Source organism: Lontra canadensis, unplaced genomic scaffold (genome assembly GCF_010015895.1).
Source record: "Lontra canadensis isolate GAN:19392208 unplaced genomic scaffold, GSC_riverotter_1.0 scaffold88, whole genome shotgun sequence".
Taxonomy (NCBI): Eukaryota; Metazoa; Chordata; class Mammalia; order Carnivora; family Mustelidae; genus Lontra; species Lontra canadensis.
In genome coordinates, this window is record NW_022631082.1 from 5,708,170 (window position 1) to 5,775,965 (window position 67,796).

Here is a 67,796-nt window from a genome sequence, read left to right on the forward strand (position 1 = left end):
CCCTCCCTCCCGGTGCCCTAGGCGGCCAGCAGGGGGCGCTGCGCCACGGGGCCGGACCTCGGCGGCAGTGGCGGCGAGGCGGAGCGTGGCCGGCAGGCGGCGCTGCCTGACTCGGCCTTGGCCTCGGCCTGCGCGTCGGCAGCGGCGGCGGCGGCAGCGGCGGCGGCCTGGGCCCGGGCGCGGCGGCGGCGGCGGCGGCGGTGGCGGCGGCGGCGGTGGGGCCTGGAGCCGGATCTAAGATGGCAGCGGCGGCGGCTGCGGCGGGGCCGGGCGCGGGCGGCGCAGGGGCGGCGGTCCCGGGCGGCGCGGGGCCCTGCGCGGCGGTGTCCGTGTTCCCCGGCGCCCGCCTCCTCACCATCGGCGACGCGAACGGCGAGATCCAGCGGCACGCGGAGCAGCAGGCGCTGCGCCTCGAGGTGCGCGCCGGCCCGGACGCGGCGGGCATCGCCCTCTACAGCCGTGAGTGCGGGGCCCCGGGGCCGGGCCGAGCGCGGGGGCTGCCCACGAGGCGAGTCAGGCGGGGGACCAGAGGCGGGAGGGACGCGGCCGCAGCTAGGGGCCCGGGGCCCCGAGGGCGAGGGGCCCTGAGCGGTGGGGGCCTGGTATGGGGTCCGTGGCGCCGGGCCGAGGTAGCTGGGAGTGGGGGGCCCCCGAGTGAGGGCAGTGGAGGAACGATGTCAAGGGGCAGAGAGAAAAGAGGGCGTGCGTGGTGGCCAGAGGTGAGGTGCCCGGAGTACGGTGGGAAGCGGGAAATGGGGGAGTGAGGGCCCTGAGATTGGGAGGGGGCAGGCAGGAAGTGGGGGGCCGAGCGGGGAAGGTGAATTCGTAGCCGGCCGGGGGTGTGGGGGCTGGGTGGGAGGAAAGGGGGCCTGGGGTATGGGAGAGGTGGGGGTCCCCGGGGGCGGGTGTGGCTGCCCTAGGAGAGGGATGGAGGGGGTGGGGGTAGCCTTTGGCCATCTCTCGGGACTCCCACGACTGCTGAGGACAGTTGGAAAGTGGTGCCCGGCCTGGGGCGGCCTGGAGGACCTGGTTCCACCCATCGGGAGCGTTTTTGGCGTTCTGGACCTCCGTGTGGGAAACTTCTAGACCCGGAGAGAGGGCCCATGCCAGGGTGGTGCGAGCCGCTAGATGTGCTCCTGGTGGAAACGTGGAAGGGTAGGGCTCCTTCTTGATGTCCGGCTCTGAAGTAAGAGGTAACACAGCCTCCGCCCTCGCCACGGTCCTCCGATCTTTCTTTTTGGGGATGTGAGAAGCTGGTTACATTTTCAGAAGCTAGTTTCAAAACTGACATTTCAGTGGGAAAAAAAAAAAAAAAAATCACAAATGTGTTTGCCAAGGCCCCCGAGTCTTTGTAGTTGATCCTTTTTCTTTCTCTGTTACTCTTTATTTATCTGTTCTGATTCCTGATTGCTTGGTCACATTTTGCTATTCTGTTTCATTCAGCTTTGTCTCAGGGCTTCTTGCACTGATGCTCTGGGAGCCACCGTGGAGGCCCTTTCCTGCCTTTGGCCTGTGTGAATTTTTTTTGCCCCTTTGGGAAGTGGGAGGGTGGGCCAAAGGAAAATATCTAGAACAGCCGGTTCACACTGGGTTCTTCCTGCACTTCTGCTTGGAAGACCCAGACTTGTGGAGTTGTGCCTACCTCCCAGGTATCTCAGCTCTTTTTGCTGGGGCAGAGCCGGGTTTTCTGGGACCAAATGAGGAGAGGGGAGAAGGGTATCCCAGGTGGGGGTCAGAGCTCAGGACAGGCACTTAAGCTCTATTTTATGCTCAGCAGGCTCTCCCAGGTGCTAAGCGTGGCCATTCATTTGGCAAGCATTAATAAAGAATAAAGATGGGCAGCGTTTCTCCAACTAGGATCCAGAGGCTAATCCTCAAAGCAGTTCCAAGATAGTTTTTCTTTTGTAAATAACTTCTTTTGATTTTTGGACAGTTTTTGATTTATAGAATTATTGGGGACATAGTACAGAGAGTGCTCATAATACACCACACCTGGTGTCTCCTTTTTTTTTTTTTTTTTAAGATTTGAGAGAGAGAGAGATCACTCGCGGGGGATGGGGGGTGGGGGGCTGCAGTCAGAGGGAGAAGGGAGCCTGATGCTGGACTCCAGCCAGGACTCTGGGATCATGACCTGAGCCTAAGGCAGACACTTAACTGACTGAGCAACCCAGGCGCCCCCACACTTAGTATCTCCTGTGTTTAACACCTTTCTCCAGGAGAGTTTTTACATTTTGTGTTCCTGTGTTGTGGGTAATCTCGATGTTGTTACTAGTTATAAAGATAACATTGTCTTTTAGAGGTAATTCATAACTGAGGCATTTGTGAAAGGGGGAAAGTCCTCCTTTCTCAGATTGAGATCCTGAGTCAGGGATGATATCCTCTCCGGTCTGAAAGAATGTTTCTCACCCTCGATGCTCAAGGAGCACTGACGTGGGGCCGAGAACATGGGTTCTGGCTTCAGCTGACCCTGGTTTTGTTCGTTCCCCAAGGCTGCCATGCCACATGTGATGGCTTACAACAAAAGGAATGTGTTTTCTTACAGTTTGAGGCCAGAAGTCTGAAATCAAGGTGTTGCAAGGGTCCCTACTCCTTCTAGAGGCCCTGGAGGAGAATGTCTTCTCACCTCTAACAGCTTCCTCTGGATCTTGGGCCTCGATTGGCTTTTGTTAACAGAACTCCAGTCTCTGCCTCTGTCTTCACACAGCCTCCCCACTGTGTCTCTGTGTCTTTTCTATAAGGACACCTGTGATTGGATTTAGGGCTTGCTCTAAATCCAGGAAGATTTTATCTTTGAGAGCCTTGAATACATCTGCAAAGAATACATCTTTGCAGATGTATTCTTTTTTCCAGATAAGCCACTTTCACAGGCTCAGGCTTGGGGGGTTGGGGGTTGGGGCTTGGACACACTTTCTTAGGGTCTACTACGAGGACTAGATCGGTGCCCTACTAGTATCTGTGAGTCTTTGTGCCTCAGTTTGTTTATCGGTAGAATGGGGGAAATGGCGGGACATTGTGGCATAGCGTGTGTTTGCTCAATAAGCTAATACTCTTTTGGTGGTAGCACCTGCTGCCTAAAAGGCTGGGGCTGGCGATGACCTCAGACTTGGCTGGGTCACTGCACAGGGTGAGGCAGCACCCGTCCCTGAGCAGGAGGCATGAAGAGCGGGGCGCACGGGGCGGGATCGCTGTGAAGTGTGCTGGGGGAGTGTGGAGTACCAGGGCTGAGGTGTGGGGGTGCACCATGCTCCTGGATCTGCGAGCAGGCCCAGCCCGCCGGGTGGAGAGTGCGAGCCTGCAGTCCCTTGGAGAAAGTCAGAGATGGACCAGCCACGATGGGCATGTGCGGGGATTGTGGAGGCTGGGTGGCTCAGAGGCACTTGGGGCCTGCTCGGAGCTTTGGGCCTTGTCCTGGGATGACCTTCCTTCCCTGGCCTCCACATTTTCCAGTCTGCACCCTTCTGGGTCCTGCGTACTTTGGCCCGATGAGAAGGTGGCCTGACCCCTGTTCTGCCCACCAGTGCCTGGTGGCACTATGTGTGATCTCAGATCCCTGGGACTCCAGTCTGGGTGTGGGCAGGGACAGGGAGGTCGGCCAAGACACGCATCTCCCCGTACTTTACGCGGGAGGTGGGCCGGAGGCGTGCTTGGGTGCTGGCGAGGGTTTCTGAGCGCGAAGCCTGACTGGCATGGGTCACCGGCTGGCGTGGGTCACCGGCTGTGCGGCCTTGAATGGGCCTCTCCACCTCCCTGAGCCTGTTCCTCACCTCCCCCTGCACCCCTCTGCGCGCTGCCTCGCTTTCCTTCTCGGTAACTGGAATGATACCACTCGGGGCCCAGAAATGTGGGTGAAGTGGACCATGGGAGCATGGAGCCGGGTGCCTGCTGGCCAGCTGTGCATATTTCTATAGACGTTGCCGACGACGGTGTGGGTATTGGTTCCGAGTGACCAAGAGCCTTCTCCGGGAGGGAGCCCCTTGGCTGCAGGGCCGTCCATCCAGCTGCTGCCTCGCACCCCCAGCAGATGGAAGAGGGACCCCGGGGCTGTGACTTCCAGCTCAGGCAGGGGTGCGGGGGCGGGTGTGCTGGGGAGATCGGGGAGATGGTGTGGGTAGCAGACATACAACCCTGTTCCTTGACATCTATACCCTTCCATGTGAGAAAGATGACAGCTGCAGAAGGCCCTGTCCCGGTCACCCCGCAGGAAACGATAACCCTCCCCGCCCCTGCTCGCAGTTTGAAGTCACCCTGGCCCGTGTCCATGGCAGTGGCTAAACGGCAGCTACCAAAACCGGGCCGCTTTCCCTGGGCAGAGGTGCGGGCATCCCGGGCCTTGAGGAAGCTTTGGCACGGCCGCTGGAGTTCTTGGACGCAGGGAGCCCTCCCTTGGAGAGGAGGCAGCTTCTCGGGAAGCCCATTGTGGGGCGGCCACGGCGGAGAGCAGAACGCTCTCGGTTCCTCAGGCCCACGGTGTCCTTTCTGGAGATGACTGTGTCACTTTTCTTTCTTGGTCAGTGCGAGTCGGTTTGCCTGGTCCTGATAGGGGCTGCGTTTCGGTTTGTGGGGGGGCGTGCCAGGGTGTGGAAACCCCACCGGAAAAAACCCTTTGTGAAAACAAGGTTGAGGAACGGCCTGCTGCCGTAGACCCAGGAGCTCTTGGGACTTTCTCCAGTCACTGTCGTGTGGTACCCCCCTGGCAGCAGGGGGAGGGGGAGCCGAAGAGTTTGTCCACCCTAAGATCTTCAGTGTCCAGCTGGGGTGGCACCGCATTCCCACTCCAGGGGTGCCTGTAAGGTGCTCCTGCCTGCTGTCATTTTCCTGAGCATTTACTGGGTACCAGGCTCTGTGCGACTCGGTGTGGACAGACTCAAATGTTGGACCTTAGGGACAGCTGGGGAGAGGATAAGAACATAAATTAGGGCCTATGGGCAGACGATGATCTGTGAGCCAGAGCAGGCCGGTGGCCTGTTTAAACCACTAAAGGGAGCTTTGTATGTTTCTGAAGGGTCTATTAAAAAACCCCTGAGAACTGAAGTAAGAATATTTAACTGACACTCTTGTGTCTTGAAAAACCAAAAATGACTTGCTGGCCCTTGACGGAAAAAGCTTGTGGACCCCTGGGATAAATGAACGAAGCAGGCAGGAGGAGAGGGGGATATGGTGGGAACGTGGCCCCAGCCGGCTTGCCAGAACTGCCACAGCTTTTTTTAAAATTAAGATTATTTATTTATTTGACAGAGCGATCACAAGCAGGCAGAGAGGGAGAAGCAGGCTCCCTGCTGAGCAGAGAGCCCGATGCAGGGCTCGATCCCAGGACTCCAAGACCATGACTGGAGCCCAAGGCAGAGGCCCAACCCACTGAGCCACCCAGGCGCCCCATGCCACAGCTTTTAAGAGAAGCTGAAAAGCCTTTCTTTGTGTCCGTCTGTTTGTTTTGATTGTGAAGTGTCCTGATCACTCAGGCCAGATAGACTATACTTTCCGGACTCTCTGGGCCAGTTAGCCTGACGGTGTGGCTGTGGCTGTGTGTTAGTGCTTAGACTAGTACCAGGAGGTCTGGGACACCGCTCCCATTTTATTGGTGGAAAAACAGGTGAGAGGGCTTGACCAGGTGACATGGCTGGTCCTGCAGGGGAGCTGGCTCTCAAGGTCACAGCTGTGGGACCTGCTCTTTGTTAAAATGCAGGGTGCTTTGGTGGAAAGTGGTCAGGATTCCATTTATTCATGCATAACGGAGATCCAGAGGCAGTGGCTCTAGCAACAGTTTATTGTGCTCTCACGGTGGAGAGGTGGCAGATCAGGGCTGGTGTGGACACTTTGCTTTAGGAATTCCTTGGGTGCAGGTCCTTCCAGCTAACCCCCGCGCCCTGCCACCGTTTCTAGGGTGAGGTCCTGTCCTTGTGGAGCAACATGGCAGGTGGAGTCCAGCTATTACTCTGGTGTCCAGACAGCAGGACAGAGGAAGGGACACAGGTGCCAAACACGTGGGCCAGGTGTCTGTTAAGGAAAGTGTCCAGAGGCTGGCTCTGGGTGCTTCTGCTTTCATCCCATTGGCTAGAATGCAGTCGCGGAGGCGCCCCTAGCTGCAAGAGAGGCTGGGAAATGTAGTCTGTCGTCTGCACGGTCCGCCGGCTCAGCGCAGCTAATTTCGGGGCTTCTCTTTCTGGAGGAGAGAGGACAGACGCTGGGAGACAATTAGTCACCTTGGTCACAGTAGGTAGGATGTGGACATAGCCAGGGTTGGGAAAGGTGTTTCTGGTTTATGGAGGGCTCAAGTGGGGATGGGGGACAGCAGCCTGGTGTGGGGCCAGGGTGTCTCTTCTGAAGAATGGAGGAGCCAAAGGTGGGGTAGCGAGGTGAGGTCCAAGTGACGTTTTACAAACGACAGGGCCTTTTCTTGTGTGTGATCAGGAGCTGCCCGCCATTTTCCCTGGAGGGGCCTAAGTGATAAAATGTCATTTCCGAAGACTACTGTGGCAGCAGGTTACGGTGCACCGGAGCAGGGCGAGAGTGGCCCGTGGAAGCTTCCATACTAGGGAATGCTATAGGAATGTAACCGAATAGTCTCACTTTAGCCTGCCCCAGAAGTGTGTCAGAGGCCTGGAAGTTGTATTATGGAACAGAAGATGAGTTCCACCCAGGGCGAAGGCCATGACCTGTGGCCAGGGTTGTGAATGATCTGCCCTCGGGTTTGCTTCCCTCTATGTGGTTAAACCAGAAGTAGACGCCCGCTATTTTTTAAATTGTATGATTTTCCATCAAAATCTGACTTCGTACTTGTAAAAACTCAGAAGGGCTGGTGATCCCGGGCCTCTGTGCCCCGAGGCAGAGCTGAATAGTGCTGCCGCCACCTTTGGAAGGGGCCTGCTGCCCCAATTTGCCCGAAGTCCCCTTCCTGCTTGTCACTGCCCCAGCACGGAGGCTCTGTGCCAGTAGCCATTTGTCCTTCCACTTGCAGTGGTTTGTTTCTTAAAATAGAGAGGCATTTCTGTGAACCCAGGCTGCCCTCGGGTGTGGGAAAATGTTCCTTACCCGGCACCCTCCTTCGGCCCCTGGCCCCTTCCTCGGGGCATCTGACTTGGAGCCCTATGGAGGTGGGGGGCTGTTGCCTCGGGTCTTAAGCTGGTCTGCTCTTCCAGTCCCGGGTCCTGCCCGCTGCCCACCTCCCAGCCCCCCTTCCTCCTCTCTACCTGACCAAAGCCCCTCAGTGGCCATTTGGAAACCCAGAAGTTCTGAAAAACTGGCTTGCTGCTCCTTTGACAGCAAAACCTAACCTGACCCAAACTCTTCGGTTGGTGGAATCCCGCCTGAGCTGCCACGTGGGGCCCTTTACAATCCCTGCGCACCCGGTTTAGTCTGACCAACATCGTTTGGGCCTGCGTCTGAGATCACAGGTGCAAAGTGGCCAGAGCCACGAGCCGCACCTGGAATGAGCGCGCCACTTCGCTGGTGGGGGTCTGGGCGCGGTGGGTGTGAAGGGCCTTTGGGCAGAAGGAGAATGGCGGGAACTCAGGGCTGATGTGAGGTACAAGACATCTGAGCGGGTCAGATGTAGCAGAGTGGGAGAGGCTGGGGAACCTCCCAGCAGGTGCCATTCCTTTCCTGGGGAGCCAGACCTGGGACAGACTTGCTGCTCCCTGTGGAGAGTGGAGGCTGGGAAGGGCTTCGGGCAGCTCTGAGACAGGTCTCTCTCTCTCTCTCTCTTTTTAAAAAGATTTATTTATTGGGGCGCCTGGGTGGCTCCGTCATTAAGCATCTGCCTTCACCTCAGGTCATGATCCCCAGGTCCTGGGATTGAGCCCTGCGTCTGGCTCCCTGCTCAGCGCGAAACCTGCTTCTCTCTCTGCTACTCCCCCTGCTTGTGTTCTCTCTCTTGCTCTCTCTCTCTCTCTCTCTCAAATAAATAAAATCTTAAAAAAAAAAAGATTTATTTATTTATTTGACAGAGAGAGAGAGAGAGAGCACAAGCAGGGGGAGTGGCAGACAGAGGGAGAGGGAGAAGCAGGCTTCCTCCCAAACAGGAAGCCCAGTGAGGGGCTTGATCCCAGGACCCTGTGATCATGACTTGAGTTGAGGGCAGACGCTTAACCAACTAAGCCACCGAGCTGTCCCTAGACACGTCTGTTAATCTGAAGTCCTCGAGGGTCCCTGGGGGTCCCATGATGCCCTAAAATTGCATGCAGTTTTGCAGAAGTCTAGAGGGACAAGAGTCAGTGGCTGTGACCTTGAACCAGCCTCCTTGACACAAAGGAGAAAGGGGGTGACAATGGCAGCTCTCTGGCGGGAACACACGTCAGCTTCTTCGTGGTGTGTCTACCTGATGGACATGACCGTAGTGTTGCTGTTGGTTCTCTGTGTGTGTTTCTGGGGAAAGGCTTCCCATTTGGATCCTCCCCCTGACAGATCTCTGACACCAGAAAGGCTGAGAGTCGTTGGAGGTTAGTCCTGGATCGGGAGTGAAGTGGATGGCTCTGGCTTCTGAGGAATGGGGTGGTTGGTGGGAGAGGCGGGGGTCCTGGGTCTATTGGGCTGGGGTGTGGCTCTGATTGGCCAGGACCAAGAGGTCCACAGTCTGTCAGAGTGAGCCAGAGAAAAGGGGAGGTTACTGGGTTTCTGGTCAGGAGGGGCAGCCCCCTTGGAGGGCTGGAGGAGGGGACCCAGCCAGATGGCAGTGGGAGGGGGTGGGGGGGTGGAGTCTCCAGGAGAGGGGAGGAGGGGAGGGCCCACCTCGCCCAGGCCCCCAGGGCCTAGCCACAGTTCTTTGAAGATGGAGAGACCTGACCTTCCCTCCATCCAACCACAAGCACGAACTGGGCGGAGGACTTGCCGTCTTTTTATGGTGGTAGGTCACCTCGCGTCTACCTTTAGACTGCTGGCAAGAACGCACTGAGCGTCTGCTGTGTGTCAGTTCCTGTTTTAGGAGCTGCGGGTATGGTGGCGCCCCAAGCCAAGCTTATGCTCCCGCAGTTGCCGGCCTGGGGGCGGCTGTGTGACAGGAGCTAAGTCCGCAGTCACCTAAACACGTTGTGCTTAGTGATCTGTGTCCTCCAGAAGACAGTGAAGGCGGCAGAGGCTTGAAAATGCTGGGGAAGACGAGGGGGCGATGGGGCTCGGCAGGGTGGTTCCCCGGCTCAGGTGGGGCTGCAGAGCCTGTGGGAGAAGAGCAGGTGAGGCTGGAGGAGGACCTAAGGGGGCCTAGGCCTGGCTTCACGCCTCGGCGTGACGTCTCTGTGCCTGTTTCCTCGACTATAAAGTGGGCTTCTTGATGGCACCTACCTCGGAGGGCTGGTGTGACTTAGTAGGAAGGTTTAAGATCGAGGCTGCCACCAGGCAAGCCCAGATGTTACTGGAGCAGGATGCTGGGGGTGAGTGTGGGGGGCCCCACAAGGGGTTCCACGGTGTTCTCCCAAGAGTGGTGGGTAGGGAGGTGACACCTGTGGCTGTGTCTGCGCTCCAGCCCAGCTCCAAACCCCTGTCCTTTCCTCACAGGGTGATCCCTGGCTAATGACTCCCGGCTCCCAGATCTCTGCTTCCTTGTGGGTGGGGAGGCTTCGCTGAGGGGCTTAGCTGGTGGCAGGTGGCCCAGGTGCTGGGGGACATCCGTGGCTGGGCTGGAGGCATAGCTCTGCACAAGCCAGGCACCATTCTCCACCCTGCTGCGGGGGGACGTGGCCCAGGAGTCAGTCTGCGGAGCATGGCAGCTGAGGGGCTCAGTGTGGGGGCGGGAGGCCTCTGGCCAGAGAGGGTTGAGATAGAAAGGAGGGAGCTCCTGGGGACCAGGGGTGGTGGCTCTGGGGGTGCCTGGGGTCTGCAGCATCTCTGGGTCATTGGTCCTGCTCTCTCAGCGTTTCCCAGCTGGAATGAATGTTCTCCCTTCCCTCTCGGGACTGCAGCAGCTCTGTCTGGGTCAGAAGCTGCTGGAGGTCATGAGGAGTAAAGGCGGTGGAGTCTTACCTTGATGTGACCTTGTGACTCTGGCCAGGCAAGGGCAGTTCAGCTTCCGGTTCCTCTGGGATGATGGAGGGCGGCTTGGAGGTTGGTGTGAGCCCAGCCGCTGTAGAGGAATAACACACAGAGTCTAAACCTGCCTCGTTGTCCAGAAGGGAAGATGTGTCCCAGGTGTGGGTGGCCAGGTGCCTGGTGATCAGAAAACCCTGAGACCTCGAGGGCTGGGAGGGGCCCACAGTGGCCTTGACATCCTGCCTGGCCGTGCCTGGTCCCCCGTGACTCAGAAGGGCACCTCTGCCCCCATGTGCGTCCACCTAACCGCTCTCTCACTTCAGGGACTTGCTTGGGAGGCTTCAGGATTCAGGGTCGCAGGTGCGGTGTTGGCTGGGGCTGCTGGCACCTTCCCATCCGCCCCGAGAGACCCTGTCACTTGCTCTGGCATTTGGTTGAAGAATCTGGAGTTCTGGGCTTTCCCTGCCCCCCTTCCCTTTGTTTCCCGAAAACCAGTTCAATGAAGGAAATTGAGACCAGGCTTCCCCCAGGCCCGAGGGAGCTGGATCTGGAACTCTGTGGTCTCGTGACACTCTCGATGACTTGTTTTAATTGTTGTTTCATCAACCCCCACAGAGGCCCAAACGTTGGGTGGTTCTGTTGCGGCCCATGAAACCGCCGCTCTAGGCCCGACCCAGAACGTGTCCCCCGGCCTCTGGGTGCTTTTTGTTCTGCCAGGCAGGGCCTTCTCGGAAACAGGTCCAGACTGGTTTGCAGGAGGGGGCTCTGCCTCCTCCCCGCCCCCACTCCTTGCACGGAGAGAGGGAACCCCCTTTTATTCCCTCTTTTTGTGTGTCTCCGTCAAGCAATTCATCACCCACAGCTTTGGCAAGAGCGGGTCTGGGCTGTTTTTCTTTAAGATTGTTGGCGGGTTTGCTTCCCTGCTAATTGTGTTCGTGTGGCGGGGGTTCGTCTGCGCTGGCTGTGTTACACACGGCAGAGTGGACTGGTTTCGCGTCCGGAAACCTGCCTGACGCTGCGGGTGTGGGTGACACTCCAGGTGAGGACAGTTGGGGGCGGGGCTGGCAGGTCAGTGCTCTAATGAGAAAGGGGCGCTCGTGATCCCCTCCAGGGGGCATGTGAATAAGGAATCCCAGGCAGACTGGGGGGCCTCTTGCAGACCTGAGAGGAACATTCCAGAAAATTGGCCATGTTCTTCCTCGAGCTGGAGGGGAAGGCGAAGGCTGGCTGGAGTTTCCAGACCGGCTGTGCGCCCGGGAGGGGCCCCATACAGAACCCGGCTCTGCTGCGAGCCCTCTGTGACCAGAGGGTGGAGTCCCGAGTGTCGGATGGGCCCCCCCTGGATCGGGGGGACACCGGCAGGATGCCTGGCTCTGATACCCCTTACCCCCTGCCCGCATCCCCCGGTTATCCGCGAGGCCTGCTATAGCAGATGTTTGTTGAGCTCGAGCACGACCATGTGCCGGGCAGGCGGGCTCCGTGCCAGGCCCTCTGCGTTCATTGATCCGGCCTCCCCGTGAGAGCAGCCCCGACGGGCCGGCTGGCTGCCGCGTGCACTTGGCACAGGGGTGCTGGGCAGAGCAGTGAGCGCGGGGCGGGGGTGGGGGGGGAACCAGCCTATTCTCTGTTCCCCCAGCCATGCACACCCTGTGGGGAGCTGAGTAGCCACAGCCCCTCCCCCGGTTTATAATCGAGGAACCAGAGGCATGCGGGGGCAGGGAGCCGCTGGGATGCCGGCCCCGTTTGGCTCCAGCACCACCACCTAGCCGTGCTGCCTTTCACGTGCATCCGTGCCCTAAAGGAGACTGCACAGTGCGTGGGGGAGGTGCCCACCTGCCCCTTCTGGTCCTTGTGCTGTGTCGGAGAAGTGGCCCCCGGGGATTCCTCTGGGGCCCAGAGCCAGTCTTTCCTCATTCCTGCCTCATTGCTGATTCTGTCCTGGGGTGAGGCAGCCTCTGTCCCCTCTCGCCTGTGTCTCATCTGGAGTCCCATTCAGTGAGGCAGCCTGAGGGCAGGGGCGGGCCCCTGGCGGCCTCAGAGTCCGCTCAGCCCCTGTGCTTCGGTATCCTCCGACGTCCTTCTCTGCTGAGGCTGCCCCTGCCCCGTGGTCCTGCCTGTCCTGTGGTCCTGCCTGTCCCTGTTCAGCCTTTCTGGAGCCACTCCGGTCTGCATGTCAAGGGCCCTGCACCAGCCCTAGGGCAGAACCCCCAGGAACCACATTCCCACCCTTCAGCCGGGGCTGGCTCCGCTCCCTGGGTTGAGCACGCTGGCCCCGACCTTGACGGGGGCCAAAAGGTGCGGTGTACTCCCCACTTTGAAGGGCGGGCCCCCCCCACAGCCCGGGGTCCTCTTGTTGCCCATTGACATGCCTTGTTCCAGCCTGCCTCCCAGGCCTCCCCGCGTGTCCCCTCTGCCAAAGGCCTCCCCTGCCGACCTTGGTCCTCCGAGAGCACTGCACACCCAGCTTCTGCTGTCGCAGGGGGTGCAGACCCTTAGTGACCCCTCAGTCCTAGGAGGCGAGTTCCATCTCCTTCCCTGTGGTGGTGGCTCGGGGATGGCCCCTGTCGTCAACCAGCCAGGGCCTAGAGCCCGTGTCCTTCTGGGTGGATGCTGGGATGGGGCTTGGCTCTTTCACAAGATAGGGGTCCCTGGGCTAAGCTCCCCTGAGCACGTCCTGTCTGTGCCTCAGTTTCCTCTCTTGAAAGGACTGTGGTCTGGAGCTGTAAGCAAGGCCCCCAGCAGCCTTGGGTGTTTACCCAGTAGTGAGTGCGTCCCAGCTTCCGGGTCCCAGATGGAGAAGCCCAGGGCTGGGGCTGATGGTTCTGTTGCCTAACCCCCCCCCCCCACGCCAAGTAATTACCGGCTAAGCCCAAACTTTCAGGGGCCAGGGAACCCTGGCGCACATCTGTTGTCCCTTTTGTGGCTCACAAAGCCCCGGGGCAGCGCAGCTGATTAGCATGGATGGGGGAGACATTTGCATGTAATAGCTCCCGCCTGGTCCCCTTAGGACTCTTTTCAGAAAAGCCAAGCTCTTTCTTTGTCTGCTCCTTCTTCTCTTGGGGTTGCCCTTCCGCACACCCCACAATTCAACTCCTCTTTGGGCTCCCGTCCTGCGGGGCCTGGAGGTGGGGCTGGCCTCCCCTGCCCTACCCACCCCCCGCCCGCCCCGCCACCAGCCCAGCCACGGGCAAGCCCTTTGCGGGGAGCGCCCTTGCAGGGCTCTGACCTCGCGGAGCTGCCGCTGGTCCGTGGGGTCTTGGGCTGCTAGAGCGGGGGCCCTTCTGCAGCCTGGGTCAGCCCGCGCAGTGGGATGGGGGGTTTGTGGGGGGTGGCTGGCGGCTCACGTTTCCCGGGGTGCTGCCGTGACTGTGACCGGCAGCTCTCTGTCAGACCCAGTAGGAGCCCGGGAGGCCTGTGGCCCTGGTGGTGCTGGGGCCACGGGGGACCTTGCTTCCCCTTGTGCCAGCAGGAAACCCCCTGGATGGTTGCCTCTCGGGTCAGGGGCCTTTTCCATCCTCTACCCCCACCCCCAACCCCATCCATCTCTGTCCCCAGTGTCCTGTCACCTGTTGCTGGGTAGTTCGGGAAGTGTCCTCCTCAGAGTCTTGTGTTCTCAGGGCCCCTCCTGAAGGAGACCTGCCGTTGGCGGTTTTCAGGCTGCCCTGCACACTGCCCACCCCGCCACCTGGTACGAGCCTCATTGTGTCCCTGGAGGGGGCTCGCTGTTGAGTTCTTGTGACTCTTCTCAAAGATATGAACACACTGTGCGATCCCGTCCCTGCTTTAGAAAATAATCCGTCGCTGATAGAAATAAGGGCCCCTATCTGGTCTCCTCCCAGGGAGGTAATGGGGAAGGAGGTGCTTTCCATTCACTTGGGGCCCCTTTAGAAGGGGCCTAAATTTAGACCCGTCTGGGAGCTTGCGAGGCCAAGACCTTCCCAAGCACCGGGTGAAACTGGCCCCCGCTCTGCCTTGGCCAGATGGCTGCTCCCGTGTCCCGGAGGAGCGCTTAGTCGAGCTGGTCCAGTGGCCGGATGGGGACTTGGGGGGATAAGGCCAGAATTCTGTCTGGGGCTCCACTCTCTGCCTTGGGTCAGAAAGCCTTGGGGACATGGCAGCCACGGTGGGTGTTTTGGGCCAGTAACATCTACTGTGTACCCACGGGTATGGCTGGATACGAAGTGGGTATAAGTCCCCGGGACAGTAGGGAGCCGTGGGAACTCGCCTCTCGCCTGGGGCTGGTGGGGAGGAGGAGGCTCTGGGTAGCAGAGCCCAGATTCTGACCTGGTTCTGATGCGAGCTGGAGTTCTGGGAAATGTGCCTCACTGTGTGGCCTTCCTGATGTGTGGAGAAGGGCTTCCCTGTGTGACAGCTGCTTGGAATGCAGGCCCTGCTGTGGGGTCACTGCCCCTCCTCCCGTCACACTGGGAGGGGTGTGGGTGCTACTCTGCTCCAGCCGAGAGCCATCTCTGAGAAGTCCATGCTGTCCCGCCGCCTACCTTAGAGGGACCCTCCAGTCACAGGCCCTTCCCCCCCACCCCTGGCCCTCTAGCAGGTTGAGGGAGGTACGTGGTCACACTTGCTCACTTCGGGACACCCCGGACGCCTTGAGTGGGTGCCAGACCTCACCTGCCGTCACGGTTGCCGTTTGTCTGGTTATCTCTTGTGCACAGGGTAGAACTCAAACCGCTCAGGAGGGTAGAACCTGGAAAGTCCTCTTCCTCCCTCCTGGCCTGGGCCGTGCCCCACATCACCTGTTGTTTTCCAGTGTGACCGTCCTGCCTGGATTTTCCCGCAGCAGTCTCTCCCTGGGAACCCACTGTGCCCGAAGTTCTGTGTGGTTAAGCCACGGGAGAGGAAAGGGGCATGGTGCCAAGGCCGTCGGCCTTCCAGAGGCAGCCACAAAGCCATTCTGTCGGTGTTTCTTTCCAGAAAAGCCCCCAGACCTGCAGTGTGTGTGCTTGTCCGACCCACCCCCCGTCTTCTACCCGTGGCACCTGGATGTTTGCCAGCCCTCACGCCCCGCCCCGCCCCGGCTTGCTACTGGCTGCACCTTCCTTCCCCCGTTCAGTGCAGTTTGGTTTTCAGCTGCTTTGGACAGTCCCCGGGTCTGGGTTTATCTTCGCAGACACTGGCAAGTGGAATTCCAGGATAAGGCCCCCAAAGGGCTGGCGGGGGGGTTCTGGGTGGGGAGGCCCTGACAGATGCCCTGGGAGGAGATGTGGGAGGCAGTCCGTTCCCCCGCTCCACCCCCGCGGCCGGGCCAGGCCAGAGGCGCCCAGGGTGACCTCCTGGTCCTCAGACACCCCGGGGCCGTCAGCTGTGTGGAGCGTCTCCTGGGACAGCACCGGGGAGGATGGGGCTTAGGTTACTTGGCCGAGAGGGAGGCCAGGCCGGCTTAGGCTTCCCGGGGTCGGGTTCTCTTCTGAGACTGGCGCGGGTCTGCTGAAGCGTGGAGTGGCCGCTCCGGCTGCTATGTACTTGGTGCCGTGCTGTCCCCCACATCTTCTCATGGAAGCGGGGCAGCAGGGAGGGCGCCTTATCCACTTGTGAGCCCCCCTTCCCGGATGAGGCCCCTGAGGTCGAGAGTGAAGGCAGTCAGGGTTCTGCACCGGTCATGTCCTGTCCCCCCGGGGACTGCGTCACTATCACCATTTGAAGATGAGGAACGAAGGGCCACAGTCACACAGCCGGAGAGTAGCAGGTTTGGCCCCGAACCCTGGTCTTCCTTGATCCCCATCATTTCTTTTCATTTTGATCCATTGCAATTTACTTATTTATTTACTTACTTACTTATTCTGTTCAATTAGCCAGCAAAGAGTACATCATTAGTTTTTTTGTGTCGTGTTCAATGAGTCATTCGTTGAGCCGAGAGTGACCTCCTTCCTCGCCTGGCCACGTGGATGCCACACCACACAGGGACGGGGCGGGGGGAAGCTTCTGGTGCCCACAGTTTGGAAACTCGGTTCCTGCCGCCAGGCACGGGGCGCCTCTGGGAGATGGGGGCCCTTCCAGGAAGGTGAGCCCTGCATCACCCAGCGCCTGCCTCAGCGGGGGTGTCGCCTACTCCCCAAGGCAGGCTGTGATCTGCCTGTATCCCACGTGCACGTGTATCAGAGCCCCCCTCCCTGAGTTCCTCCTGGTCCCTCTTACCCTCTCTTCTCCATGCTGGGCCATTGGCCTTCCGCTGGCACCCGGGGGTGCTTGAAGGCTGGGGGTCCCGGGCCCCACGGGAGCTGATGGCCCCAAGCAGGGTAGGCTGAGGAAAGCACCTTGACTTTTCTGCACCTCGCCCTCCTTTTCACCTACCCCTCTTTACGGTGGGATGGTTTCCCCTGCAAGGTGCATGGCCTGTCTTGTGTGTGGTGGCAGGAGGTGATCTAGCGAGAGGCCTCACGTTTGGACAAGCAGTTCTCCCCCCTCCCACCCCCCGTGCCCCAAGTCTGCCAAGATAAATAGCTTTAATTAGTCCTCGTTTGATGGCTGTGATAGTTTCCCCGCTAGAGAGGCAGGGACTTGGAATGTGGCCCGTTTCCCCCTGAGCTGGTGACGGCTTGCCCGTCTTGTCCTCTGCCTCTGTTCTCCATGCCACAGCCTCCCTCGTCTTGCGTGAAGATGGAAGGTTCCACGGGGGGAGAGTATAACTCCAGACCTTTGTCCTTGTTCCACTGGGTCCCTCTGACCCAGGTCTGACCAGCCTGAAGGACCCAGTGACCCTCTGTGTGTCCCATCACTGCTTGTTCCAGAGGCAGGGGGAAGCAGAGGAGGGCAGTGTGGGCAGGAAGTTTACTGTGTGGGTGCCCAGTGCCCAGCGTCTTCCAGTGCTTAAGTGACCTTCCTGAGGCCACGCGTGCCACCAGGGCCTGGGCACTGGGATCTCCACGCCGTCTGCCCCCTGCACTTAGGGAAGGGGCCTGGCCTCCCAGACTCCATGCCCCAGGGCCACCAGGTAGGTCAGCACCCCCCAAGTGCCCCTGGGTCTGGGCGCCATGGCAGCCACGTGCGGACCTCTGGGCCTGTGCTTCTCTGGGTTATCAGTTGGGCAGCGGGGGGTGGGGGGAGGGCGTTAAATAAAGATTTGATGTGTGACCGGCCGCTTGTCTGAGAGGTGCTGGAGGACCTCAAGGAGGAGGTAACAGCAACATGGGGGAAGAGAGCAAGGGTGTTCTGGATCTTGGGAGCCGTGGAGGCCAGAAAGAAGTCCTGCCCATGGTCTGGGGGTGGGGAAGGCCAGTGTGGCTCGATGGGGGACGTGGAGGAGGGGCTCGTGAGCTCCGTGAGGAGTTTGTGCTTGTTCCAGAAGGCTCTGGGAAACCATGGAGAGGTCTAAGCAGGAGAACAGCCGCAGCAGATTGGCCACGTTAGATGTGACCAGGAGGTGATGGAGGCCCGGCATGTGTTTTCTGGGACCATCTGGTCAGTGCCCCTGAGACAGGCGCCCGTGTGTCTGCTGCTCCCTGAATCAGCCAGCTTGTTCGAGGCCCTCCTGGGGGCCAGGCCTTGGGGTTGGCCCAGGGCTGAGGTGCTGAGCAAGGCATTTCCCTTAAGCCTAGGGCCGGGGAGGCCCCTGTGCGGCATGGTCCCCCAGCTTCTGCTGCCCAGGGAGCCATCGAGAAGGGGGTGTCCAGGTTGGTTCTGTGATGGTTAGGGAGCAGGCAGCTCGTCCCCCTGCCCCAAGAGCTGCTCGCTTCCCAGCTTCCCTCATCTCTTGCCTGGCCCGCAGCTCCTCCAGCCCTTGTCCCCAAGGCCGGCTCAGCACTCAGTCACTCCAGGTGCCCCCCACGGCTGTGGGAGCGGCTGGACTCCCCAGCCTCTTGAGACCCAGATCTGCCCATCCAGCCTGGGAGTCTAGCCCAGCAGGCTCCCTGGCCACAGCCAGGCTGTCTTGGGCCCCTCCTTCTGCCAACTGGGGTCCTCTGAGGAGAAGCGGCCTCCTGGGTGTCTCCCCTACTCTGAGTACTGACACTGCCCGCTTCTGATCGCTGTGTGGGTGGGGGCCTCCCCACACCAGCTGCGTGGCCCACAGTCTGCTCCATTCTGACACCGCCCGCCTGTCCGGAGATGGTGTCAGACCCCCCAGGGTAAGAGCTCGGGCCCACCAGACTGTCGCCCTCCGCCCCCACCCTTGTCCAGGATGGCCCCTGAGCTCCTCCCCACCCGGCTGCCGATCTGAGGTTCCCAGGCCCGTCCTCAGGCTCAGTGCATTTGCTGGAACGGCTCACAGAGCACAGAAACTGTCCCTTCCTAGATCGGTGGTTAACGTTAAAAGGATAGAACTCGGGAGCAGCCAGAGGGAAGAGGGGCATAGGGCAGGGTGTGGGGAAGGGGCGCCCCTCTCCCAGCGCCAATTCGTGCTCACCAGCCGGGAAACTCTCTGAGCCCTGTCCTTTGGGTTTTATCTTGATGGAGACTTTATACGCAGGAATGATTGATAAGTCCTTAGCCATTGGACGCCTAGGAGGGGGACTGAAAGTTCCAGCCCTCTAATTACTCAGTTGGTCCCCCTGGCAACCAGCCTCCATCCTTAGGGGCTTTTAGAGAGTCGCCTCATTAACATAGACTCAAGTGGTCCAGGGGGGGCTTTGACAGACTCACAGGAGACCCCTTTATTGTTCTTATCAGCTCAGGCACTCCCAGAGTCCTGGGAGCTCTGTGCCAGGTGTCTGTTCAGTATAAATCACAACATGCCAGCCTCCTTTTCTCCCTGCCTTCCCATGTGCCTTTTTTCCTCTTGCTGGAGAATTCGTTCCCACACCTCATCCCAGCCTCGGTCAGGTGTCGTCTCTAGGCTCCCTCGGGGCCCCTGTGCCCCGACAGCAGTGCCTGTTACTTGCAGGTTCTCGTCACCACCCCCCCGGCTGTCCTCACCTCTTCTGGGATGGGGAGGGTAACTCCACTTCTCGATGGCCATTGAGCCAGCAAGGAAGTGGGCAGAAAGGGCTCAGCGCCCAGCCTCTCCGCAGCTGGGGTTCTAGATGCACTGCTGGCTTTGTCCAAAAGTCGTGTCGGCACATGGCGGTGCTTGCTTGCGTATGGTCTGCGTAGAGGTGAGTCCTAGTAGCAGGGACTCTGCGTCCTGCCAACCCCAAATATTTACTCCCTGCTCCTTTACAGGGAAAGCTGGCTGACACCTACCCCAGGAAGCACAGGCGTGTTGTGCAGCGCCTTGGTTAGGAGCGCAGACCCTGGTGCCGGTCAGCTCGGCCACGCATATGCTGTATGACCTTGAGAGAGACTCTTTACTTGTCTTAGCCCTGTTTCCTGACGGATAAGTGGAGCAGTAGATAGATACAGAGGTGCTCTGAGGGGTAAAGACAGGACAGAGTGTGGCCCCTGGAGAGTGTTGGTGCAGCGTGGGATGCCAGCCCTATCCCAGTCTCAGTGAGGGGTGGGCGGGTGCTGGGCCTGGCTCCCTGGGGCCGCTCAGAGCTACAGGGGCCTGCCTTCTTGGGGAGCAAGGTGCAGGAAGTTTCTCCTACCCTGGGATTCCCATCAGCACACCATGAGCATGCTGGCCCTGTGTTTGTCCCTGGGGGTTCTGGTCCCCAGTCCCCTGGCATCGGAGCCCCAGTGGGATGCCCTGCAGCAGAGCAGGTGGGAGGCTGACCCGAGGTGCCAGGCTGGGGCCAAGAGCAGGCTGGACACGTCTGTGGCACGATGACTCCTCCTGAGTCCATGTGTGTTCCCCGCGTACTCCTCTGTTCAGAACCTGCTTTGGGTGGAGAGCCTCTCCAGAGAAGCCAGCCTGGGAGGGGGCCCCTCCTGAGCTCTGCTGCCCGATCGTATTACTGCAGGGCAGAAACCCCAGCTCCGCTGACCTCGATCACCAGGAACCCAGCACAGCCTCGTGGCCAACAGCTCTCCCTGCGGTTACCCCCACCAAAATCATCATAGCAGCCTTTAAAGCCCTCTCCCTCTCCCTGTCCCCCACCGCTCTGGGCCCTGTGTTCCCAGCCCCTCAGTACGCTGCCCCTGCCTATGTGACAAGGGCAGATCGGTTTTCTCATTGGGTTTTTGGAGGCGGGGCACAGAGTCACTCCTGCCTCCTTCCATGGCTCACCCAGTGATGGCTGGATAAAGGGGCGACTAGAGCGGAAAGTGCCAGCCTTTGAGCTACCAGGAGGTTTCCTGGCCAACAGAGGCACTCCTGTGTGTGTGTGCGCATGTGTGTGTGGTGGGGGGGAGTGCGTACCTAATTGCCACTTCTGGGTCCAGGCCCTAGACCTCTTCCCTGGGGGGAGACGCTGTCTCCCAGGATGCCCCCCCATCCTGTCCCAGGGAACTGGCCAGAAGATGGGGTGTGCGTGCTAGCTCTGCTCATCTGGGCCTGGGGGACCCTGGGCAGTGAATGAGCAGAAGCCCCTTGTGGGCTGTCCTCTGGCAGGGGTAGACAGAGCGCCACCCCACTCCTGTCCCGAGGGCCCATCCTAGTGAGACGGCAGAGTAGGCAAAGGGGAAAAGGCTTGTGCCAAGGCTAGGAGCTGGCCTACGGTGAGACTGGAGGGTGAGGAATGAGGGGGATGGGTCACGCAGGGCCTTCCAAGAGCTTCGATTTCTGAGTCTTTTAAATTCATGGAAGAAGGGGCGCCTGGGTGGCTCAGTCGGTTAAGCATCTGCCTTTGGCTTAGGTCATGATCCCAGGGTCCTGGGATCGAGTTCTGTATCCGGCTCCCTGCTCGGTGGGGAGCCTGCTTCTCCCACTCCCTCTGCCTACCAGTCCGCCCACTTGTGCACTCTCTCTGTCAAATAAAAAAATCTTAAAAATTTTTTAATTTTTTTAAAATAAAAATTAATACATTTTAAATAAGTAAAATTATTTTAGTATCAATTAACATAAAATAAAATTTTAAGAATTAATAAATTTTAAATAAATTTAAATTTTAAAAAGATTTTATTTATTTATTTGACAGAGAGATAGCGAGAGAGGGAACACAAGCAGAGGAGAGGGAGAAGCAGGCTCCCCACCGAGCAAGGAGCCTGATGCAGGGCTCGATCCCCAGACCCTGGGATCATGACCTGAGCCAAGGCAGATGCTTTACCGACTGAGCCACCCAGGCGCCCCTAAATAAACAAAGTCTTAAATAAATAAATGGAAGATCATGGTTCAGCCTTTTTTTTTTTCCTTTGGTTTATCGAATAGTTACCGAGCCCTTCCTGTGTTCCCGGGACTTGTCTGTGGGGTGGCGTGGCCATGGCTCTCACGGTTGCCTCTGCCACGGTGGGACAGGTCAGGTCACTGGCTTCCCTGGACACGGCCAAGCTCCCCTTGGCCACAGGTCCTCGTGGTGGCTCGCCCGGCGCCAGCTCGCAGGGGGCGCCTCGGGCAACCGGTCGGGTTGCCAGGCTGCGTGGGAAACAGGCCCTCCTCCTCCGCTTGCTGTTCCCCTGGCGCCGCCGACAGATTGGCTTTATCTCCCGCCCCAGGAGGGCCGTGGAGGGCAGCACCATGCCAGGGTCCCTTCCTGGGACCCGCTTCCGGCTGCACGGGGGAGCCGTGGGGAGCCACGGGGGACGGTGGTCAGGGGGCTGGCCGCGCCTTCCTCCCAGGACGGGACACCTGGCTCCGGAGGGGTGAGGCGGGCTGGGCCCAGGTCTGGTGCTCAGACTACAGGAGGGATGAGCTCGGGAGCCATGAACACCAGAGGCCCTTCATATCTGCATTCATGCGCTGGGAGCACTTTTCTTTTTCTATGGAGATAAAATTCACATAACATAAAAACAAATCACTTTAAAGTGTACCTTTCAGGGGCATTTAGTAGATACACAGTATTGGGTGACCACCACCCTTGTCTGGTTCCAGAACGTGTTCATCACCCCAGAGGGAAACCTTGATCCATTAAGAAGTCCCTCCCCATTCTCCCTCCTCCCAGCCCCTGACAGCCACCAGTTTGCTTTCTGTCTCTGCGGATTAGCAGATTCTGGATGTTTCATATAAATGGAATCACATGTATGTGGCCTTTTGTGTCTGGCTTCTTTCAATCACCATGATACCTCTGAGGTTCATCCGTGTTGTAGCCCGTGTCAGGATTTCAGTTTTGTTTTTTGGGTTTTAAGTTTACTTCTTTATTTATTTAAAGATTAAATACTTTTATTTTATTTTATTTATTTTTATATTTTATTTATTTAAAGATTATTTAAAGTTTACTTCTTTATTTAAAGATTTTATTTATTTATTTGACAGACAGAGATCACAAGTAGGCAGAGAGACAGGCAGAGAGAGAGGGGGGAAGCAGGCTCCCTGCTGAGCAGAGAGCCCGACACGGGGCTCGATCCCAGGACCCTGAGATCATGACCTGAGCCGAAGGCAGAGGCTCAACCCACTGAGCCACGCAGGTGCCCCAACTTATTTATTCTTTTAGTAATTTCTGCACTCAGCATGGGGCTCAAACCCTTGACCCCAGGATCAAAGAGCTGCTCTGTCTCCTGACTGAGCCCACCAGGCACCCTGGGACTTCATTTCTTTTTATGGGAGCATAACACCTCAGTGCGTGGGTCTGCCATATTCTGTGTGTCCGTCCTGCAGGTGACGGACATCCAAGCTGTTGCGACTTTCTGGTTCTTGTGAATAGTGATACTTGGAATATTTGTATACGGATGCTCCTTTGGCTGCTTCTCTCATCCTTTTGCGTACTTTTGCGTACGTACCCAGGAGTGGGGTGGCTGAGTCAAATGGTAATTTTATGTTTAATTGTTTGAAGAACCACTAGCTTCTCTTCCACAGCGGCTGTGCCATTTCACATTCCCACGTCCCTCACAGGGTGCGAGGGTTCTAGTTTTCATGTCCTTGCCAAGACTTGTAATTTTCCCCTACTTGTTTTAAATTATAGCCATCCTAGTGGGTGTGAAGTGATGTCTCCTTGTGGTTTGATTTCTGTGTCCCCAATAACTCATGGTTTGAGCATCTTTTCATGTGCTTGTTAGCCAGTCCTGTATCTCATTTGGAGAAACATCCGTTCAGGTCCTTTGCCTATTTTTAAATTGTGTTGTTTCTCTTTGGGCTGAATAAATTCTTTATATATTCTGGACACTATCCTTATCAGGCATGATTTGTAAATTGTTTCTCCCATTCTGTAGGTAGTCTTCACTACTCTTTTTAAAGATTTTTTTTTGAAAGATTTTATGTATTTATTTGAGAGAGAGACAGTGAGAGAGAGCATGAGAGAGGAGAAGGTCAGAGGGAGAAGCAGACTCCCCGTGGAGCTGGGAGTCCGATGTGGGACTCAATCCTAGGACCCTGGGACCATGAGACCTGAGCCTAAGGCAGACGCTTTACGGATTGGGCTGCCCAGACGCCCTAGTTTTCACTTTCCTGATAGTGTCCCGTGATCAAAGAAGTTTTTCAGTTCTGATGTTCAGTTGATCTAGTTTTGCTTTTGATGTCACCTCTAGAAGTCTTTTGCCAAATCCAAGTTCAGGGAGACTTACTCCTCTGTTTTGTCCTAGAAGTTTTACAGTTTTTAGCTCTAATGTTTAGGTTATTGATCTAGTGGAGTGAGGCTTTCGTTGTGGTGTGAGGTAGGGGTCCAGTTTCATTCTCTCGCATGTGAACATCCAGTTGTCCATGTACCACTTCTCAAGATGATTTTCTTCCCATCGAATGCTCCCGGCACCCTTGTTGAATGTCAGGAGGGCCTGGCCGGCTCAGTTGGTGGACGGTGGGACTCCTGACCTCGGGGTTGTGAGTTCAGGCTCCACAATGGGTGTAGAGATTACTAAAGCAACAACAAAAACTTAAGGGGCACCTTTGTTCTTTCTCAAGGTGGTTTTGGCTTTCTGGAGGGCCTGGGACATTCCGCCACATTTGTGCTGGCGCTGGCATCTGTATGCACAGTTCGTAGTTGTCTGTTTGATGAGCGCAAAGGCATGTTATCAACATCACGAGAGTTCACTCTTGGTACTTCCCCACTTCTTGGAAGAAGGAGAGCATTATTCTCCAGAACCACATGCTGTTGTCACGCCTGGGTCATTTCACGTTGTCACACCTGCACCCTCACATCCCCCGCCCCCCATCGTCCTCTGTAGCTTGTGAAAAGGTTTTCATGATCTGGAACCATTACGAGAGGACCAGAGGAAAGGCTTTTGCCAAGCAGACGACACAGATGGCATGTCTGTCCTGCCGCCCCCCACCAGGACCTCGGTGGCTTATCGATCTGTCCTGTTTCTGGTGTTGCCAAGCTTCACCATGTGGCTGGGGTTGGGGGCAGCGCGTCCTGCACTTGTTGAATGAAGGAGAGGGAGTGGTGGCGGCGGCAGCTCATGGATGCCGTGATCCCTGTGCGCTGGGCCCAGCGCCTGCCCCATCATTAGCCCCATTTGACGGATGAGAAAACCAAGGCTCAGGGAGACGGAGTGACCTGCCCAAGTCCTACAGGGAGCAGTGCCGGTGGGGCAGGGGCCCAGGCCGTCTGGCTTCAGTGGCCATGCTCATAGTCCTGGCGCCACATCACAACGAGAGAGAGAGGAGTCAGGTAAAGGAACAGAGGCACCCCCCGAAATTCTTTCTTGACCCTCAGCCACCTCGCTCAGGAGGGGTGAAGGCCCACTGTCCCCCCATGTAACAGAGCAGAATTGGTGCATTCCCACAAGACTCCCTCAGCGGGGCCTATAGGCGACCCATCTCAGTGCCACCGGATGACCCGGGGCCTGGGCCCCAGGAGCTGCCTCGTGAGGGAACGTCCTGGCAGAGGTGCCCCCAGGCTGGGAGGTCCTGCTTGGGCCCATGGTGCCTGGCCCCCTCTCACCTTACTCTCAGCCTTGGTCCCTCCGTGCACAGCCCTCCTGTCCATTGGCTACGTGTTGTCCCGCCTTCCCCGGCCATCCCCTCTTCCTCAGCCTGGGCCATGCGGGCGGGCCCATGTGGCAGGCGCTCCCCGAGTGGGCTGTTGGGTACCCCCGAAGCATCCTGGGGGGCCGTGACGAGAGGGAGGTTGGGGGGCAGGGACACAACTTGCACAAATTCGGAGGGTGGGGAGCCTCACTCGGCTGGTCCTGGGAACTGCTGGCTTATGCTCGCCTCTCTCCTCCCGCAGATGAGGACGTGTGTGTGTTCAAGTGCTCGGTGTCCCGGGAGACGGAGTGCAGCCGCGTGGGCAAGCAGTCCTTCATCATCACACTGGGCTGCAACAGCGTCCTCATCCAGTTCGCCACGCCGAATGGTACGTGGCCCTTCGTCCTGCCGGCGCTTGGCCCGAGGGGGACCTGGAGCCTGGTGGAACCGCGGCCCGTCCCTCTGTCCCGGGTCGCCTTCACAGATGATGCCCATGCAGATCAGTGTCCGTTGTCACCGCCTGGAACATTCCGCCCCAGACCTCTCCTTGCTGAATCCTTTGGGCCCTTCTTGGCTCGGCTCATACAGCCATTCTTTCAAGAGGCCTGTCCCCAACCACCTGGCTGCCCCTGAGAGCTCATGGAGGAGCCCTTGGGGGGGTTTCTGGGACCTGGGCCTCCTAGAAGCGGAGGAGAGGGGCAAGACATGGTCCCGAGGCACAGAGCCCTGTTCTGAGCGCACAGAGAAGCCACGGGAGGGTTCTAAGCAGACCTTTTTGGGGCTGCTAGTGGACGCAGGCTTCCTGAGGAGGGCTTGGCGGTCTCCATGCCACTGCTGGTGGCTCGTAGGGGTCAGCAGTGGAGTGACGGGGCACCTGGGGCTGGAGAGCACATGAAGGTGCGGCAGCCCAGCCTGGTCACCACCACCGATGCCCAGGAGCCCCCCAGTTGTCCTGGTGCCACCGGAGGAGGAGGTGGCAGGGGAGCGGGGTGGAGGAAGCAGCCAGGTGACTGACCCCCCTCCCCACAGAGGCAGCCCCCCGGCTCCATTCCCCTGCTTGCACAGACATGCCTGAGTCCGCCTTTAAAGCAGTCTAGGTCCTGCTGGTCTTGTCCTGCTCTGTGGATATTTAGTTGACTTTTTTCCCTTTTAATTCTCTCAGTTTTTTAAATCGAGGTAAAGTATGGGTAGCGAAAATGTGCCATTTGCACCCTTCCTGGGGCCGAGTGCGGGGCCCTCCCGTGTGCTTCCACCGCTGTGCGGCCGCCCCGCTGTCCGCCTCCAGGACTTCATCTGCCCAGGCTGCGCGCCTGCAGTTTTTAAAAGCTTGGCTTACAGATGCTGTTCTCCTTTGAAAACGCTGTGTTCAAAGACACATGGTGAACTTGGCCCTCATGATCATTTTGAGTGTACGGTCCCAGGGCAGCAATTACCTTTATGTTGAGGTTCCGCCCCCCCGCCCCCCGCTGCACCCCACACAGACCCCGCCGGGAACCGCCGGGTGCGCTCGCCGTTATTTGGCTGGGGCAGACCCGCAGGCCTTGACCGTGGCTCAGCGGGCGCGTGTCCTCCCGAGGCTTCAGCCCGGCTCATCCCTGCCGGCCGCACAGAGCATGTGGGACGCCAGCCTTCTTGTGGCAGCCGCCAAGGGGCAGGTTGGGCTGGCCGCCTTCCTCAGTCTCAACACTGGGAAAGAGCAGTCACCAGGCTCAAGTGCTCAAAGGGAAGAGCTGGGGTGTGCACTTAAACCACCCCCCGAGATGCCCACGCGTGACCTGGCTTCCCCCTTCCAGATTTCTGTTCCTTCTATAACATCTTGAAAACCTGTCGGGGCCACACCCTGGAGCGGTCGGTGTTCAGCGAGCGCACCGAGGAGTCCTCTGCCGTACAGTATTTCCAGGTGGGTACCTGTCACCCCCCCAGCCAGGCTGTCACTTCCGGGTGGCCTTGGGAGGCCGCGCGGCGCAGGGCAGGCCTACCCAGGTTCTCATCCCGGCTCTGCCCCTCCCTGGGCACGTAACCTTGGGCAGGTGTCCTTCACTTGCGGGGCCTCAGTTTCCTCATCTGTGAGACGGAGATGCCAGGGTCTGCCTAGGAGGGTTGCTAGAAGCATGTGAGTGCAGGTGGAGCTCGGGACCACGAGCGCTCAGAGTCACAGGAGCACGGTCACACCGACCCTGTGCTGTAGGTCAGGCCCTGGTCCAAGCTCTTTGACACACACAGAGGCATTTGATCCTCCCAACAACCCTAGGAGGTAAGTATTATTATTGTCCCCATTTTACAGATGAGAAAACTGAGGCTCAGAGAGGTTAAATGACTTGCTCCAAGTCACACAGCTATTATGCAACAGAGCCAACACGGGAAGCCAGGTCTGCCTGATGCCAAAGCCCGTGGCCCGGCGCAGGTGCCACGCTGCCTCCCGCTCGCCCATTGTCTCACAGAGAGACCCTGCACCACCTCACCTGTCTGGCGCCCTGAGTTCTAGGGCTCTGTTTTGATCGACAACTCTGCTTCGTTGGGGACCCTAAGATGGGGCAGGCCGCCCCCCCATCCCAGGACCCCTCCCGTGGCAAATTCTGACTTCTCCTGGCTTGGTGTCCAGGTCCAGGCAGCACCCGGCTGCCTACTTCGGCCGCGGTGATGGGTGGCGGTGTCCCTCCCGGGGGCCACTCTGGCTTTCTGCTTCCTTCCCTGGAGTGGCCAGCAGCTGCCAGCAGGGCCTGGCTCGGCGGAGGGGGTGCAGCCTCCTGAGGGAGGTTCGTGCCCCAGTGGGCCCTCCTCTGTCACAGGGCCTGCTGGGGCCTCGGCCATCCGCGCTACCACGTGCCTTGTGCCATTGGCCTGTCTCTGTTCCAGTTCTATGGCTACCTGTCCCAGCAGCAGAACATGATGCAGGACTACGTGCGGACGGGCACGTACCAGCGAGCGATCCTGCAGAACCACACAGACTTCAAGGACAAGGTGAGTGGGCCCGGCACCCGCCGGCGGAGCCCGGCCTCCCTCCGCTGTCCTAAGTGCCCCTTCCCTCCAGCTTCGTGCCACGGTGCTATGTCCTCGGCCCTGGTTATGTTTTTCTTTGCTCGTTGATTTGATCTTTAGTTTTTTTTCTTACTACAAAAGCTAACTCTACTTTTTGTGTAAAAAAAAAAAAAAAAAAAAAAAGTAACCTGTTGTATGTGATGTAGGCAGGGAAAAGCCTCTGTCAGTTTCCTGCAAACCCACCTCTGCCACCAGTCAGGGATTCCCCCCGCCCCATCTATCAGCGCCTGCATTTTTGAATTAGTTAATTAATTCAGTAGTTTACAAAACAAGATCTATTCTGTAGGCTCTTCATGTAAAACACTTTCCTCCACCTAATGCTACACCTTGGACATACTAGTAAGTCACGTGGATACACTGTAATTTATCTAGTTACTGTCCTAGTTGCTTTAGAAATCTATTCCCTATTGCCCCTGGGTGGCTCAGTTGGGTAAGTGCCTGCCTTCGGCTCAAGTCATGATCCTGGAGTCCCAGGATCGAGTCCCACATCGGGCTCCCTGCTCAGCAGGGAGTCTCCTTCTCCCCCTGACCCTCCACTTCTCGTGCTTTCTCCCTCTCTTGAATAAATAAATAAAATCTTTAAAAAAAAACCACCTCATTTAAAAAAAGAAAAATCTTTTTACTCTTACCAAGTAGCACATACTCATGATTAGAAAGAAAGATGGGAGCCTCGCTGACTCAGCCAGTGGTGCGTATATGTGACTCTCGAGCTCAGGATCATGAGCAGATCTCTGGATCCCCGACCCCGACAGTCCCAGCGCCCCGACTGGGCGCCCCCGCTGGGCTTGCTGCTATCCGCAGAGCAGGTCTGCTCCAGAAAGCTCATTCACGGCGCCCCCAGAAATGCTGACTTGATTCGGCCCCTAAGGGAGCAGTCGGTCCAGTCCCGGGTTAGGACAGCTGGCCACACGCAAGCCTGGGATCTTCTAAGCGTCCACATCTTGGGGGCCAAGTGACCCTTGCGGGTGCCGGGCAGCTTCCCTGCCCCAGCCGAGCCGTCAGCATACAGCCCAGAGATCCTGCCACCGACCCCACGACACCCCCACTCTGGGCTCCTTCCCTCCTTGTTGGAGCTGCTGAGGTCCCAGAGGGACACCTTTTCACGTCTGCGGGGTCCACAGCCCTTGGCCTAGCGAGTCAAGAGATGTGCGCTTGGGCTGAGTGGAGCCTACCCCGGGCACCGCTCCCGTTGCTGGGATGCCCTGCGGGGTCAGGGGTCAAGGGCCGCCCCTTCCTGCCCCATGTGTAGGCCTGGCTGGTATGCCCCGAGCCTTAGCAGTCCCACGGCAGGACTCGGGGTGTCCTTGGTAAGTGCTTGCTCCCAGAGGATCTCCAGGCCTGCGTGTCTGCAGTGCTGTGTAGACCGATCACAGCTCAAACCCTTTCCTTTCTGAATCTGGCCTGAGAGTGTCATGGTCTGAACACACTAACAGTCTTCAGAAACCCCCACCTGCCACCCTCGGATCCAAACGAGGGGCTTGCATGTGTCCAGGTGGCTCTCAGAAACCAGCCGTGGGCGCGGCCAGCCAGGGCTGCGGGGCCCAGAGTGCACCTGGCAGCGGGGCCCCTGACGGAGCAAGCACCCCCGGCAGGCTCGTCCCTCACGATCACCATCCGCTTCACCGGGGCCGTGTTCTCCCTGCCCCTCCTCCTCCAGATTGTTCTTGACGTTGGCTGTGGCTCTGGGATCCTCTCATTTTTTGCCGCCCAAGCTGGAGCGAGGAAGATCTACGCAGTGGAGGCCAGCACCATGGCCCAGCACGCAGAGGTCAGCAGCACACGGTGACCCCGGCCTGTCCTCATCCTTGAGCTCTGTACCTCTCCCTGCCTGGGGAAGCCGGCCCTGCCAGGGCACGTGCCCCCCGGGGACGCTGCTTCTGTGTGGTCTCTCGTGTCTAGAACCTACTGGCTGAGGGAGGGAGGGGCTGGGCCTGAGGTGGTGTGTCCTCCACGACGGGGTCTGGGCCTGTCTGGTGTCTTCAGAGGCTGGACAGCCTCCTGATTCAGGGGGTGGACTGTCCCAGCAAATGGCCCCGCTCTGAGCCCCACCCCCCACATTTGTGCAATGTGGGAAGCAACAGGGTTTCATTTTCTCCTTTCCAAGCCCTGAAACCTTCATTTGCAAGGTTCAGAAGCTAAAAGCCGCAGAGGGTAAACGGCTGATGGTCCCCTGGCACCCCCAGCCCCCAGGAGAGACCTGTGTGCAAGGTCTCCCAAGCTGTCCCGGGTTCCGCACGCTGGCGGGCGTCCTCCTGTGACACAGCCCAGCCCACGTGGTACTCTGCTCCCAGATGGCCTGTCTGGGATGGTCTGTGTCCCCACAGGACGAGCTTCCTCACTGTCGTGAGTGACTTCAGAGCACCTCTTGGCCCAGAGGGCGGTGTAGGGGGAGCAAGGAGTGGGGACCACCGTTTGTCGCCATCAGCATTCGGTCCACTCTGTGATCTTTGCAGTACAAACACCTCCTGCGCCAAATCCTGACGCATGTGTCTCCTCTGTGCTATGCGGTCCCATCTGTAAGACACGTGCTTAGCACTGGAATCATTAGGTTGGGTGCGTCCAAGTTTAGCTTTGGTGACTATAGCAAAGCCTGCTCGTCCTGTCTCCTCTTGTCAGCTTTTGTCCTCGAAGGGGAGAGGTGACCTCGGGGCTGGGGCCGCGGTGAGCTCCCGACGGGCCGTGGTTGCTGATGGCCATGGTTAGGACACCAACGTGGAGGCAGGGGATTGGCGGCCACGCGTGGGGCACAGCCGTCCCCTCAGAGGAGGGGTCTGGGGACGACCCATGGTGTGGCTGGGGGCAGGAGTCCCCATGACACCTCTAGAACCCCTCCCTCCCCCCGCCCACAGGTCTTGGTGAAGAGTAACAACCTCACGGAGCGCATCGTAGTCATCCCCGGGAAGGTGGAGGAAGTCTCGCTCCCCGAGCAGGTGGACATCATCATCTCGGAGCCCATGGGCTACATGCTCTTCAACGAGCGCATGCTCGAGAGCTACCTCCATGCCAAGAAGTACCTGCGGCCCGGGGGTGAGTGTCCCTGCTGGTGTGGGCGGTGGCCGGGCCGGGGTCCCGTCACAGAGCCCCTGGCTGCTGCCTGGTCGGTCCGATTGTGGTTCCTGTCACTGCCAGCTTGTGTCGGTGGCCTGGGGGGCCGGGGACATCTAGGCCTTTACCTCTGAACCCCACCTCACCCCAGCTGGCTGTGGCTTCACGAGTCCTGGGCCAGACATCCACCCGAGTACAGAGCACCCCCCACCCCAGGTCCCCAGAGACTACCCCAGATGACGGGGGAATCTGTGCCCTGGTGTCGTGGGGACGTGTGTGGCTGGGAATGGGGGTTGTGGTAGGTCCAGAGATGTTCTACAGTGGCCGCCTTCCTGGGGAGGCCGCCTTCTGTCTTTGTCCCGGCACCACAGACCTCACCCTGGCTTGGCAGGCCCCCGAGCTCCTCTGAGCCGGGGAGACGAAGGAGGGCGTTCGTATGTGTTTGAGGGTGGGCTGTGGGCTCCCGGGTATCAGGGAGCAGCTGTCCGTGTGCCCTCTGTGGCCTCCTGTCTGTGTCACTGTGCCTGCCTCTCCATGCGGCTGGGTCACTGGCAGTTCAGATCTCCTTACCTGGGTCACCGGGGGTCTGTGCGTGGGCGCCACGAACATCGGCTGGTATGTCCCGTTTCTGCGCATGGTTCAGGGTTTGTGTATGTATTTCGAGTATTTCTGTACAAGTAGGAGGTTGTGTGTGTGTGTGCACATGCGTGCGTGTAGCCTGGGAGGACCGTGGCCAGGAGGACTGGCAGGCCCCTTGGGGACCAGGGTGCTTCTCTGGGGGAAGCACCACTTTGGTCCTCAGGCCTCCTTGGATCTGGGCTGCAGGGCCTGGCCTCAGGCTCTGCCCCTGGGGGAAGGACGTGGGCAGCGCCTCCCGCAGCTGTGGCCTGTGTCACGCCTCTGAGCGGGAAGCCAGGCCACGTGGGGGGTTATCCTGAACCCACTCTCCTCCCTTTGTGTCCTGAGCTGAGCTGGCTGGGGTGGGGGCGCCCCAGCAGAGCGGGCTCCTCTTAGAGGATGTCAGCACTGATGGGGCTCCAGCTCTGGTGGCCCCTGGCGGCTCACGCGGTCGTCAGGCAGCCTTTCCACGATGAGGCTCGGGGCCAGCACCCCCCACCCCGCCCCCCGCCCTCAGCCTGCACACACGGTTTGTCCCACCTCTGGATGCTCCGTGGCGGGCTGAAGGGAATCCCCTCCCCAGCTGAACACCTTGAGGTGCCATCAGAGCAGGCCCCCTTGGCCCCGCTGCCCCAGGGCGGTAGCCGCGTCCTCCTGCCAGACGGCCTGGAGTGTAGCCTCCGAGCCCGAGTCCCATGCGCCCCTCCCCCATCCCAGTGGCTTCAGCTGAGCCTGTAGCCGGACGAGAAGGAAGAGTCGTGCCTCTGGGCCCCCCTCGCCTGCATAGCAGGGAGGGAGGCCCACATCTGGAGACCAGGTGACCCAGGGCCCGAGTTACCCAGGCTGGTGGGGCCTCCTGAGCCCTGGTGCTCGCTGCCGCTGGCTCATCGGCTGTTCACCAAATCAGTCCGAGGGCGGACCCTGCCCTCCCGCCTCTTCCCCTTTCAGGCCATGTCGCAGACCAGGGCAGCCCAGTGGCCCACCCTGTATGCCAGAGCTTGGGGTTCAACAAAACCCTCCACCCAGCCTCTGGCCTCATCCGAGGGCCGGACAGTGTAGCCAAGGCCTCACCTTCACTCTGTCCGGAGAGCTTTGCCTCGCCTTCCCTGGCTGCGCGCCTGTCCATGGACGATGGCACCCGCGAGACCCCGCCTGGCGGACGGCACGGGGACCCGGAGGCCTGGCTGTGCGCCCCAGGCCCCGCTTGCTTGCCCCTGAGGCTTTGGCGGGTGCCTTCCTAGCTCCCCGCCCTAGTAGTGGAGCAGTAGGACAGGCCTTGCTGCCTCCCCGGCCGGCCGAGTGTGACGAGTCTGTGCGCGTCAAGTGTTCATCTTGGCTGGAGGGAGAGAAGGTGCTCACGACCTCTGTGTCGTGCGAACGCGCCGGTGAATGAGAAAGAGGCTGGGCGGTCCCCGGCCTGGGCATCTTGGGGCCATTTGGAAGCTCTGCCAGGCCGGCTGGGACGCTCCGCGCTGACAGCAGCACCCCCGCCCCCACCCCCAGGAAACATGTTCCCCACCATTGGTGACGTCCATCTCGCGCCCTTCACGGATGAACAGCTCTACATGGAGCAGTTCACCAAGGCCAACTTCTGGTGAGTGTGACCTGGGCGTCCTGCCGTCTCAGGGACAGCCCGCTTCTCGCTTTCTCCTCATCCTCAGCAGGACCTGAAAGACTCGGGCTGGATGAGGGCCGGCTGGGAGAAAAGGCAGCCTGCCCCACCTGCCTCTCCTGCCGCTGGTGACCTTGCTGTGGGGCATGGGGGCTTTCTGCAGGTACCAGCCATCTTTCCATGGAGTGGACCTGTCAGCCCTCCGAGGTGCTGCGGTGGACGAGTATTTCCGGCAGCCCGTGGTGGTGAGTGGGGCACCCAAGGCACTGTTGCAGTTAGCACTGGGCATGGCCCTCCTCTGGGGTGACGAGAGGAGGCCCTGGTCTTTCCTGTCAGGCCTTGTGCAAGCTGTGCAGCCCTAGGAAAGCCACTGTCCCCCCTGAGTTCTTGCTAAGGCTGTGACACAGAACTCTCACGTAGGAACGTCGGGGGACAGTGGCAGTGCATGGAGAGCGCTTTCACGCGCAGTAAGCATGCAGGACGTGCCGACTGCTGTGGGCCTGATTCCTGGTGAACTGATTTTAATTGGTTTTAATCGAGATTTTTGAACTGACCCAGACCCGTGGTTCAAAAATCAAAAAAATATAAAACTGAAAAGCATATAGGCAGACCATATTTTTTGTGTATCTTTTCAGAAGTTTTATATCTAGATGTGCATATACAAATTTATGTATATGTATAAATACACACACCAATACATCCATATGTATGTAATCCTTCTCAAAATATAGCATAATCAACATACTCTTTTTCTTTCTATGGTCAGAGAACATACACTGTATGATTTCGGTCCTTTGAAATTTGTCTACCGTTGCTTTATGCCCACTTACATGGTCTCTTTTGGTTAAAGTTCTGTGTGTACTTGAGAAAAATGTGTATTTATCACGTGTTGAGTACAGTGTTACATTGTCAGGTCACGTTAGTTAATCATGTTGGTCAAATCTTGTCTATCTCCTAATGTTGGGTGGTGGTGGAGGGAAGGTTCTGCTTTTTCCTATTGCCGATTGTAGATTTCCCGTTCCTGAGTTTTTGCTTTATGTTTTTAGGCACTAATTTATTAGGTGCATACAGGTTAGGATTATTGTATCTTCCTCTTAGATTTATCCTTTTGTCATCATAAAAAACGTTCCTTTTTTCTCTCAAGTAGTACTAGTTGCCCTAACCCCCCCCTTTTTTTTTTCTGTTAGTAGTTCAGCTACCTTGGCTTTCTTTTGGTTAATCTTCATACAGTTTATGTTTTCCATCTTTCTCTTTTCAACCTTTCTGTGTCCTTATTACTTAAGGTTTATTTTGTGGAAGCAGCACATATTTGGGATTTTTTAACCAGACTGACATTTTTCGTCTTTTGATTACAACATTGAGACCATTTTACATTTGATGTGATTACTGGTCTTTATGGGTATAAATTTCTCATCTCTTTAAAAATTATTCTAAATTTTTTTAAAAAATTGTTATTGTTTCCCCCCACTTGATGTTTTTCACTAGTTTTGGGGAAACTCTTGGACACTGTCTCTTTAAACACTACCTCTGCCCCATTCTCTTTCTTCTCCTAAGACCTTTTGTGTCAGATGATTCTTACGCTCTTTTCTGCATTTTCCATCCTTTTTTCTCTAATTGCTTCATTTTCATATTTTCTACTGATCCATCTCCCAGTTCCAGTCTTCTCTTTGCTGTTTAAGCTGATTTTCTTATTCCTTTTTTTAAAAAAGATTTTATTTATTTATTTGACAGAGAGAGAGAGATCACCAGTAGGCAGAGAGGCAGTTGGGGGGTGGGAAGTGGGCTCCCCGCCGAGCAGAGAGCCCCATGTGGGGCTCGATCCCAGGACTCTGAGACCATGACCCGAGCCGAAGGCAGAGGCTTAACCCACTGAGCCACCCAGGTGCCCCTGATTTTCTAATTCTTAATTTCAGTTCCAGGATCTCATTTTGCTTATTTCTTATCTGTGTTCTCTGAAATTCTTCATTTTTTCTATCTCTTTTTTTCCTTGTACATCTATAAGTTTCTGGTCACTTTTAGTATGTAGGTGCTAAGTGTATTTCTCTTTTTTGTTTACTCTCTTAGTTTTTTGTTCTCTTTGGTTTTTTGTTCTCTTTGGTTCTCTCAGTATACCTGCTTATTGGATGCCAGAATCAAATATGGAGGCTGTGGATGATGTTTTCTCAAGGATTTGTTTTTCTTCAGACAATTAGCCATACAGATAGATCACTTTGGCCTTTTCAGGCATTTGACATATTTTGAGGCTGCTTTTCAGACCAGACTTTTGCTGGGCTATTTCTTGGCTTCCTATAGGGCAGTGGCTTTTTAAGCGTTTTGGTCTCAGGTCACCTGTTTACGTTCTTAAAAATGGAGGATCCCAAAGAGCTTGTGTTAGTGTTCTAGCTATTGCTACACTGTCAGTATCTCTTGGTATTAAAAATTAAGTCCAAGATGGGGAGCCTGGGTGGCTCAGTCAGTGGAGCATCCGACTCTTGACCTCACCTCAGATCTTGATCTCAGGATCGTGAGTTCAAGCCCTGTGTTGGGCGCCACGCTAGATGTGGAACCTACTTAAAAAAAAAAAAATTAAGCCAAAAACATTAAAAAATACATGTTTTAAAATAAGCCCATTACATGTTAACATAAATAGTATTTTTTTTTTTAAGATTTTATTTATTTGACAGATGGAGATCACAAGTAGGCAGAGAGGCAGTCAGAGAGGGAGAGGAGGAAGCAGGCTCCCTGCAGAGCAGAGAGCCCGATGCGGGGCTTGATCCCAGAACCCTGGGATCATGACCTGAGCCAAAGGCAGTCGCTTAACTGACTGAGCCACCCAGGTGCCCAACATACATAGTATCTTTAAGTAAAAAACGGATTTTCCAAAACTTTTCAGTGATAACAATTGGCTTTTTTTAAAGATTTTTTTTTTTTTAATATTTTATTTATTTGACAGATTGAGAGAGATCACAAGTAGGCAGAGCAGCAGCAGAGGGAGACAGAGGAGCAGGCTTCCCGCTGAGCAGGGAGCCCGATGTGAGTCTCCATCCCAGGACCCTGGGATCATGACCTGAGCCAAAGGCAGCTGCTTAACCAACTGAGCCACCCGGGTGTCTCTTTTAAGATTTTTATTTATTTGACAGAGATAGACAGAGATAGCAAGAGAGAGCATGAGCGGGGAGGGTAGAGAGAATTAGGCCCCCCACTGAGCAGGGAGCCCAACGTGGGGCTCGATCCAAGAACCGAAGGATCATGACCTGGGCCAAAGGCCGATGCTTAACCAGCTGAGCCACCCAGGTGCCCCACAGTTGGCATTTTTAATTTGCAAATCTCTTTAATGTCTGGCTTAATAGAAGACAGTTGGGAGTCTACTTCTGTGTTCAGTTGGTGAATGAACCAAAGAAAAAGGCAGAAAACATCTTAGTATTATCACGAAAATAGTTTTGACCTTGCGAGTGCTCTGGAAGGGACCACATTTGGGGAACTGCTGCTTTAGGGCCCGGCGGTCAGTGGTCTCGGTGCAAGCCTGGTGGCTGCTTCACGAGGCTCCTCGTCCAGCACTCACTCGTGTGCGGCTGAACCTCCCCTTGGTCTATCAGCGTCTTCCAAGTGGCTCCCGCGTGAGTTCTCCGCCTCAGGCCCCGGCCCGTGCGGCTCGGGAATTGGCCCACACCGCGGAGTGGGATCCCGTGCAGAACGCCCACCTCCTGTTTCTGCATTTCCCTTTTGTTCGTTTCTTGAGCCCTGGAATCCTAGCTGCCTTGGTGACCCTGAGCCCCCGTTTTGCTGTCCCCATCCCGGGAGGCTGCCAGAAGGTCCTGCCCCAAGGGGAAAGGCACAGGCGGAAAAGCGTGTCTCCAGGATCTTGGCTCCCAGAGCGGCGGCCGCCACTGTTGCTCTTCCTGACTCGCAAACTAGGCTCCCCCCACGGTATTTTATTCAGCTGCTGTAGTTGCTCACAGGAGCGTCCGTTTGCTCTAAAGCCTCCAGCTTGGCGGGTGTGGACGGCAGCACAGTTCCCCCGTTTGCTTATTAACTTAGTCCGTCTCGAGACCCTCCCCACCTGTTCACGAACAGCCTCCCCGTCCTTGCTCAGTCTCTTGACGGACGGGACGTTGGTGGCTTCATTAGGCAGTTTCCAGAGCGCGTCTAGTTGTGTGTGTGCGAGCTTGGACACATCCACACACACGTGTAGGTCAGACTCCCAGAAGGGGAGCTGCCAAGTCTCTAGTGCACCTGAATGGTTATTTTGAGAGCTGTCGTCTCATTGTCCTCTGTGGTGGCGAGCCACTTCGTCCCCCACTCCCCCCCAGCATGTCCGAGAATGGTTTTAGCCGAACGGCCTCAAAGCCGTGGCCAGACAGGGAGAAGGGGCAGAGCTCTCCCCTTCCCAGCTGGCCTCTGTGCCTGAAGCCAAGTCACACTGTGGTCTCTCCCAGGACACATTTGACATCCGGATCCTGATGGCCAAGTCTGTCAAGTACACAGTGAACTTCTTAGAAGCCAAAGAAGGAGATTTGCATAGGTACTGGCACCCATGCCCCACTGCTAAGCCTGGCTCCTGCTAGGGTCCAGGACCGGCACAGACTCCCTCAGGCCTTCTCTCCCCCAGGGCGGGCCGGCAGGGCACCCGGGACACTGCACCCAGCCACCCCTCTTCTCTCCTGGCCGTCCCTGTTCGGCTTCCCCAGCAATCACTGCACTTTGCCTTCCAGGATAGAAATCCCATTCAAATTCCACATGCTGCATTCCGGGCTAGTTCACGGCCTGGCTTTCTGGTTTGATGTCGCCTTCATCGGCTCCATGTGAGTGCAAAGAGTGCAGGGTGTGCTACGCGCGCCGCCCCGGCCCAGTCCCAGCAACTTCCTGCAGTTGTGATCCCCAGGGTGGGCTCGGGGCTAGGACAGGACAGGACAGGACTGCTCTAGGCTCCCTGTCCCTGCAAAAGCAATGAGAGCTCCCCTCTGAGCCAGAGACTGTTGTTGGTGGGGGGGTGTCTGTCTTGTTCTCAGTAACTGTCCTTCATGGGGCCTGGTCTCCGTCTCTTGGCAGAGGTCAGGGTGAGTGGGCCCGTCCTAGCTGTGGTGTGTGCGTGCACATGGACGTGTGTGCATAGGCGTGTGCCTGGGATGCCGGGCCAGCCAGCGTCTCAGCTCTGGGGCCCCAGGGGACTATCAGAGACGCCTGGGGAGAGCTCGAGGCGCACAGGGCGGAGGCTGCAGCCTGGTCCCGCGTGCGCCTGTCCTTGCTTGGCAGAATGACAGTATGGCTGTCCACGGCCCCGACGGAGCCCCTGACCCACTGGTACCAGGTCCGCTGCCTGTTCCAGTCACCACTGTTCGCCAAGGCTGGGGACACGCTCTCAGGGACATGTCTGCTTATTGCCAACAAAAGGTGGGAGCTGCCACCCGGGGCTGGGGGAGGCAGGGGTCTGTCTCCCCAGCCAGCTCATGGCGGTCCTGCCCTGTCCTCTCTGCAGACAGAGCTATGACATCAGTATTGTGGCCCAGGTAGACCAGACGGGCTCCAAATCCAGTAACCTCCTGGATCTGAAAAACCCCTTCTTCAGGTAGGATGGGCCCGTAGCCTACACAGGGGGTGCCCGTCCTGCCCTGCGGCCTCTCAGCCCTGCGCGCTGGTCTGTCTGTGCTGCAGATACACAGGCACGACGCCCTCGCCCCCGCCCGGCTCCCACTACACGTCCCCCTCGGAGAACATGTGGAACACGGGCAGTACCTACAACCTCAGCAGCGGGATGGCCGTGGCTGGTGAGTGGCCGGTGGGGGTGGGGCGGGGCGCTCCCTGCGGGGGGGGGGGGGGGGACACGGCCTCCCCACCCCTGACCTCGCCTGCTCTGCACACAGGGATGCCGACCGCCTACGACCTGAGCAGTGTCATAGCCGGCGGCTCCAGCGTGGGCCACAACAACCTGATTCCTTTAGGTGAGTGTCCCCTGGGGCCTAGGGGCGGCGGGGTGGGCGGCCACAGTTCTCTGGGGTCTGGGCTCTCTGCGCCACGGTCGCCGTCACTCCCTTCTCTTCCTGGGGCTCCCGGCAGAGGCCCCGCGTTCCGCTCTTCTCCGCCTCGCTCTGCAGCCGCGGCGCCCACCCTCCCCACACCCTAGTGACGAGCGCGTGGGCCGGGCCGGGGGCGGTGACGCCGTCTCCCTTCCTTCCTCCCTCCCTCTTGCTGCGCAGCCAACACGGGGATTGTCAATCACACCCACTCCCGGATGGGCTCCATAATGAGCACGGGGATTGTCCAAGGTAACGGCGGGCGGCGGGAGCGGGGCCCCGCGGGTGTGAGTGTGCGGACCCCGGGCCGCCCGCCTGCCCTCTCGCCTGCTCTCTGTCTCTGTCTGACTCTGCCGCGGGTCTGGGCGGGCGAGGGGGCAGAGCCGGCCCCTCAGCGCCCGTGCCACCCCCGCCCCACAGGGTCCTCCGGCGCCCAGGGCAGCAGCGGCGGCGGCTCCAGCGCCCACTACGCGGTCAACAGCCAGTTCACCATGGGCGGCCCCGCCATCTCCATGGCCTCCCCCATGTCCATCCCGACCAACACCATGCACTACGGGAGCTAGGCCGCTCCGGCGTGGAACAGACTGACAGCACCAGGAAACCAAATGAACACCCCGCCCACCCCCTCCCCGCCTGGGCGGCTCTCACCCCCGCACCGGGGAAGCCCCAGCACCCGGCCCCAGCCCTCTGCTCTGGGAACTCGGACACTTTTCTACACGTCGCCGCCGCCGTCCCCTCTCCACCGCCCACCCACATCTTGGCCCTGAGCGTGTGTCGCTGCCATATTTTACACAAGATCATGTCGTGGGAGCCCTGTTTCCCCCTCCTGCCCTCCACCCTGACCTGGGTTTGACATCTTCTGTAACAGGCGTGTCCGGGGCTAACAGCTGCAGGCCCGGAGTGGGGGGGGGGGGGCGCGGGGAGCAGCTGCCACCCCACCCGGTCCCTTGGCGCCTGCCCCCCCCCCCTTGCCTGTGTCCAGTGGGAAGGCGGTCCTGACTGGGCGGGGCCTCCCCTTCAACTACCAGGCCTTGGTCACAATGGGCGTGACATGCTGCTTTTTTTAATTTTATTTTTTTACGAGAAGAACCAGTGTCAATCACAGACCCTCTGAGAAACCAGGCCGGCCGGGCCGAGCCAGCAGCCCCTCTCCCCCCACTCAGAGGCTCAGTGGTGAGGGGCAGCCCTGCCGAGTCTTCAGGACAGGGGTGGGGCCAGGCCTCTGGAGACCCGAGGCCCCCCTCCCACCAAAGGGTTCACCTCACACTTGAATGTACAACCCACCCCGGCTGTCGGGAAGGCCCTCCGTCCTCGGCCCCTGCCTCTTGCTGCTGTCCTGTCCCTGAGCCCCTGCAGGTCCCCTCCCCCACCCCTGCCAAGTGTTAGAACAGGTGGCCCCATGGGCCGCGGGCCTGGAGGGAAGGGTCACTGTCAGCCGCTTGGGGCCGACATGGGAAACCTCGAGAATCCATCGTGGAAGGCGTCCTTTTCCCTTGTAGCTCACATTAGGCCTGTTTATTTCCCTCGATATTTGTAGACGCTCCAGTCCCTATTACTATGATGGCATTCTGGTCCCTCCCCAGCCTGGGAAGGGGCCTTGCAGGGACCTCTGCCCACCCCCCCCCCAACAAAACAAATAAACAAGGAAAAGTATGTTTCAGCACAGGCAGTTTTCTTCTACTTCTGCTCCCCCGTTGCTGACCCCCCCGAACATGGCCGTGGTGGAGCTCAGGCTCGGCCCTGGGACCCGCTCCCTGGGCACCCAGGAAGGGCAGGCACAGTCGAGGCCGGGGTGGCCCTGTCTGCTCTCCCATGTGTCCCATCAGGGAAAGCAGAAGACTTGGCGGGGAGCCCGGGGGCACCAGCCCCCCTGGAAGCTCTCTGCTTAGCTGCCCTTTTCCCACCTTTCTACAAATTCTCGGAATCACCTTTGCATAGAAAATAAAAGTGTTTGCTTTGTAAGAAAAGTCTGGAAAGCAGCAGAGTGATCTCAAGGTGTCAGGGGAGACTTCGGTCATCGTCTGAGGGGCAGGGCGGGCAGTGGTGTCCCCTCATGCTGGGCCTGAAAGAGAGACGCCTGGGAGCGGAGCTGTGACTCCTGGCCTCGGGAAGGAAGGGCGGGAGAAGCCCCCAGGGGCCGCGGGAAACCGGCCTCACCTTCCGGCTGGGCATTCCCTAGGTGGTGTGGGCTCTAGCAGTGGGTGGCGGCAGGAGGTCTGGGGACAGAGATGCAGCCTGCGTTGGGGGGGCTGGGTGCGCCAGAGGCAGCGGCTGGAAGAAGTAAAACTGTGCCAAAGCCCTTGGGGTCAGTGTTGGGGGACAGTCGGTGACACCCCCCCCAGCCCGAGGCCCAGCCCTGATCGCCTGTACCTTACAGCCCACGGCCAGGAGGGCGTGGAGGAGCACGACGGTCGAGAGCAGCACCGCAGCCACCAACCTGGTGTCCTCTCGGATGACAGGCCAGAGGGTGAACACCAGGCTAGCGGCTGACAGGGCCAGGGCCAGCCCCCCGAAGAGCCACTGCAGCCATGGGACAGGGATGAGCCACAGCACCTGGGGGTGACATGGGCAGCCGGTTGCCAGGCCTTCCACCGAGCACCTGTCGCCGCCCCCCCACCCCCCGCCGCAGCCTGGGGCCGCACTTACCACGGTGGGGATGAAGACAAAGAGGGAGTAGCCGTAGACGCACACGGTTTCCAGGAAGGTGTAAGGCCCCATGCGCTCGCGGACCCCCTTCCGCCACTGCAGGAAGGCCCACAGCGCCAGCGGCACCAGCCAAACGTAGCAGTAGATGGTGACGCCGGCCACAGTCACTGGGGGGCGGGGATAAGGCAGGCCGTCTCCCTTGGGGCTCCGCGGCACTCCCAGCTCAGGAAGGGCCGGGGCCTCGCCCACTTCACTTACCCTTGTGGAACTGGGGGCTGTAATGGATAGAGGGGTCTCTCCTCTGGGCCAGCACCAGGGTCAGGTTGCCAGTGACGGCCAAGACGAAAGCCAGTGTGGCACAGATCCAGAAGGGGCCTGCGGGTCGGGTGTGGTGAGGAACCCAGGACTCCCAGGACAGGTGACTTGTCCCATCTCAACTGTGCCGGGACCCAAGCCTCTTTCTAAGTCCGAGCTACCTCCACCTTGACTTGACTCCCCCCGACATCACCAGTGATGACGTCCTGGGGTGGCTGAAGCCAGGGCTGGCTCTCAGTCCCTCAGCTTTCCTGACTTTTCGATAGCTTCTGCTGTATGTAGCTGATCTCCCTCTTCTGAAAACACTCCCCAGGTGCTTTCTAGGACTTCATGCTCCTGGCTTCTGCCACATCACTCCCCTGGCAATTCCTCAACATCTGTAAGTCCCTGACCCCTTTAATAATGGGGACCTTCAGGACACAGTCCTTACTCCTCCTCTCCATCTGTGTTCACCCCCTGCACGATCCTGCCCAGCCTCCGGCCCTTATGTCACATCGAGCCTAATGTCTCCCAAATATCTCAAGTCCGGTCTGTGCCCTGAACCACAGGCTTATAGTCAACATTTCCATGGGCACGTCTTGGCCTCTCCAGTTCCAGCCTCCCACCCCTGTGCTCTCCCCTCCAACCTGCCCAGCCTTTCCAGTCAGTAAATGACAGGTCCATCCTTCGGGTAGTCCCTATGAAAACCCCAGAGCCATCCTCGCCTCTCTCTCCTCCCATCCCACCTCTGGCATGTCAGGACATCCTGTCGGCTCCAACTTTGAGATCTAGTCCACAGTCTAACCACTGTTCTCCACCTGGGCTGGGTCCCACCATCCCACACGAGGAAAATGGCAGTCACTGCTCCCACCCCGCGCCCCCCGCCCCCATAGCCAGAGAAAGCCTCAGAGCCCTTAACTGAGATTCCTTCTCAAGGAGACCTGTACAGCAAGTGCAGTCTCCTCCTGTCACCTCTGTGACCTCATGCAGCTCACTACACCAAGGACAATACTGCCCCACCACTGGACCCGTGTCCCCTTCTGGAATGTTCTTCCCCTAAATCTCCTCAGCACCATCCCTTAACACCAACAAGGCCTCATCCTTCTCTCATCTTTCTCACAGGGGTCTCCCCTGTCCAACCCATGCGAAACGGCAACTCACACGCTCTAAACTGCTCTTCTTCTGAGCCCTGCTGCCCTTGGAAGCCTTGTACATAACCATCTCCCCACACAGATCGGGTGCCCCTTGCTCTCTGGGAGTGCCCCCTGCTTTCTTCTCAGCTGGAATCCAGGGGCCAGCACCCGGTCCACGTGTGCTGAGTTCTCGAGCTGAACACACACCACCACTCACCATACAGGTCCGGCCGATTCCGCAGATGGTGCCGCACAAAGTTGTGGCCAGGCCGGGGCAGCAGCGAGCCTCGGATTCGGTCCAGGACCTGGAGACAAGGTGGGGCTCAGAGTGGAAGCCTTGCACGGGGCCCTTTAGCCCCCACAGAGGAGAGGGCCAAGCTCCTGCCCTGCCCTCAGAGGCTCCCTCCTTGCTGACCTCCCATCTCCCCTGCCTGCAAGGACTCAGATGTTCCCGCTGGATTCTCGACGGGCTGGAGCCGTTCCCCCTGCCGGTCTCAACATCCCAGTGTGCTGCCAACTGAAGGAATCTTCTGGGCCAGTCATCTTTCCCTTTGCTTCCCCTTCCCTTGGCTTGGCTGCCCTGAACAGCCTGTCATGCTGTGACGTGTCTGGACTGTGAGGTAGGGGACAGTCAAGTCCTTGGTCTCCTCCTGCCTACATCTCTCTCCACTATGTCCCCTGTTCCACACCCCAAGTTTATTACCTCCCTTCCTGGCCTGGCTCCTGGCAAGGACCCACCGTCCTTGCACCATGTCTGCTACTTCCACTCATTCCTCTCCTGCTCTAAGCCCGTTGATGGCTTCCCAGCACCCTCAGGATAAAATCCAAACTCCTTGACACAGCATACGAGGCCTCTGTGCTCTGGCTTCCGCCTACCTGTCCCCCACTTCACACTCTCCAACCAGACCAAGTGACAGCGGGCTCCTGTGACACTTCATGCCTTCTCTCACCTCCGGTCCCCTGTATCTGCTGTTCCCTGTGCCTGTAACACGTGCTTTCCTTCAGTCTGCCCAGCTGAGGCTTCCTTCTTTCCCTCTCAGCACACTGCTCACCTCCTCCAGGAGGCCCTTCTCTAACCTGCCTGAGCACATGCATCTGTGTTCCCACAAGCCCCGGTCACACCATAATCAGTTAATCCAGCCAGCCTGGGTGGGAACTCATTGTTCTCCCACCTGGGCATCCCCAGCACTCCGGTGTCCAGGAAGGGCTCAGTGATGGTGGCTCGAGCCCCATGTGACTGCAAGCCCCATCCCACCAGCTTCCCGGGCCTGACCTGGGATGTGTCCACGTCAAAGAAACTCTGATAGTAGCCAAACGTCCAAAATCCGGGCTGCTGCTTCTCCTCCTGCAGGAGCTGAACAGCATGGGCTTTCAGTAGCCGCCCGTACAGCCTGGGCAGAGGCTGGGGGGCAAGGCGGGAGGCAGGCAGGGCCCCGCCGGGACTCACCGCAGTCCTATCACTCTCCTCCACTTCCTCCTCAGCTCCATAACTGCCACCCGAGTCCACCGCCACGGCCACATGCCCCTGTGGGGTCAGCTGATTGCTTCCACTGGTGGTGGCCGCATCTGGGGTCTCGGCCAGCAGATCAGAAGCTTCCTCGAACTCTACCGAGAAGGAATATGGGACACAGGCGTGTTTTGGGAGTCAAGACAATTTGGTTTGGTCCATGGCTCATCTGGGAGCCAAGACTCCAACTGGGGCCACCGAAGGGCCCAGATTCCTAAATTATGAGCATCTGGAAGGCGTGTTCCCCCACTCCTAGCCAGGGCCTGCGATTAAGGCTGGCTCTGGGATGGGGTCAGCTTTGGGACAGAGGCTCTGCCGGGAGTGGGGTTCGAGTCCGGGATGGGCATCTTGCCTGGGTCGGGGTTAGGGCTCACAGCTGACGGGGATTCATGCTGGCGGTCAGCTGGAACCTGGGTGGGAGGTTCCGGCCGGGTCGCCGCCGCACTCACCGTGGAAGGCCAGCTCGTCGGCCGCTGCCATGGTCGCTCAGGGGCGTCACCGCATCCCGCTCTGAGGACAGAGGCCAATGACACCCGCCCCCAACCCTTTCCGGTGCCCCCCGGGGCCTCTCTCTCAGCCCCGAGCCCAGCCTGGCCACTAAGGAACGGAGCCGGGGGTGGGGGGTGTGAAACTCGCCGTCCCCGCCCCACAGGTGCACCCCGCCCTCCTCACCTGACGCTGCCTCAGTCGGCGTGGCCCATGCTTTCTGCGCCTGCGCGGCCCGCCTCCACGCCACAGCCGACCCCGCTCAGCCAGGACAGCAACATCCGGCACCGGTCCCTTTTCTATCCTCTTCCGATGGGAAACCACTTCCGGCATTGCTCAGGATTGCGCGGGAGGCCCCCGGGCCTTTTTCTTCGCATTCACGGTGTTTCTCCTCGGAAAAGGGACGCCAAGCCGGAAGAGAATGGCGACGGCCGCTCTGAAGAGGTTTTGGTCCCGAAACCGAGAAGAGTCTGGTGGCCCAGCGGCCGCGAAGCCAGGAGTGTGGACACGGTTGGGTGAGTAGCGGCGGGAGGCGGCGGGGGGGTGGCCACAGCGGCCTGCTCTCACCTGTTTGTTCTGCTTCTCTCTCCTCAGGCTCCTGGGCCCGCGTGCTGCTCCGGGACTACGCCGACGCCTGCCGGGACGCGGCGGCGGCGGCGCGGGCTCGGCCCTGGCGGGCGGCCGTGTATACGGGGCTGCTGGGCGGCGCGGCGGCCTGCTGTGCGCTGGCGCCGAGCGAGGCGGCCTTCGAGGAGGCGCTGCTGGATGCGTCGGGGACCCTTCTGCTGCTGGCCCCGGCCACGCGCAACCGCGCCTCCGAGGACTACGTGCAGCGACTGCTGTGGCTGCGGGGTCGCGGCCGCCTCCGCCACGTGAACCTGGGCCTCTGCGCGCTGGTGTACGAGGCGCCCGTGGACGCCGAGGCCAGCCTCTACCAGGCCCGCTGCCGCTACCTGCAGCCCCGCTGGACCGACTTCCCGGACCGAATCCTGGACTTGGGCTTCGTGGGCCGCTGGTGGGTGCTGGCCGCCCGGATGCGCGACTGCGACATCAACGACGAGGAGTTCCAGCACCTGCCGGCTCATCTGCGCGTCGTCGGGCCGCATCAGCTGCATTCCGAGACCAACGAGCGGCTCTTTGACGAAAAGTACAAGCCTGTCGTGCTCACCGACGATCAGGTGGACCAGGCGCTGTGGGAGGAGCAGGTCTTGCAGAAGGAGAAGAAAGACAAACTCGCCCTGAGTCAGGCCGACTCCCTGGTGCGGTCGCAGATCCCCAGATGAGACCCAGGCCTGGGTGCAGACCGGGCCCAAGCCGTGGCGGACCGCCCGCCGCGGATGGTGCAGTGGGTGCGAGCGAGCATCAGATGCAGAGGGACTTAAATAAATTATGTGCAGAGTATTTTTTCCTTGGGTTTTCACAGCCTTTTTGGCCACTCTCCTCTCGTTCCTGTTAGCGGAAGCTAATTCAGAGTTAGCTTAGTTTAGGTCTCCGTCTGGGCTGGTTTAGGAGTTGGGGGAGAGCAAAGCGACAAGACCATGTGAAGCTTATCATTGTCGAGTTATCTGTGAGTCTACATGAGCCTTCCTCACTGAGCCTCAGTTTCTCGACCAAGGCTAATCACATTTGTCAGGTGACTCCCAAGGCGTCCTAAGACCATTCTGATTTTCATTTTAAATTTGGAGTTGAAAAGCTTATCCTCATTTTCATGAGTAGTAGTTTTAATCATTCTGAAATAAAGCTAAGAAACAGTTTCTGGGGGGCACCTGGGTGGCCAGTCCAGCGTCTGCCTTCCGCTCTGGTCTGGGGATCAAGCCCTGAGTGGAACTCTGCTCAGCAGGGAGTCTGCTTCTCTCTCTCACTCCCTCTCTGCGCTCTGTCTCTCTCTGCTTTCCCTTTCTCTCTCTAAAAAAAACAGTTTCAGGGGTGCCTGGGTGGCTCAGTGGGTTAAAGGCCTCTGCCTTCAGCTCTGGTCACGATCCCAGGGTTCTGGGATCGAGCCCTGTGTCGGGCTCTCTGCTCAGCGGGGAGCCTGCTTCCTCCTCTTTCTCTGCCTGCCTCTCTGCCTGCTTGCGATTTCTGTCAAAAAAAAAAAACCAAAAAAACAGAGTTTCAGAGGAAAGAGGAAAAATAGCACAAAGACATTCTTTGTACCCTTCACCCAGCTTACCCCAAATGGTAATGTTTTACAATAAACCGTAGCAAACCAGGGGACTGTCAGTGGTACAGATTTTACAGGGAATCTTTTTGTAAAAACAACCTTTCCCTCACATACAACAGTGATGTTGAAGTGATTTGGGAGGGAAAAACATTTTCTGATCTGGAATTAGCTATAGAATCACAGATTCTCTTTATATTTCAATAACCCTGGAAACCCAGGATCCTGGTGGGATGGAATAGGCTAGTGTACAAAGCTGGTACTTACGTTGTGATAACTCTACTTTAAAAACAGATAGAGGAATGAGGGTACCTCTGTTTCCTAGGTGGCCTGTGGCTAGTTAATAAAACCGGGACATGAAAGGTTGCCTGGCTGGCTCAGTTGGAAGAGCATGTGACTCTTGATCTTGGGGTCATGAGTTCAAGCCCCATGTTGGGCATAGATCTTACAAAAAACAAAACAAACCCCCAAACACCAAAAAATCAAAGCAACCCCATGAAACAATCATCTTTGTTGTGGTGTTTGAGTTTGTGTGTTTTGCTATTCAGTTTTGGTATTTAGACCTTCCGTTCATATTATGGGTATGCTGGACACTGTTTTTTCTTTTTTTTTTTTTAATTTATTCTTAGATTTTTATTTATTCGACAGAGATCACTAGTAGGCAGAGAGGCAGGCGGGGTTGTGGGGAGGGATGCAGGGTCCCTGCCGAGCAGAGAGCCTGACTCGGGGCTCGATCCCAGGACCCTGGGATCATGACCCAAGCCGAAGGCAGAGGCTTTAACCCACTGAGCCACCCAGGCGCCCCCAGTGGATTTTATACCCTTATTTTTGGGACAGGAGCATCTTGCAAGTCAAACTCTATGTTGTATAGTGGGAAAAGTGATGTTCAAAAAGTTGATTTTTCCAAAGCTGTGGCAAAACCATGATTCAAGCTCTTAACTCCCAACCCTGCGGCCTTACTGCTCAAACTCAGGTTCCTGTATTTGATCCTAACAGCCTCCTGCCAGACATTACTAAATGCTGCTATCATTAGCCATAAATAAAACTTGAATACAGTGAGTTAGTGAATACGAAAAAGAAATTAACGAAAACAAATGTGGCAGATACTAAATTATAATCTTACAGTGTTACCTACCAAAGGCCAAAATCCTGATGTCTCTGTTCAATGGAGATACTGACCAACATCAAGGAAAGGTTTAAGACACACACGTCCAGGGAGTCCTGTTCCTCACTGTGATCAGAAGTACTGAAAGCCGCGCGGCCTCACCCCTTGAGCTGGTTATCAAATGCCATTCGTGACATTCAGTTAGGGTGGGTCCCATGCAGACCCCCTGTAGGTGTGAAGCTGAAAGGAGCAGTTGGCAACCAAGTAGACAACTCAGTGTTCCCAGGAATTTAGGGGCTTAGTGTAGGCCTAAAGTCTGTGTGTCTTTGTCTTTGGTTGGAAGGTCAGCCTTTCCCAGAGGAGTCCTCCATATTTTTGCCCCCTCTCTCCAGTACCTTTTGCCTCCTGAGTTGTAAAGCCCGTGGACTGGAACTGTTAGATCAGACAAGGTGACTGGGTGTTGGGGTATACACAGGCTCCCAAAGGGTGGGTCCGGGTGTCTGTTCATTGGTGAGCTCCCAACACCCTATAGCGCTTAGTCCAGTGTGGGCCCCAGCACATGCTGAAAGAGTTAAAGGAGATGATGCATGTGCCCACTGTGGGTAGGAGCTCCTGTGATCCTGCTGGGGAGAGGGAAGCATTGCAGAACTGGCTCCCAGCCCAGAAGAGATCCCACCCCGCCCCAAATCTACCAGTATCAGAAACAGCAAAGCAGACGAACTATCTCTTTCCATAAGGAGTGTAGGGTCTGGGGAAGAAGTGGGACTTAAAAGTACGGTTTGAATCCCTTTCCCATGAGCGTTGTGACTGACCAGGGCCAGAACAATTAGATAAGAAAAAAGAAAGTCAAATTGGAAAGGAGGATTAGTAAAGTTGAAGGATACAAAGTACACAAAAATGTTGCATTATGCAAACTAATACATTGAGAAGGCAATCTCATTTACAATTGCATCAAAAACACCACTTAGGGGGCACCTGGGTGGCTCAGTGGGTTGGAGCCTCTGCCTTCAGCTCGGGTCATGATCCCAGGTCCTGGAATCGAGCCCCGCATCAGGCTCTCTGCTCAGCAGAGAGTCTGTTTCCTCCTATCTCTCTCTGCCTGCTTCTCTGCCTACTTGTGATCTCTGTCTGTCAAATAAATAAAATCTTAAAAAAAAAAAACAACACCACTTAGGAATAATTTTAACCAAGGAGCTGAAAGACCTGTATGCTAAAAACTTTAAGACATGGATGAAAAAAAAAATTGAAGACCCATAAATGCAGATATTTAGTGCTCATGGATGGAAGAATATTGTTAAAATGTCCATACTACCCCCAAACAATCTACAACTTTACCAAAATTCCAATGGCACTTCACAGAAATCGAAAAAAAAAAGTCTTAAAAAAATTTTTTTTTAAGATTTTTTAAATTTATTTGACAGACGGAAATCACAAGCAGGCAGAGAAGCAGGCAGAGAGAGAGGAGGAAGCAGGCGGGGCTTGATCCCAGGACCCTGGGATCATGACCTGAGCTGAAGGCAGAGGATTTAACCCACTGAGCCACCCAGGCGCCCCAAGTCTTAAAATTTGTAGGAAACCACAGAAGCCCTTATATAGTCAAGGCAGTCTCAAGAAAGAACAAAGCTGAGGCGTCATGCTTCCTGAGAAAGTATATTACAAGGTGCAGTATTCAAAACAGTATGGTATCAGCACCTAACAGACACACAGATCAATGAAACAGAATAGAGAGCCCAGAAATAAACCCATGCACAAATGGTCAATTAATTTACAACAAAGGAGCCAAGAACATACAATGGGTAGAGGACAGTCTCTTCAATAAATGGTGTTGGGGGCGCCTGGCGGCTCAATTGGTTAAGCAACTGCTATGGGCTCAGGTCATGATCCCGGAGTCCCAGGATCGAATCCTGCGTTGGGCTCCCAGCTCCATGGGGAGCCTGCTTCTCCCTCTGACCTTCTCCGCTCTCATGCTCTCTCCCACTGTCTCTCTCTCAAATAAATAATCACTTTAAATAATAAACATAAATAAATAAAGTGTTGGGAAAACTGGACAGCCACATTCAAAAGAATGCAACTGGGAAAAAGATGCAACTGGGCAACTATCCTACACCATACACAAGAAATAGCTCAAAATGGGTTAAAGAAGGTAAGACCTGAAACCATAAAACTCCTAGAGGAAAACAAGCAGTAAGCTCCTTCACATCGGTCTTGGTAATGACTTTTTAGATTTGGCACCAAGGACCACAGGCAACAAAAGCAAAAACAAATAAGTAGAACGACAGCAAACTAAATAGCTTCTTCACAGCAAAGGAAACCATCAACAAAATGAAAAGGCAACCTGCCAAATGGGAGAAAATACTTCTAAATCAAAAATCTGATAAGCAGGTAATATCCAAAATATATGAAGAACTCATATAATTCAATAGCAAAACTCAAGCTGATTTAACAAAGGTGGGGGGAGGACCTGAATATGCATTTTTCCAAATAAGACATACAGATGGCCAACAGGTACATGAAAAGATACTCAAATCACTAACCATTAGGGAAATGCAAATAAAACCACAATGAGGTATCACGTCATGCCATGAGAATGGCTAGTATCAAAAAGACCAGAAACAACAAGTGTTGGCCAAGACATGGAGAACAGGGAACTCTCATGCACTGTTGGGATTGAAAATTAGTGCAGCCTCTGTGGAAAAAAGTATGGAGGGTCCTCAAAAAATTAAAAATAGAACTAATATATGATCCAGGAACGCCTGGGTGGCCTAGTCAGTTAAGCCTCTGACTCTTGATTTTGGCTCAAATCATGATCTCAGGGTCCTGGGATGGGAGCCCTGTGATCCTGGGGCCCCGCTCAGCAGCGAGTCTTCTTGTCTCCTGCTCCCTCTGTGGCCCCCTGCTCAAGCTCTCTTTCTCTCTCTCGGAAATAAATAAATCTTAAAAAAAAAAAAAAAAAAAAAAAGGCACCTGGGTGTCTCAGTTGGTTGGGCAACTGCCTTTGGCTCAGGTCATGGTCCCGGAGTCAAGGGATCAAGTCCTGCATCGGGCTCCCAGCTCCACAGGGAGCCTGCTTCTCCCTCTAACCTTCTCCCCTCTCATGCTCTCTCTCACTCTGTCTCAAATAAATACATAAAATCTTAAAAAAAAAAAAAAAAAAAAAGAACTGTATGATCTAGCAATTCTGCTCCTGGATATTTATCTGAACAAAAACACCAACTCAAAAAGATATGTGCACCCCCATGTTCACTGCAGCATTAGTTACGAGGGCCAAGATGCGGAAACATCAGTGGATGAATGGATCAAGAAAATGTAGTATATATATACACGATAAATTTTATTACTGAGCCGTAAAAAAGAAGGAAATCTTGCCATTTGTGACAACGTGGATGGTCCTTGAGGGCATTATGCTCGGTGAAGTAAGTGAAACAAAGACAAATGCTAAATGATCTCATTTATATGTGGAATCTAAAAAAAGCCAGAACAACAAAGAAAAGAACAAAACAGGAGCTCACGAATACAGAGAAGAGATTGGTGATTGCCAGAGGATGGGGGCGGGGCAGGCAAAACGGGTGAAGAGTCAAAGGTACCAACATGGAGTCATAAAATGAGTACGTCACAGGGATGTCATAATTAGCAGGTGACCACAGTTAATAATATTGTGTATTTTTTTAAAAAGTAGGGCTTGGGGGCACCGGCATGGCTCAGTTGGTTGAGCGTCTGCCTTTGGTTCAGGTTATGATCTCGGGGTCCTGGGATGAGCTCCGTATTGGGCTCCCTGACATGTGGGGAGGCTGCTTCTGCTTCCCCTTCTCCCTCTGTGATCACTCTTGCTCTGTCTCAAATAAATAAATAAAATCTTAAAGAAAAAGTAGTGTTTGCATCTTGCCTTTCACACTTGTGACCAACCAAGGACAGGTGGAGTGACTTCAGACCTCGAGTTCCTTATCTATAAATGGGAATGATTCTCCCCAGGGTTGTTAGAGGAATCAAAAACCACGAGGAAGCACTTGGTACCGAGCATGCACGTGCATTCCATGGCGTGTCGCACGGGTAAGAGCCTGGCTCTGAAGCCATGCCCCAGCCTTCCGAGTTAGCCCAGGGGCCGCAGCTCCCCAGCCTTGCCCGGAGCCCAGCCCGCAGGGATAGAGCTGGTCCGGGGCCGTCCATGCGGAATGCTCAGTAAACGGAGGACCGACAGTGCCTGGAACTTGTCTCTCAGCCCAAAGACACTTGAATACAATATGAACATTTTCCAGCTCTCCCTTTTTCTTAAAATTTACTCTTAATGAGTTTTAATTATTCCAGCTTTCCCAGCTGACCTCGGAGGAGGCCGTTGTAATCAGAGCGACCAGCAGAGGGCACCAGAGATATGGCTCCGAGGCGGGCTCCCCGGCCGTACCCCGGTGGGAATGGCTGGCCACCGCTTGCTTTTGTTCTGAGAAGCAGTGGGCGAGGCAGTTCGGTCAGCACATCCCTTCTTTAGAGCACACACTGCTCTTTAGAGATGGTGGGTAGATCGTGGCCAAAGTCGGGGCTGCCGGGAGGGACCACATCCATCCCTGGCACCTGCACCTACCTTGTTAGCAGGAGGCCTGGTCCTCTCCCCTGAGACTTCACAGAGGGTAAGGGATGGGCAGGGCCCCCTGGATTGCCTTGGGAGCCTGTCCAGTTCCCTAGTTTTCTGGGAATCGTACTGAGGCCTCCAATGCCATAGGACCTGGTATGGCAAGCGGCAATCGAGGTGCCTATGCTTGGCCTAGGCTTTAAGGAGGAACTCTGTGTCCAGGTTCAGCAAGCGTGGGGTCTGCCCCACAGAGGGAGGTGCCTCCTTAAATCCTGTGCTCCAGGGGCCTCCCCACTTCAGTGCAGGCCCTGGCAGCAAGCACAGCTGCAATCACCTGAGTGTGATCGGCCAGACGGGGCCCCCCCAGCGGGGTCTTAGAGTGATGCTCAGGGCCGGCAGGTGGGAGGGCACGAACAAGCACCTGACTTCTGAAACACTCTCTCGGCCAGTCACCCTCCTTCCACGTTTGGTCACGTGAGAGGTACCTGTTTGGGAGACAACTGAGAGGAGAGGCAGCACCAAAAGGACATTAAGGTTTGGGAACAGCTAATAAAGCCGTAAAACTCTTTTGCCTGAAAGATTCCAAACACAGAAGTATGTTTGAACTTCCACACATATTCATCGCCCAACTCAACAGTTAAGATTTTGTCACTTCTGGGGTGCCTGGGTGGCTCAGTGGGTTAAAGCCTCTGCTTTCGGCTCAGGTCATGATCCCAGGGTCCTGGGATCGAGCCCCGCATCGGGCTCTCTGCTCAGCGGGGAGCCTGCTTCTCCCCTCTCTCTCTGCCTGCCTCTCTGTCTACTTGTGAGCTCTCTCTGTCAAATATATAAATAAAATCTTTAAAAAAAAAAGATTTTGTCACTTCTTTTTTAAGATTTTATTTATTTATTTTTATTTATTTTTTAATTTATAGATTTTATTTATTTATTTAACAGACAAAGATCAGCAAGAAGGGGATCCCAACAGAAATGCCATGTCACCGTCATCAGACTGGCCAAGGCTAGTGTGACAATAGCGGCCACCACGGAGACACAACCACGAGCTGTCCTTGACCACGGAGTTGGGAGGGTGGCTCCAGGGACCTGGGCGTCCTCACTGCAGCTGCCACAAGAGCACGGGCAGCTCTCCCAGAGAAGCTGTGTACCCCAGGGGGACACCCAGACTGTCCGAGGCAAATGATTAAATGTCCATCAGTCAGATATAGGTCAAGTGTGGACTGTCCTGTGCTGCTGGGGTTCGGTCTCTGCTCGGTCCAGTGGTCCCGACAAAACACCACAGACCGGGTAGTTGATCAAACAGACGTTTGTTTCTCACGGTTCTGGAAGCCGAGGTCTGGGATCTGAGCGCTGGCTCGGTTGACTGAACTGTAGCCTTCTTGCTGGGCCCTGTCTGCGGAGCTGTCTGCGGTCTCTTATAAGAATGTTCAGCCCAGGGGCGCCTGGGTGGCTCAGTGAGTTAAGCCCCTGCCTTCGGCTCAGGTCATGATCTTGGAGTCCTGGGATCGAGCCCCGCATCGGGCTCTCTGCTCAGCAGGGAGCCTGCTTCCTCCTCTCTCTCTGCCTGCCTCTCTGCCTGCTTGTGATCTCTCTGTCAAATAAATAAAATCTTTAAAAAAAAAAAAAAAGAATGTTCAGCCCATTCATGAGGGCTCCAGGCTGGGGACAGAAGCATCCCGCAAAGGTCCCACCTCCTGATACCATCACCTCGGGGGGGTCAACAGCACAGGGGACACCAGCAAGGCAAGGGGGGGTTGGCTACTTCTGGCCTAATGCCTTCTCGCAAAAGAAAATGATGTGCAGACAACACCAAGTAGGCAAAAATTCAAAGGAAAAACACCCAAACATGCGGACAACAGTGATTTAGCTGGATATCAACAGCAGAGAGAGGAGGTAACAGCCTGAGAGTCAGGAACTCTGCACAGGGTTCCCGCCTTGGGGTGGCTGCACGTGAGCACTTGGAGAATGTTTATAAAGAACCAGCCCTTTTATTTTCTTTTTTAAAAAGATCTGTTGATTTATGTATTTGAGAGAGTGAGCGAGCATGCAAGCGGCGAGCCTGACTCAGGGCTCGATCCTACGACCCATGAGATCAGGACCTGAGCCAAAGCCTTTAGCTGGACGCGTAACCAACTGAACCAGCCAGGTGCCCCTGTTCTGTATCTCTGAAATTCTGCGTAGCAAGATAGCATCAAAGCGAATGGGGAGAGGGTCAGGGAGCAAGTAGCTGGGTGGCCTTACATTTTCAGGGACGAGGTCAGCCACTGCCTGCTCAGCACTGCCCAAGTTCAGGGGTGCTGGGGAGTCAGTTTGGAGCTCAAGACAAGTGTGAAACTACCTTTACCCCTGTTAACTAACAAAAATTCAAACGAATAAATTTTAAAGGTCTAATTGGCTTTATTAATTGATTCATGAAGTGGGCAGCTCCCCATCTAGCAAGTCGGGGAGAGCTGCCAAGGGCTTACAGGGAAGGAACGGTTTTTAAAGGGGGAGAAAGCAGTCAGTTGGGTGGTTCAGTTAGTGAAGTGTCTGACTCTGGGTTTTGGGTCAGGTCACGATCTCAGGTTCCTGGGATTGAGCCCTGGGCTGGGCTCCCTGCTCAGCGGGGCGTCTGCTACAAGTCTCTCCCTGCACCCCTGCCCTACTTGCACACACTCTCTGGATGTGTGCTTTCTCTCTCAAATAAATAAATAAATCTTTTAAAAAGTTATTTTAAAAAAAACAGAGGGAATGGGAAAGAAAAGTAAAATAACAACAAATGCATTGTTTTAGGCAAGGTCACCCCCCCCTTTTTTTTTAAGATTTTATTTATTTATTTGACAGACAAAGATCACAAGTAGGCAGAGAGGCAGGCAGTGGCGGGGGGCAGGCTCCCCGCTGAGCAGAGAGCCCGATGCGGGGCTCGATCTCAGGACCCTGAGATCATGACCTGAACCGAAGGCAGAGGCTTAACCCACTGAGCCACTCAGGCGCCCTGGCAAGGTCACCCTTTTAAGGGGGATGGAAGGAGTCTATCTGTAAATTTCCTAGTGTGACCAGGAAATGGCTGAGGCGACATTTCTGGAGGTGCTGAAAGGCAGTTAGGGTTAGATCTTAAGTCTTGGTTTACTGACTCAGTTTACTGACTTAACCTAAGTGACACCATTTTGGGCCCGAGGCTGTCTTTTTAACATCCCCTTGGCAGACATGTTAGGTGGGAATTTGGGTCCAGGCACCAAAAGCTCTATTACTTTGGAAGAGACTTTCCAGAGTCCACATGATCATGCAAGAGCTCTCATGGAACCACGGTGTGCAAGCAAACAGCCCACAAACTCCCCATCTTTTAGTGGGGCTTACCGGGCCCAACAGCGAAGGTTGGATTTTTGGAAGTAGGTTTTGGGCTGTATTTCCTGGAGCACCTCCATCAAGGGAATATTTGCTGCGGGTGCCAGTGTGTAAACACCGAAACCAGTAGCTGTGTCCGTGAGGCAACAATGGTGGCCGGAATATCCAGAAAACACTAAGTGTTAGCACGGGGGCGGAGAAAGGCGGGAGCCCTGTGCACGGCCGGTAGGAATGGCACATGGCCTGGCTCCTGCGGCAACATTTGGGTGGGATCCCGAGAAGGTGAAGTGTGGGACGACCACAGGACCCGGAAATCCCACTCGGCATTGAAAGCAGGGACTCAGCCTGCTGTGCTCACCTGTGTTGGCAGCGCGATTCCCGACAGCTGAAGCCGGAGGGGAGGCGAGGGTCCGTCTGCAGAGACGGGGGTAAAGACACTGTGGTCCATCCACCCAGCGGAATAGGATTCAGCCTCGCAAAGCAAGGCGGCTCGGACACCTGCTACAACACGCAGGGGCCTTGAGGACATCATGCAAAGTGAAGTAAGCCAGTCGCCAAAGGGCAGATACTGTGTGCGAGGTGTTTCGAGTAGAGTCAAGGTCGTGAAGACAGGAAGTGTGAGGGTGGGAGCCAGGGTGTGGGGGAAGCAGGGAGACAAGACTTCAGCGTAATAACCATCAGAAGATGCTCAACCTCACTCCTAAATGAAATACAAATTAAGGGGCGCCTTGGTGGCTCAGTGGGGCGCCTGGGTGGCTCAGTGGGTTAAAGCCTCTGCCTTCAGCTCAGGTCTTGATCTCATGGTCTTGGGATCAGGCCCCGTATCAGGCTCTCTGCTCAGCGGGGAGCCTGCTTCCCCCTTTTCCTCTGCCTGCCTCTCTGCCTGCTTGTGATCTCTGTCAAATAAATAAAATCTTCAAAAAAAAAAAAAAGGCTCACGTGCTAAGTGTTATGTCATGTGTATTTTCACACACGCAAGTGTGTGTGTGTTTGTCATTTGGGGCATTATTGTCATTTGCTGCCTGCAGGGATCGGCCCACGTTCCCTCCCAGCAATGGTGTGAGCACCTGCCTGGCATCGCACAGCCTCCGCCATGGAGGGTGTTATCAAACTTTTGCCTTTTCACCAAATGGGTGGTTGAAAAGTGGATTTTGGATTTTCACCAATTAATGGCTTGCAATTGCAGCATTAATTTGTATTTCTTTTTTAAGATTTTATTTATCTGTTTGACAGACAGAGATCACAAGTAGGCAGAGAAGCAGGCGGGGGGGGGGGGGGAAGCAGGCTCCCCCCGGAGCAGAGAGCCTGATGCGGGGCTTGATCCCAGGACCCTGAGACCATGACCTGAGCAGATGGCAGAGGCTTTAACCCACTGAACCACCCAGGCGCCCCTTAATTTGTATTTCATTTATGAGTGAGGTTGAGCATCTTCTGATGGTTGAAAAGCCATTTTTACTTGGGGGTTTGGTTTAGTTTGGCTTTCTTGAAAGTTCCTGATCACATCCTCTGCCCCTCTCCCTCTTTGGCTGGTAATCTTAACTGACTGATTAGATGTCTTCATATCGGCATGTGAGGTCTTTCCCTCGGGACTGAGTTGTAAATATTTTTCCTGGTGAGTTGTTCACTTTGGATGCAAAAAAATTTATCTTTATGCAGTTGAATTTATCAATATGTAATCTTGTAGTTTTAGAGCCATAGTTAGAAAGGTTTTTCCCACACTAACTTTAGAAAGCGGTTAGTGTCTTCAAAGAATTGTGTGATCTTTTTTCTCCCTCAAAGCATTTTTTTAAAAGATTTTATTTATTTGACAGACAGAAATCACAAGTAGGCAGAAAGGCAGGCAGAGAGAGAGGAGGAAGCAGGCTCCCTGCTGAGCAGAGAGCCCCTTGCGGGGCTGGATCCCAGGAGCCTGGGATCATGACCTGAGCTGAAGGCAGAGGCTTTAACCCACTGAGCCACCCAGGCACCCCCCTCAAAGCATTTTTCAAAAAAATTGTGGTATAATACAACATCGCATAAGATTTACCATCAGAGCCATTTTATTTATTATTTTTTTTTAGAGGGGGGAGAAGCGCAGAGGGAGAGGGAGAGAATCTTAAGCAGGCTACTCGCCTCGTGTGATGTCTAATGTGGGGCTCGATCTCACAGAAATCGAGTCCAACGCTTAACTGACTGAAGCACTGGGTGCCTCCCCCCATCTTCACCATTTGAAAACATACAGTTCAGAGGCATTAAGCACTTTCGTGCGGTGTGACCGTCATCAGCACCTACCTCCAGAATGCTGCATCTTCCCACAAACTGAAACCTGTCCCCACTAAACACTAACTCTCCATTTCCCGCTTCCCCAGTCCCTGGCTCCCACCGTCTACTATCTGTCCCACGGATGTGACTCCTCAGGGAACTCCTATAACTTGTCTCATGGGGCATTTGTCTTTTTGTATTGTTTTTTATATGAGTAATGCCTCAAATAAAGTTTTTTTAAATAAACATCAGAAAAAAAATCGACATCAGTTTTAGGTTTACAGAAAAACTGAGTGTATAGTACAGGGGGGATCCTCACGGACACCCCTCACTCCCTAGTTTCCCCTGTTACTAAGACCTTGGACTAGTAACTGATTATTATGGATAAAGCAACACTGGTACATTATTATTATTATTAACTGAAGCCCACAGTTCACATTAGGGTTCACTCTCGGTGCTGTACAGGCTATGGGTTTTGCCAAGGGTATAATGTCCCGTATCCATTACTATGGTACAGAATAGTTTCAGTGTCTTTTTAATCTTTTTTTTTTTTTAAAGATTTTTATTTATTTGACAGACAGATCACAAGTAGGCAGAGAGGCAGGCAGAGAGAGAGGAGGAGGAGGAGGAGGAGGAGGCAGGCTCCCTGCTGAGCAGAGAGCCTGATGTGAGGCTCGATCCCAGGACCCTGGGATCATGACCTGAGCCGAAGGCAGAGGCTTTAACCACTGAGCCACCCAGGCGCCCCTAATCTTTTTTTTTTTTATTTTTTAAATATTTTTATTTATTTGACAGAGAGAGACACAGCGAGAGAGGGAACACAAGCAGGGGAGTGGGACAGGGAGAAGAAGGCTCTCTGCTGAGCAGGGAGCCCGATGCAGGGGCTCGATCCCAGGACTCTGGGATGATGACCTGAGCCGAAGGCAGAGGCTTTAACCCACTGAGCCACCCAGGCGCCCCAACCCTTGATCTTTTTACTGTCTCTATAGATTCCCTCTCTCTCTGCATATGTGTGTGTGTGTGTTTCACTATTTGGATGACCACCCTATGTTTATTTATGCACCTGCTGAAGGACATGCTGGTGACCTCACCATCGGATGAGTGTGTGGCACACAGTGACCACCAGAGGGAGCCAGATTCCCCTTTTTCTCTCACTAGGCTGGCGCCAGCCATTTCCCTCTCTGTTCCAAGGCAGTGTTCCCCACGCTGGGGTTGATCTGGTCTTTGCCTTGAACTAGGGTTGATCAGAAAAACGACTTGGAGGGGAAAGCTGGACTTGCTTCCTTTGGAATAAAGACCCGGGTTTCATGCCTAGTTGTCTTCCTTGGATTTTTTTTTTTTTTTCAGCATTTATGCGGCTTGTCCCCAAAGAAGTTTGCTAACTAATGTGCCAGGTTGATCTGCCATCTGTAGAGATGAGCCTGGCAGTAGGGGGAGCAGGGCGAAAGAGCAGCCCCGAGTTCTGATTTCCCATGAGTGCAATTCTAACATCTTTTTGCCCAACAATGCTTTTGTCTGGTTCAATCAGAAACCAGGGTCTGAGAGGAGTAGGGAATGAATGGCCTGGGAATCGGGGTTTCTTTTCGGTCTGAGGGACCCACCCAGAGAGTGACCCCATCGAGGTGAGGGGCTTCTCGTGTGTGTGCAGGCCTCCCCAGTGGATTCAGATGCAGGTGTGAAAATTCATAGACTATTTTACAGAGCAGTTTTAATTTTTTCTAAGATTTTATTTATTATTTAACAGAGAGAGACACAATAAGAGAGGGAACGCAAGCAGGGGGAGTGGGAGAGGGAGAAGCAGACTTCCTGCTGAGCAGGGAGCCCCAGGACTCTGGGATCATGACCTGAGCTGAAGGCAGATGGCTAACGACTGAGCCACCCAGGCGCCCTGAGCAGTTTCAATTCTACATGAAAATTAACCAGGACGAATGGAGATTTTCTATATCCCCCTTCCAATCCCATCCTCCCCCAATGACTAACATCTTGCATTAGTATGGAATGAAGAATAAAGAAGGAAGCAAGATTGATACATTGTTTCTAACAAAAGCCCATCATTTACAGTAGAACTCACTCTTGGTGTTGGAAATTCTATGGGCTTTGAAAACAATGGCACGGACCCACCCTTACAGTCCATATAGAACGGTTTTACTGCATGAAAAATCTACTGTTTCACCTACTCCTCCCAGCAACTCCTGATATTTCACTGCTTCTAAACTTTTGTCTTTTCCCAGAATGTCCTACGGTTGGAATCATACAGGACACAGTGTTTCCAGACTGGCGTCTTTCACTTAAGTGGGTTTCTCCATGTCTTTGCATGGCTTGACAGCTCTTTTCAAAAAAATTTCTCATATACTTTTTTTTTTTTAATCTAGGCATTCTGCCTCTCTGAAAACACTTTTCAAAGAGAGTGAATCGGAAGGGTGTTCTTTATTTATTTAAGAGAGAGAGTGATACACAGTGAGAGAGGGAAGTGGGAGAGGGAGAAGCAGGTTTCCCACTGATCAGGGAGCCCGTTGCGGGGCTCGATCCTAGGATGCCAGGATCATAACCTGAGCTGAAGGCAGACGCTTAACTGACTGAGTCACCCACGCGCCCGCTCATATACTTTTTTTGTTGATTGTGGTGAAATGCACATGGAACTCACAATTGTGGGGACCCCTGGGTGGCTAGAACATGAGTCATCCAGACGTTAGAACACTGACTGGGGTTGACCCTGCTGACAACAGTAGCAGGCACCGTGCTCCTTCATGGCTCCAAACCACTTCTTTCAGTTGTCGTTGTCCCCAGATTACATCTCCAAACACTGTGTGTCCAAAAAGACAAGTCAGTAATTTTTTGAATGCATTAAGTCTCTTAAATTATGGAGCAAATAAACAGGAGAGTGATACACTGAAGTTACAAGAATAGCAGATTTTATAATTTCCCGTGTATTCCCCTTTATTGGGCTCTTTATGTCTCCACATGGCTTTGAGTTACTGTCCTTTCACCTGCTGGACTCCCTGGAGCAGTTCTTATAGGCTGGTCCACCGGTGACAAACTGCCTTAGCTTTTGTTGCCTGGGGAGGTCTTAAATCCTCTCTCACTTTTTTTTTTAATATCTTATTTATTTATTGGACAGAGAGAGATCACAAGTAGACAGAGAGGCAGGCAGAGAGAGAGGGAAGCAGGCTCCCCGCTGAACAGAGTCCGATGCGGGACTCGATCCCAAGACCCCGAGATCATGACCTGAGCTGAAGGCAGCGGCTTAACCCACTGAGCCACCCAGGTGCCCTCTCACTTTTTTTTTTTTAAGATTTTATTTATTTATTGGATAGACAGAGATCACAAGCAGGCAGAGTGGCAGGCAGAGGGGGTGGGGGAGTGCAGGTTCCCTGCTGAGCAGAGAGCCCGATGTGGGGCTCAATCCCAGGACCCTGAGATCATGACCTGAGCTGAAGGCAGAGGCTTATTAACCCACTGAGCGACCCAGGCACCCAGCTTCTCTCACTTTTGAAGGACAGTTTTGCCAGATGTGGAATTCTTGGTTGACAGTTTTCTTCATTTTGTACTTTGACTATGTCAGGACACTCCAGAACTTCTGATGAGAAATCGGCTCATGGTCTGCACAATCTTTTTTTTTAAAGATTTTATTTATTTATTTATTTGACACAGAGAGAGAGAGAGCACAAGTAGACAGAGAGGCAGGCAGAGAGAGGGGGAAGCGGGCTCACTGCTGAGCAGAGAACCCGATGCGGGGCTTGATCCCAGGACCCCGAGACCATGACCTGAGCCGAAGGCAGAGGCTTAACCCACTGAGCCACCCAGGTGCCCCTGCACAATCTTTTGTATGAGATGAGTTGCTTCTGGCTCTGGCTCGCTCCTTTCAAGATTCTACGGTTGGCTTTCAGAAGTTTGGTTATAGTATGTCTTGGTGTGTGTCTCTCTGAGTTCACCCTGTTGGGAGTTTATTGAGCTTCATGTTTGTTCCACCAAATATGGGATGTTTACAACCATTATTTCAGGTGTTATCTCTCCCCTTTCTCTAAATGTTTTCCTTCTGGGACTACCACAAGGAGTATGTTGGTCCACTTGATGGTTTCCCATACATCCCTATAGTTCTCTTTACTTTTCTTCATTTTTCTTTCTTTCTATTCCTCAGACTCAATAATTACTATTGTCCCTATCTTCATTTGTGCTGATTCTTTCTTCTAGCTGCTCAACTTCTTTTTTCTAAGATTTTATTTATTTATTTGACAGCAAGAGAGAGAGAGCACAAGCAGAGGGAAAAGCAGGCAGAGGGAGAAGCAGGCTCCCTGCCAACCAGGGAGCCTGAAGTAGAGCTCAATCCCAGGACCCTGGGACCATGACCCAAGCTGAAGGCAGAGGCTTAACCGACTGAGCCACCCAGGTGCCCCAAGGTTTTCTAACTCTTTGTTAATATTTCCATTTTGTTCATACAGATGCTCCTGTTATTTCTTGTTCCCATCTTCAGGAAAGTGGGAGGAGCTGAAGTCAGGCCCAAGCAGTGTGGTTCAACCCAAGTCTTAACCATTGCTCCTCCTTGTCCCAGCAATGGCTTCTACAGAGTTCACCTCTGTGGAGCATATCACCTGGGACTTTTGGGTTAGTCAGTTGCACAAGAGGATACAAGAGTCGGGAGACAAAAGATTCTTTTAGGTGACATGAGTTGAGTGAGACCTTGTGCTTTAGCCTAAACACAAAACAAAACAAAACAAAACAAAACAACAATAAAACTTTCTCCATCATGTTCTGTAAGTACCTAAGAAAACTAATTTTCAGCATACAACATATTAGAGGAAAGAAACAAGATGGCTTTTTCTTCAGCCCTCAAAACCTGCTAAATGGTTAAAAAAAAAAAAGCAACAACAACAACAACAAAAAACCCTGCTAAATGCTTTCAAGGTGACTATGAGGGCAGGACAGATTATTCAGTAATCACTAAAGTATTCAAAGTGTCCTGAAAACTCCCCTTGAATCATCTTCTACTTCTCCCCTGACTTGCACATGCAGTTCTAAGCTCTTCTTGAACATAAGCACACCAAGCACAGTCATACCTCAGGACATTTGCACTTGCTGTTTCTTCTGCTTGAAAGCTTCTCCTTCACCCCCATATATCTGCCTAGCTCCATCCCTTCATTCTGGGCTCTGCTCAGTATCACCTTTTTAAAAACGTGTTCCCTGACTACTCTTGAGATCACTCTATAGCCTCGTGCCCAGCTTTGCCTTTCTCCCTAGTACTCATTGATGTTCTTTCTGCCATCTTCTCCACTGGATGAAGGTCCAAAGAAGTAGGGATCTGTCCCTCTTGTTCCCTACCACCTCTCTGGTGCCTGGCATGTACTACACACTCAGTCAATGTTATGATCTGAATGTGTCCCTTCAAAATTCATATATTGAGATCCTGACCCCCCCTGTGATGGTATCAGGAGGTAGGGCTTTTGGAAGGTGATTAGATCTTGGGGGGGAAAGCCCTCATGAATGGGATCTGTGATTCCAGGGAGCTCTCTCTTGCCTTCTTTCCACCATGCAATGACACAATAAGAATATTTGTAAAAACAAGGAAATGAAGCAGGAATCAAATCTGCTGATGCCTTGATCTTCTATTTCCCAGCATTCAGGTCTTAGAGAGAAATTTCTGTTGATTATAAGCCATCCAGCCTATGGTATCCTGTTACAGTAGGCTGAAGAGTCAGCGAGAGTCATTATTTGTTGTCAATGATGAATTTACATCCTGGACCTTATGTTCTGTAGCGAGGGCTTTGAGGTGACCTCAAATGACAGCCGAAGTCACTGCCAATGTGAAATCCTGTCCGTTCACTGATGGGACTTAGGATTGGTACATAGTGGATCCCGGGCATGAGATCTTGGTGGCTATAGCTTACGTTCAGATTTCTTTCCATCATAATGCAATTGTTTTTTTCAGAGTATGATTCCTAACAGTCTCTGCTCTTGAGACCATACATGAAGCCTGTTCTGACTCATCATGTGGTCAGGAGAATGTTCTTGCCTGTACATTTGAGGCCATTGCTCCGTGTTACTCTGTTTTGAAATGCTGCCTTATAAAAATGTCAAAGCCCATTATGAGCCTTTCTGCTTTTAAATATTGTTAGCTTGATCTACAGAGATGGAAATTGTTTAAGTGGAGATTAAAAACATACTGGTATCTTTCCCCCTCCTGGCTCTACCTTGATCTCTGTGCAACCACGTCCTTGGAGGGATGAAGGTGATGTTGATAGGGTACAATGTTACCATGGAGACAACTGGGACTGGTCCTATGAACCATGTTCTTGGCGGGATGAAGGTCACACTGATAGGGTACATTGTTACCATGGAGACAGCTGGGACTGGTTCTATTAGCTGTGATCTCGCTAGCTATTATCCTGGCAAAAAAGGGTGTGAGGAAATTAACATGCCAGCAGCTCCCAGGATATGTGATTGCTACAAAGTCTGCGTGAGTTTGTGTTTTTAATGACAGGCCAGCAAGTATCTCTGGGAAACATCGCGAAGATGGAACGCGTAAGATCACCAGAAAGAATGTCAGGAAAATCCTCCAGTCCACCCCCTTGCTGGTTTGTTCCAGATTCACAGCAGGATAAAACAGAAGTGTTTGTACCATTAGCAAAAGAAAACACATTGAAAGCAGAGAACAGAAACAAGCCAACCCTGAAATTTCCTACTCAGCTCACGAGTCCACCTGAAGTGAAGTCAGAGCAGCTGGGGTATGCCTCAACACCCAGATTTTTTTTTTTTAAAGATTTTATGTATTTATTTGACAGAGATCACAAGTAGGCAGAGAGGCAGGCAGAGAGAGAGGGGAGGAAGCAGGCTCCCCGCCGAGCAGAGAGCCCGACGCAGGGCTCGATCCCAGGACCCTGAGATCACGACCCAAGCCGAAGGCAGAGGCTTTAACCATTGAGCCACCCAGGTGTCCCAACACCCAGATTTTTTAAGCAGACCTTTAATTTTACTTTAGTGGGTTCACCATTTCATCTAAGGAAGCCTCTCAAAGACAATTTTCTACTATTATCATACGTGGCAGCCAGCACCACTTGCTCTAATGTACAAGAGAACAGTAAAAACAGACGTGATAATGGTCACTATGGGAAACAGTATGGAGGCTCCTGGAAGAACTCAAAATAGAATCATCATATGGTCCAAGAATCTACTTCTGGGTGTTTCCCCAAAAGAACCGAGAGGAAGGTCTCAAAAGGATAACTAAGCACCCATGTTCACAGCAGCATTATTCACAGTATCCCACAGGTGGGAACAACCTTAGTGTCCATCCATGGATGAATGAATAAACAAAACATTGTCCATCCATATGATAAAATATTATTCAGCCTCAAAAAGGAAGGAAAGTCTGACACAACACGAATGAGTCTTGAAGACACTGTGCTGAGTGAAATAAGCCAGTTACAAAAGGAAAAATGCCGTGTGATTCCACTTCTATGAAGTATGTAGGGTAACAGATCCAAAGAGACAGGAAGAAGATGGTGGGCGCCAGCGGCTGGGGGGAGGGGAAGGCGAGTTGGTGTTGCGTGGGGACAAAGTTTCAGTTTCAGGAGATGGAAAGTTCTGGAGACGGATGGAGGTGATTGGCTACACAACAATGTTGAGTATACTTAATCTCACTGAATTGGATGCTAAAAATTGGTTAAGATGGTACATTTTGTGTATATTTAAACACGGTTTTTAAAAAATTACTTTTAAAAATCAGTGATGAAATGCACTTTAGGGGAACACTGTTACCTGCTGAAGATGTTGAGCCTGAGTGTTGTGGCTGCGACCTCATTACAAGGAGACGTCAGCCAGGGGGACAGGTGACGAGGAACACGGCACAGAGCTCGAAGGACGCAGACCCCTCACAGCGCTGACACCCACCGAGTGTCACCCATGCCACCAGTGACACGTTGCCCCATGGCCTCAGAAAGGTAATTCTAGTCCAGCCACTGGAATGGAGGCCCAGAGAGGTTGTGATTTGCCCAAAGCCACTTGGCCAGGGGAGGTGACCCTGTGAGGAGCCCTGTCTCTGTCCCTGGGGTGGGCATTTTCTGCTCTTAGGAAGCAGAAAGCACTTTTTTTTTTTTTTAGTGAGCTCTTTCATGGGGTTGCTGTTGAGAAGTGACTCTACGAGCTCAGGAGAGGCTGGGCATGGTGGGGACAGCCCAGTATGGCCTCATTCTGCCATAGGCTGGGTGGCTTATCAACAGAAATTGATTTCTGGGAAGTTCAGGAGACTGGGAAGTCCATGATCAACGTGGCAGGGAGGTCAGGTTCAGGGGAGATGTTTCTCCTTGGCCTGGAAATGGTCGACATCTCAGGGGACTCTCACTTAGCAGTAAGAAGGCAAGAAAGTTCTCTTGGGTTCTTTTATAAGGGCACGAACGATCATTCACAAAGGTTCCACCTTCACAACCTAATCGCTGCACAGAGGCCCCCGTGCTCCTAATATCAACACCTTGAGGGTTAGGATTTCAACAGATGGGTTCTGGGGGCTTCAACATTCATTCCAGAACAATGGCCGTCATGTGGAGAGGAAGAGGCTTCTCTTCCAACAAGGGCTCAGGGGGCAGCCCTGAAGGCAGATCCCCATTCACGCCGTCTATGACGATGACCCAAATACTTCAGTCCTAGAAGAATTTCCTTTTTCAGTAGTCCCCACTCTTTGCATCCAACAAAATCGCTGGTCCTGGGAGGCAAAGCTGGTTCTAGTTCCTGCCCTTCTGCACTTTGCCATATTCTGGAGGAAACGGACCAGGACACTGCCTAGTAAGTAGAGTTTCCCTTTGTCCAAAAACAGGTGTGGTCTTCGTCTCCCACTTCTGGGAGGTAATCTCAGAGATGCATGCCAGATAGGAGGGTCTTTGTTTGCCGGGAGGCCTTGGGTTACACTGGAGAGTCCAGTGGGATGACTTAGGATGGGGGCCAGAAAGACCCACGACATGGTCTGAGGTGGGGGCTTCGGGTCACGTGGGATCAGTGCACTTGGAGACGGAGGTCAAAGTTGTGGGCAATCCCACCAGTCGATCAACTGTGCCCACACGACAGTGGCCCCTACAGACTCGGACCCTGCACTTGAGTGAAATCCCTGACCAGCGATACTCTGTGTTGCATCACCCATGGATGCTGGGAGAGGAGAGCTGTCCTGTCTCCACCGGGAGGGGACAACAGAAACTGCACATGTGACACTTCTCCTGGACGCCGCCCTGTGCGCCTCTCCCTCAGTTGATCTCAGTCTGTAACAATCCTTTCCCTGTAATAAACTGTAACTGTGGGCGTAAGAGCTTCCAGTGAGCTATCAAACCTGCAGATGGTC

General features: G+C 55.0%; 3 protein-coding genes across 11 annotated transcripts; 2 read left to right on the forward strand and 1 right to left on the reverse strand.

Moving 5' to 3' along the window:
* The first annotated feature begins 216 nt into the window (after positions 1-216).
* On the forward strand, positions 217-40,995 carry CARM1 (coactivator associated arginine methyltransferase 1). 3 transcript variants are annotated; one of them, XM_032884024.1, is made up of 16 exons: positions 217-459; positions 24,987-25,112; positions 26,518-26,624; positions 27,581-27,685; positions 29,421-29,531; positions 30,613-30,790; positions 32,930-33,020; positions 33,202-33,283; positions 37,454-37,539; positions 37,730-37,819; positions 38,271-38,408; positions 38,494-38,583; positions 38,670-38,782; positions 38,879-38,956; positions 39,212-39,280; positions 39,449-40,995. In XM_032884024.1, exons 1-16 carry the CDS (start codon positions 240-242, stop codon positions 39,589-39,591), a joined length of 1,827 nt encoding a protein of 608 aa, XP_032739915.1. In that variant the 5' UTR covers positions 217-239; the 3' UTR covers positions 39,592-40,995. The 3 variants fall into 3 exon arrangements, with proteins under 3 accessions (XP_032739915.1, XP_032739914.1, XP_032739916.1); XM_032884023.1 differs by having other exon boundaries at positions 39,212-40,995; XM_032884025.1 differs by lacking the exon at positions 39,212-39,280.
* Positions 37,327-45,401, reverse strand: YIPF2 (Yip1 domain family member 2). Of its 7 annotated transcripts, none has more exons than XM_032884028.1 (9): positions 45,281-45,401; positions 45,058-45,118; positions 44,549-44,706; positions 44,375-44,455; positions 43,319-43,406; positions 41,933-42,049; positions 41,675-41,841; positions 41,399-41,581; positions 37,327-37,487 (listed from the first exon to the last, which is right to left on the reverse strand). In XM_032884028.1, the coding sequence occupies exons 2-9, from the start codon at positions 45,086-45,088 to the stop codon at positions 37,359-37,361; spliced, it is 954 nt and encodes a 317-aa protein (XP_032739919.1). In that variant the 5' UTR covers positions 45,089-45,118; positions 45,281-45,401; the 3' UTR covers positions 37,327-37,358. The 7 variants fall into 7 exon arrangements, with proteins under 7 accessions (XP_032739919.1, XP_032739918.1, XP_032739925.1 ...); XM_032884031.1 differs by lacking the exons at positions 37,327-37,487; positions 45,281-45,401 and adding exons at positions 40,958-41,105; positions 41,186-41,299 and having other exon boundaries at positions 45,058-45,204; XM_032884030.1 differs by lacking the exons at positions 37,327-37,487; positions 45,281-45,401 and adding exons at positions 40,958-41,090; positions 41,186-41,314 and having other exon boundaries at positions 45,058-45,204.
* A 79-nt stretch (positions 45,402-45,480) lies between these two features.
* On the forward strand, positions 45,481-46,848 carry TIMM29 (translocase of inner mitochondrial membrane 29). Its single transcript, XM_032884035.1, has 2 exons — positions 45,481-45,609; positions 45,689-46,848. Exons 1-2 carry the CDS (start codon positions 45,516-45,518, stop codon positions 46,375-46,377), a joined length of 783 nt encoding a protein of 260 aa, XP_032739926.1. The 5' UTR covers positions 45,481-45,515; the 3' UTR covers positions 46,378-46,848.
* Positions 46,849-67,796: the final 20,948 nt, after the last annotated feature.

What these genes read in the sequence shown, in the direction of transcription:
- CARM1 (XM_032884023.1), top strand. Translation starts at nt 240, where the DNA reads ATGGCAGCGGCGGCGGCTGCGGCGGGGCCGGGCGCGGGCGGCGCAGGG. An exon ending in CCAGTTCGCCACGCCGAATG is followed by an intron (nt 25,113 to 26,517) that starts GTACGTGGCCCT and finishes TCCCCCTTCCAG; the next exon opens with ATTTCTGTTCCTTCTATAAC. An exon ending in GTCGCCTTCATCGGCTCCAT is followed by an intron (nt 37,820 to 38,270) that starts GTGAGTGCAAAG and finishes CTTGCTTGGCAG; the next exon opens with AATGACAGTATGGCTGTCCA.
- YIPF2 (XM_032884028.1), bottom strand. Translation starts at nt 45,088, where the DNA reads ATGGCAGCGGCCGACGAGCTGGCCTTCCACG. An exon ending in GAATCGGCCGGACCTGTATG is followed by an intron (nt 42,050 to 43,318) that starts GTGAGTGGTGGT and finishes CCCGACCCGCAG; the next exon opens with GCCCCTTCTGGATCTGTGCC. An exon ending in TTGTCTTCATCCCCACCGTG is followed by an intron (nt 41,582 to 41,674) that starts GTAAGTGCGGCC and finishes TGTCACCCCCAG; the next exon opens with GTGCTGTGGCTCATCCCTGT.
- TIMM29 (XM_032884035.1), top strand. Translation starts at nt 45,516, where the DNA reads ATGGCGACGGCCGCTCTGAAGAGGTTTTGGTCCCGAAACCGAGAAGAG. An exon ending in AGGAGTGTGGACACGGTTGG is followed by an intron (nt 45,610 to 45,688) that starts GTGAGTAGCGGC and finishes CTCTCTCCTCAG; the next exon opens with GCTCCTGGGCCCGCGTGCTG.